This window comes from Zosterops lateralis (assembly GCF_965231275.1).
Source record: "Zosterops lateralis genome assembly, chromosome: 2".
Lineage (NCBI taxonomy): Eukaryota > Metazoa > Chordata > Aves > Passeriformes > Zosteropidae > Zosterops > Zosterops lateralis.
This window is the reverse complement of record NC_139763.1, coordinates 41,282,167-41,353,964: the sequence shown is the minus strand read 5'-3', so window position 1 is coordinate 41,353,964 and position 71,798 is coordinate 41,282,167. Positions and strand designations below refer to the sequence as shown.

Below are 71,798 nucleotides of genomic sequence, written 5' to 3'. Positions count from 1 at the left end.
TCAGCAATATGTTGCTGCTGGGTCCTGCCATGCTCTTAAGGTCTCATCCACAGTATTTTTTGTCCAACAAAATGGCATTGTGGGCTTTCTGAATTCCCATTTCCCTTCCTGGAAGTCAGGCTTGTTCCTGTACCCTGTTGATGTGCAGCCAGCTTAATGCTGAGAGTCTAAACCCTAAAACATTCCCTCATTTAATGTGACTGAGGTGAACTCTGAAGTATCATGGTGTACTTTTTTATACCACAACTTTTCCTCCCAAGTTCTTCTAGCACATCACCTGAGAGAGATTTTTTTAAAAGTTACTATTTCCAAAGTGAGCCGAACAAAAGTGATCCCTCTCCAACTTTTAGTTTGAGCTCAAATGTAGGTCTACTTGGATTTGGAGGAATACCAGGAACTCACAACATGACTAAGAGAGCCCTGATAGAAATATAGTATGTAAAATGTAACCTGGTGTTTCCAAAGGCAACCTTTTTTTTTTTTTTTTTTTTTTTTATTTTTTTATTTTTTTTTTTTGCCACAAATATCAGAAACACACCTATAGCTGCATTGACATTACACACGGAGGCTGGGATTTGGCCCAGCAGAGCTCTCAGCCTATAATTGCTGCATCCAAATTAACAGATAGCCAGACCCCGAGTCTCAGCTGGGAAGCAGCTACTAACAGCAAAGAGGCTTTAGAGCACTTACACTGTCTCTGAGCCATGCTTAATTGTGCAAAGGCTCCTCTCCTGGCCAGCCTCGCACAGCGTACGTGAATGCTTTTTTGTGTTGCTGTGCTGAAACAGAAAATGGGTATTTACACTGACAGAGGAAGGAGGAACTTCACACCAGGACAGGGACAGCTTCTCAAGCCCCTCAGCTTTCTGTGATAGCCATCCAGCCATTGATTCCAGGCTTTCTCCATGCAGTATCCAAGATGTTAGCATAAATCATCCTTAACATCTGACTTTGCAGTGCAATGGGCCAAAAACAGTCACAGCCAGATATGGATGAGAGACAGTTTAAGAGGCATTTCCTCACCTCCTCTTTTTAAAGGTGGAAGTCAATCTGCCTAAGTAGGGATAGAGTCTGACAGCCTTGCAATTGCAAAATTGCACAGCAGAAGCTTCTTCCCACCTCCCCTGGCCATTCACCTTCTCCCGTGGCTTGTCAGAGGTGGCTGCTGCTGAGGCACTCACAAATCAGTGGGGTTGCCTGCAGTCTGCTGCACCAGGCTAAAAGAAAACCCAAACAAAAAGAACAGATGCTGAAGGGAGTGCTTACATCAGATGTTGTGCTCTTCACTGGGGTCCAGGAGTGCCTCCAACCAGGACCATCTCCAATTTAATGGAGATCTGATGCCAAATGCATGTGATGCATGCCCCAGCAGCCATCTCTACTAGAGAAGGAAGCTGCTTTAGGCTTTCAGGTTGAGAAGTGTCCAGATTCAAAAGGATGTGTAGAGTGTCCTCCTCCCCAGAACACCCTGGGGCCAAGGAGACAGGTCACCTCCTGGCCACTGGCATTTTTAAAACTGAGAGAGACCAGCTTCCCCTCACCTCTTCTTAGGAAAGTCATAACTACCTGACTGTCCATCCTATTTGTCATACAAAAAGGTGCCTCTGCTGCTTTAGATGCTTCTGCTTAAAAATGCATGTGATAACCAAACCAGAGGAGGAGAGAGGTGCCTAGTATTTCCTCTTACTGAATCAGCCTCTGGATATCTTTACAGCAGCCCAACCCTTCTTCCACTGGAAATGGAGATGCCTGAGCATCATATATTACCTGTGTGCAAGACCTGTGTGCAAGATGTGCTGCCTCCAACTTTGGGTTACATTTCCAATACCCACCCAACATCTCCGCCTAAGTGTTGTCATTGCTCCATGTCATTGCTTTCATTGTGTGGACAGAAGGCAGATTTTTCTTGTCAAGTATACTCTGAACTCAGAGAACATGAGGATTTCAAGCCTCATGTTGAGGGTTGACACAGCCTGGAGAAGGAGTGTTGATCTCATAGACAGCAGTGAGACTAAAGGAAAACGAGAGTTTAGGCTCAGTGATGTGCCATATAGATGTGGTATATGGTCATATGGAAGTGGTAACTCATAATGCTGTCCTGCTAGCATAGAGGCATAGTAGCTTTGTGCCAAAAGTAAGGACTTCTGTTTAAAAGAAAAGTTTATCTTTTGATATTTTTCCACTTCTTTGTAAAATTGCATTGTCCTTCAGTATCTGTCTTCTCACAAAGATCTTATGCTAAGACTGATCACGAAAGAATTATTATTTCTGTCCCAGAAACAGGCATTTGAAGTCCCCATCATCCCCCAGGAATTGAGAAATTTGTGTCTTCTCAGCAGGCAGGTCCTTACTGCGGTGTTTGATGGGGAGCAGCTGCCTTGTTGCTCTTCTTCAAGTTTTCCCAATATGTTGTAACCCTGAGCAATCTAGTTCTTGCTGTGCTTTTCAGGAAGACTCCCTGGAGAGAACACTCATGAGGGAGGGAAAAGGTAATTTAGGTTAAAAGACTAAAATCATCTGTGAGCCAATCTACTGACATGAGTGGGAGTGGAGTGAGTTCAGCACTTGAGAAAGCAACCACCACCTCACAGGCTCTGAAAGAACAGTTCCTCTGCAAAACAGTGAGCAATAATTCTGGTTATGTCACTGTCTCTCCTTGGGGAAAACTAAATATATCCTGATACCATTGCTCCTAAATTTGCTTTTTAATTGCTCTTCTTCCATTTATGCTCAATTAAGCACTAATGCCTCCCCTAGAATTAGCCATGAAAATATAAAAGATCAGTCACTCCAGTTGCTCCAGCAAGCAGCTTTATCGGGTCCTGCTTACTGATTATCCTAAGCCCTCTTAGTACCCTGCTGCTTTTGTCCATCCACTTCTGCTGCAGCTGGACAGAGAGAAAAAAGAGACAAATCTTTCAGAGTGTGTATATTCACAGGGCACATCAGTCTGCTTTTGTTGGTGCTCTCAGGAAGCATCTGTCTCCTGAGGTATGATTAATGAATAGCTGTTTGCTTAGCAAGTTATCACTGCTGGCTAGGTATGCTTACCAACAAACAGACTTTGGAATGACCTGGGGTTTAATTGCTTGGAATATGGTGTTATCATTGGAAGTCCACTGTGCACTCACCTTGCTTCAGCACAAAGGAAGATGTGTTCACCCCTGCACCTTTGTGTGGCCCTATTTTTGGGAGCGGGATCTTGGGAAGAAGCAGTGATGTACCTGAGTGACCACTGGAGGTCATGATACCCCACACTGCTTTCACAGCCTCCTCCATCAAGCAAAAGGAGCAGACATGATTAAGAAAAAGCAGCTAGCTGCTGGAGCTTCTTAGGGCTGTGTTAAAAGCTGCAAAGGTAAACTGAGCACTTCAGGTCCTACAGTAGAATGGGGATAAGTACAAAAATATGACAAGAGTTCTGTGAAAAAAACCTGTCACTTGGGCATTGTTGCAGTGGATGCAGAGAGCAGGGTGGCCTCTAGACAGAGGAGTGCCTTCTGCCGGCACCCTTTTTGCTTCAGGGAAGAGAAAGCATGTGTAGAATGGGGCCCTCTGTTAAGGCCTCTCACTTGTCTTCCAAGGCTGCTCCACCTCTCCCATATCCCTTTTGGCAGCTAGAGACTGCTGGACAGTAACTTGTACAAGGTCAGCAGTCTAACGTCTCAGAGCACACACTGCCCACACAGCAAACCGCCTCTGCTTGCTCCAACACCTCAAATTCTGCTTTAACACTGAAAGTAGGATCAGACCTCACAAATGCCAGCTGGAGATATTCAAGAAGACTGCAAAACATGGAAGGACAGTCACCATCCTGGGGTGGTGTGTGCATGTGTATACATGGGGAAGTGTTTGCGTGTGCTGGGAAAGAGTGGTTTGTTGTTCCTGATGGAGATGTGCATGGTGCACACCTTGCAAGAAGGACTCTGTGGTGTGGTTTCTGCTCCTACTGCTCATGCTTTGGCCTCATCCATACCCAGTGTTTTCCACCCTGCTGTGTCTCACACACAGTCCCAGCATCGTGGTGCATATAGACTAGCAGAGTGAGTCTCACAGGGCAAACCTTAACAGTTCAGATTCTGAGCAGGGATTTCTTCCATAGCTGAAAACCAAAAAGCGCCTAAGTGAGGGCAGAAAACCAACAAGAGGTGAGAATGTTGGGAAGATGGAGGAGCAGGGTGCTGCTATAGTGCCTGCTGAGACAAGGGCAGAGAGGTCTGACCCCATCTGTTCTTGTGTTCCTCATCACAGTAGTGGCACCAGCGTACATGGTTGTCCAGGCATCTCCTTAGATTTATCACCATATTATTTGTTCTACTAAGCAATTTCCTCCCTCTGCTGGGGAGCAGAGCCGGATATGGCTCTGGAGCAACTTCAGCTTTGTAGGAGCCCAGTGTGCTGCAGGGGACATCAGTACACAAAAACAGACTCATCTTTTGTTGTTGATATTGGTCCTCCAAAAATTTTAAAGGCAAGAAGGGACTGTGTGTTACACACCATAAAACTGTATCAAGAGATTGCTGCATCAAGCCTATATGTCCTCATTAAGCTATGACATGGCCTTTAAAAAGGCATCCAGCCTTGATTTAAACACCTTAAGTACTAGGGAATTGAGTGTGTCTGTGCATCTCATTTTGAATATCAATTAATACAGTTTCTGCTCCCTGCCCTGAGGCTCTGCTTGATATGCATTTGTTCATTGGATTAAAGAATTTTCTATTGGCACTGATTTCATCATGAAGATACACCTGACATCAGACTAGCCCAACAGAGCCTCTTCTTTGTTAAGCCAAACAGGTTGAACATCAGGGCTTTCTCATTACGTTTGCTCCTGTAACTGTGTTTTAAAACCTACCTACAGCATCCATTTGAAGTGTGAGCATCAATAGTGGATACCACTGGCTGGTACCAATCCCAACAATGCTGCTTGCAGGATTAACACTGCCTCCTTGTGTACAGCAAAAAGGGCCATTCTTTGCCTTGGGATTGTATGAACTCACTGACATCCCTCTCTGTAGGCAGACAGGCGATTTTAAGGCCCCTCATTGCTTGTTGAAGTTGATGTGGAGAAATTTTAGCCCATTCCCTGCTCCTGTGTTTGTCTGGTCCTCTCCCTCTATGCTCTATCAGCTTGTACAGGTTTGGCTTTTTTCAAACTCCTGGCTGAGCTGCTTCAATTGACTCCAACAGCAGGAAACTTTACAAATTGAGGTTCTTTATGAGGTAGTTTTCTGCAATTATGTGAGGGAAGATGGCCCACAGGGGATCTGTCCCTCAGTGGCACAAGGCAAGCAGCAGGAAAAAAGGGCTGGGAGCAGGAAGAGGGCAGAGGGGAGGCAGAAATGGATGTGTGCCCTACTGGTGACTGTGCACTGGCCAAGATTGTCCTTGTAAAGGATGACTAGGTCTTAAATGATATGTTTTACTACCATGACCTGGTCCTGAAGGTAGGTCTTTCCTAATGATCCTTGTGAAACAGCTGTGTGGGCACTTCTAGAAAAAAGAAGGTCCTGATCTTTTGGTTAAAAACCCTTTTAAATGGGTTGTCCATCCTTATTTTGTAAATGCATGGTCCCCCATGCTGACTATGGGGTGAACAGTTCCATCACCATATCCAGATGACAAAAAAAATGTGACACACATCACACTTAAAAACTGCTGTCATTAGTTTTTTTCTGCAAAGATGTCTGGAAAAATGAGCCTGTCCCCATTTATAAACACATGAAGAAGTTAAAATGACTTTTTTAGTGGCTCAGCCACTGAGAACAGGGTCCAGCTGACACTGTGGAAGAACCTATCTTTTACCAGCTCATTTTTCAACCATAAGCTGCAGAAACCTGCAGTGAGATGTTTTTAATCAACCAGGATTCTGTTTTGAGCCAGGTAAAATCTTGGGCAGCTGCAACAAAACCAGCTCCTTTCCTAGCTTATAAATGCTGACAAACTTGTCAGGTACCCTCTCGTGAGAGAGGATAATGTGGTGGATGCTTTGTCATCATCAGCTATTCAGAAAGCATTGCACCTGGATCCTGTCTCTAAGCCCTCAGCACCCCAGATAAGACAGTGATATAAAAGATGAGTGTATGGTTTTGTGTGCATAAGAGCCTGGTGTTCAGGGCTTTAAATCTGCCTCCTTGGGAGGAATTTCTTGAGAACTGTATGTCAGCTTATTATTCTTCGCTTCAACACTGGATACTTGGTGGCTGACTACTTCCACCTATTTGTTCCAGAATTATGGCAGCTTTATTTGGGTGATAATAGGAGCACTGTGCTGTTTTATGAGACTGTAATCCAATTCTCAAGTGGATGAACACTCTTCAAGGCCATGTAGTTTATCCTGATGATTCAAGGAACTGAATCACTGACCAGAAAAATAGTGGTGTTCCTTCTCATGTTGTTATGCTCCAATTCTCCACAGGCTAAATAAATATTCAAAATACCTGTGATGTGAGAAGAAAGATGATAAGGTGATGGTAGGAATGACAGTGAGGAGCAGAATGGCAGAAGGAGCTGGATAGGGGGATATTTTATTTTTTGCTTATTAGGTATGGCAGTATTTCTTGATGATATTCCTCATCTTTCAGATAGCACCTTCACCGGAAATCCTCTGGCTCTGGGCTAGTCACAAACTATATAATTTCCACAGCCCCAAAGACAGCAGTGAGCTGAATGTTATTCACAAGTGCCAGAGTCCAATCCATAGCTGAACATACCATGGGTTTAAAATGCTCTGGCTCTTGCACTGTGCAGGTTCAGGCTGCTTACACATGGAGCCAGCACAAACTGGCTCTGCTTTTTTTCCTCTGCTCTGCTTTTGTTGTACTGCTCACTTTTGAAAGGGATTTAAACTGACTTTTACAATTTAAATAATAGGGTTTTGATATAAATGTGCAGGTGTATGAATAAGCACTATGTAGCAAATAAAAACCTACCTGGTGGGTGCTTGCAGTCCTCAATAAGGCTGAGGTGCACAGGGTGCAACCCAGGACTGGGACCAGGGTTTTAATTAGAGTGATGTTTATTACTTGACAAGAAGCGATCCCAGCAAACAAGCTAGGAGTGAAACCAGGCTTTTACTGTGAACACATGAATTCACTGACTCTCCTAGTCTGTTAATGTATGCTATAGAGTGGGAGAAATACACTGCTGAGGGCGAATATTCTCCCAGTCTTGCTCTGAGGCTTTGTGCCGCTCTGCTGGCAAGGTTTGTGCTCCAATAGGAGCTGGTTGGAATTAGGTGCATAAATGGCAGCTTACCTTAAGCATTGCACAGGTGGTGTTTGTATCTTAGGGCCAGCTGATTTCCCAACATTAGTGGAGGATGTTTTCTGCTTTTCTGCAAGCAATTGGTGTAGGGTCTCTCTCTGACACTGTCACCTCTGCACAAACCTGAGTGAAGATACCCTCTCCAGGCTTAGTGGGGGATCCTGGGAACCAGAGGGTTGCTGGTTGCTTCTCAGCCCCAGCTTCTGGAGTCAGGTGATTTTGGAGCTGTTTGGAGGGTTGCCCTCCAGTCACTATAGAGACACCACTTATGTTTCAGCCTAAAGATTCAGGTCAGAAGGGAAAAAATCTGTAACTCTCATCAGAGGTACCTGACACCTCAGAAAGAGCCTGCAGTGAAATGTTTTGGGAGTCTGCAGAGCACTGAAATGCTAATTAAAATTACAATTAATTAAAAAATACCAGATAAATATTACCACTTCAAATACACTTAGATGTTCATTCCTGGTTTGAGCATGAAGTCTTGATTCTGATGTGTTTTTTGCTTTGGACTACTTAAAACTTGAGGCTTACAAAGTTCCAACATCTCTTAGGCTTAGGTCCTTTTGGGATCAATAAAAAAGAAACATTCAATAAAAGTAGTGCATTTAGTCATTATTTAATAGTGTATCTCAAAGTTATCAATCTGATAAGCATCACTGGTCATGGTACTTTAGTGTTGTGCTGGAAGAAGGCTGCTTGCCCAGGGAGTGGATCTGCTGTTGACTTTATCTTCTGCTGGTGGCTCATTAGTACCTTTCAGACCAGCAGTAGTCTCACAAATGCTTGGCTAGGAATGCTTTACAGGATTTTTTTAAAAATAAAATTTAGTAATTAGTCCAGGAGCTAATTAAACTTAGTATTTGGTTTTCTAGGGTAGCACATGAATCATAAATTTGAGGACAGGGTTAATTTATCTCTTGGTGACAAACCTATGTAACTGACATGCCATTTTGGGGGCAGACATAGATACTTATTCAAATAAGTCATGGATAGAAGATATGTGCATTGGTTATCCTATGACAGCTGCAGCCAGATTCAACAAAACATTTATCTGCCTAGGATAAGGTAAATAAACTCGCTTGCTCTGAGGGATGCTTCTGGCATGGTACTTTCTACACATCTGAGAAGCACGTCTGATAACCAGTGCCACTGGTGACTGCAAAGCACGTGGAGGAACAAGTCCTGGTGAAGCTACTTAAATGGATGAGCAAGGATGCTGGCATTAACTGAGAACTATCCTGTACTGGTATTCATCACTTCTCCGGTTCTTTTTCCACTGACCTTGTCAACAAGTCAGTAGTTATACTCAAATACATGGTCTCACTGGTGAGGTAAGAGCTGGCAGTGGTGATCCCAGTCAGCTCCAGTGTCATTAGTCTGTGTCAGAAAACCCTCTGCCAGACAAGTGAGGGTGACAGCGGTGTGGCAGTATTTACAGACGTGCATGCTTTGTGATGAATGACCAGTGCCTTGGAAATGAAAGCTGAATAATAAACAAATCTTCATCTTAAAAGATAAATAAAATGGATCACACGGGTATGAAAGCAAGATGAAGGCAAATCTGAAAATTAGGGGCTCTGGGGAAGAAGAAGAGGTTTCCAGTACATGAATTTTGCAGGGAAGGGAGAGATGATGAAACCAGTAGGGAGATGACCGGTGACTGTCCCAGCATCTAGGCATGACAGGCAGTTCAAACCCTGTCCCCCTGCATGGACTGTGAGATAGGGCTGTTTGCAAGAGATACTCAGGCTGAAATGCCCTTGGCCTCACCAAAGTGAGATCAAGGTCTGGGCTTTCCAGCGTGTTTTGAGGGTGATGTATGTATACAAGTCATCTGTATGTATGATGCATTGGAAGAGGTTGCCGAGAGAAGCTGTGGATGCTCCATCTCTTGAAGTGTTCAGAGCCAGACTGTATGGCCTTTGAGCAAACCAGTCTAGTGAAAGGGGATGATCTTTGAAACTCCCTTCTAACCCAATCCTCCTGTGATTCCCCAGTGTTGTCTGTGCACAGATATGTAAATGGACATCCAGGTGCCTGGATAAGAGACTCCATAGGTGCTTCATGCCAGCTGTCTTGGGAGGAAACAAGTCCCTTTGGGCATGCCTGCCTCCTTCCACTGACTGGAGGTAGGTCCAAGTGGTGAGCTCAGACTATGGGTTGGAGCTGTGGATAAATAAGGAGAGGATCCTTCCTCCCTCAGCCGTCAAGGGTACCTGCCTTTCTCTCTTGCTGATGGAGGGATGTAACGTTTTGGCCACTGATTTTTCATCCTCTGAGCTGTAGGTAAATTTTAGGTCCCATCCTCAGCAGCTGGATTTCCTTGTGCCATTGCAAGGAATCCCACAATCTGCTAGGTTGGATTACAGAGGACTCTATCCAGCTTGTGATCTCACAAGAGTACCCAGCATGGAAGAAAAGCACAATTCTCTTAGGGAAACAACACTCTAAACAAGGCAGGAAAAATTATCAGAATAACCTGTATTTATGAGCCCTTATGGGTGTCTGAATAAACTTAGATTATGCAAAGCTAGGGCAGTTTACTTAAACATGGATCCTATGAGCAGACAAGGGACTCTCTAACCTCCTCCTAATTTGTTGCTGTGGATGGTAGGTATGTCTTTGTGAATTTCAGAGGACCAAGATAATATTGAATAGACAGTATAAAACCAGCTGGGTCAACAAGATACAGTGAAAGCTTCAGGACACAAGGAATAAGCCACATACATCCCTCTATAGCTCTCTATTCCCCCTTCATCTCACAGTGTTTGGTTAAGCTATTATGTAAACAATTATTCTTGTGTACATGGAGGATATTTTTGTGCTGTATCCTTTGATGTGGGCATTGCTTGGGTACAGCAGAGACAAATTTTCAGCTGTGTCAGTTTTTAACTATACATGTAGCTTAGAGATTACTAAGTATTAGGAATGAGCATTAATGCTTGTCAGAGCAGGAGCAGGTTCCACAGGTGGTGAAGATATCTCTCCAGCAGCTGTCATCCTGCAGGCTGCCACTCACTTTAATCTCCCTGTCACCCATATTTCTCAGGCACTTGGCAGCCCCTCAATTTCAGTACTGAAAATTATGTGCTTCAGAACTTTCATGAAGAAATTTAATAGTTTGGTTACATTACTGGGAGGAATCTACCATAAATTGTATTTCTGAATTTCCTTAATATTTTTTTAAATTACCTATTTAGTGTGTCAGTCACAGTGTGTCCCATCTCAGAGCTATAGCAATTTAAAGGTATCTAATGAGAAATCCTTTTTGGACAAGCTTCTCTATGGGCCATTGAGAAAAGTTCTCCAGTGAATTCAAGAAGTTTGGAGGGATACAGAGCAGACACTTTTTTTACCCCCAGAGGAGAAAAGACCAGGTCCTTTACAGTACATAGGTCAAAAATAGTCACTTTAAGAGAGCAATGCAGCTCTATGTAACATAAATTTTATATTTAAGCTAGATCAGGTGAGAATATTCTTTGTATTCTACATATGTGAATAAGCCTAGACTCAGGTGGGATGGTAAGACACACTCAATTTTGTATTGAAAAAATTATAATCAACTTCAATAATCTTGAAATACTGACATATTAGGAGCAAAATTTACATCAAAATTTGCAGAAGCAAATACCCCAGACTTGAATAGCCTGGCCTTGAACACACATCCAAATCCATTTTATTAAACAACATTATAATTTATCACACAGTAAAATGCAGCTAGTTTCCGTGGATGGGGGGGGAACCCTAACTAGCTTTAGGTGCTATTGATATCAGGTATAAATAAAAAGTATACTTAGAGGATGGTCTTCAAATCAGCAGTAAAATTTTACTAACTTGTATACATCAGAAAATTATAGCTGAAAATCACAAAACTTTTCAAAACCACTTGAGAAGATTTTGTGCATTGCTGCAATTACTTTTGTGGCAGTTGCTTTTTGTCCTGGAAAGGAATTTCTGTTCAGTTGACATCTGTCCTCAGTGTCATACTACTTTTATTCTACAGGGGAGAAAAGGGACAAGTAAAATGTATATTCATATCCAGAGGAAGAGTCCTAGGCACAACATAGTGTTGCAACTTTAAAAGAATTGTATTTTTGCATTAGGCACTGCTTCCCCGTGCATTTGTATCTGCATATGTGTGTTTATGTGTCTCTGTATGCACAAATGATAAGTAGCTACATCGTTTACATTTTTATAGCTGAAGCCCTTGATTGAATTTTCATAATGCCAGGAGGGCCCATTTGGGATTCAGGTCCTGCTGTGCAAATACTCACTAAGACATCTGCCCCGAAGAGCTTGTAACTCTAAGAGGATAAAATGTGGCAGGGGAAATAATTAGGGGGAGATGCAGTGACTCTCTCTGGTTACATGGGAGGGTCATTCAACTGCAGGATCAGAGCAAGTCTTTTGCTCGTCTGGCACTGATTTACTGGTGAATCAGCAGCTCCATTCTGGTTTTTTATCCTGGGCTCACAGCCAAACTGTCCCTCCCTCTTGTCCTCAAAGTACAGCATCAGGATGTCCCCAGCCACAGCTGAGCTGCACAGCAATATCAGCCCCTTCCAAAGAAGACCCCCAATGGCATAGATCAGCCCTGGTTTTCCACATGCACATTTTAATTCATGTAAGGAAAAGATTTTGCTGTTGTTGGACTGCTTTTTGAGGTAGGAGTGAGAAAGAAAACATAACACAATATACAGCACCAACAGGGATACAAGCATCATAAAGTTACCCTAAGACAATATCTTTCCACAAGGTGACATTACTGGGACCCCCCCCCCAAGGAGTGTCTGGCACATCTACATGCCACCTGTTCTAGCTCTATGTGTCTGCCTTCCACAATGCTCCCAAAACATTCCCAAATGTTTTCCATGGCCTTCCCAAACACACCAGCATCTCTGTGCCCTGATCTCCAACTTGCAGTTGTAGCTGGCTGGGGAAAGAGGGATGTTGTCTTCAGATCTGGATTGAGGTGGCATGAAAGTCACGGGAACATCTCTGGATTCCCACCCCTCTCTGGGGCCAAGATACCAGAGCCATTCTGAAAATCAGACATCTGCATTTGCTCAGGACAAGGAGTTTTGGTTTGCACTGGTGACTCTTGCAGAAATTTTGTTCCTCTGCGTTTGCATTAATTGTCAGCCCTGCTGGCCTGGGGATGAGCCAACATGACTGCTGATACACACCGTTCAGCCCCTCTGTGGGTAGTGGAGGAGAAACATGATGGTACAAATGCAGCCATTTGGCCTGTTTCTCCCATGGTTCCATATCTCTGGTGAGAAACTGCCCAACTGATCAGAAGAGTGAGAAAACAGACTGCTGTCTTAAGGCCTGCTTGAGTCACTTCCAAAGATCAGTGGGAACCAAACCTTCTGTTGTGGTTGTAATACGCAGCAATGAGAATAAATGCTATGAATTGGTGTGGTTGTCCACTGTACCTTCCCAGCAGCATGATGCAAAATTCAGAAATCCTTCACACATTCATCTTCTCCTACTATACAAAACCATGATTTATTTACAGTCTCAAGGCCCATGGAAAGCTTAAGAGTTTCAACAGGGCCAAGTGCAAAATCCTGAACTTGGGTTGAGGCAGCCCCCAGTATCAACATAGGCTGGGAGAGGAAGATATTGAGAGCAGCCCTGCTGAGAAAGATTTGGGGTGGTGGTTGTTAAGAGGCTAGACATGACCTGGCAACGTGAGCTGACAGTCCAGAAACCCAAATATATTCTGAGCTGCACCAAAAGACTGTGGCTAGCAGGATGAGGGAGGTGATTCTCCCCCCTCTACTCCACTCCCACGAGACCTGGAGTGTTGGATCCACCTCTGGGGCTCCCAGCATAAAAAGGTTGTCAGCCTAGTCTAGTGGAAGGTGTCCCTGCTCATGGCAGGTTAGACTAGATGGTCTCTAAATGTCCCTTTCAACCCAAACTATTCTAATAGTTTATTTTGGTATTGTCACTATCCCTGTCATCCTGGCCCAACATATCACAGGAATCTGGGAAGGCTTTAGACAAGAGAGTCAAAATTTCGTCATTTGTGGCTAATGCCTGTGGCTAATTTGTGCTAATGCCTGTGGTTAATGTTCTCAACCTAGTGCATGTGCTTTCTTCAGTTAAGTCACCCCCTGTCCCTCAGGGTTTGCATATGCAAACCCATAAGCAGCCACTGAAGTTGATGTTTGGGTAGGTAGTTTTATAAAGTGGAAATCCGCTGATGGATCTGTGGGGAAATTCTAGGTGGTTATTTGCATTGGATTTGTAAATGTAGAAGAAGAAAGGTTACTGGCAGTCATAGTTTTTCAATACAGTGCTAAATAAGGGTATGTTTAACTGAGATTCAGGTTTAGTCTTCGGGAATGGGCACAGCTGGTAAATTGGCATAAGCTTCTTGTCCTCCACCTCTGATGCAGGACCAAAGAGCATTTTGTATGTTCTTCCTTCTATGTTGGCATATCTAAACCAAATGTAACCATCTGACTTGGACTTGTGGGTGACTTTGGCCTGCAAAGTCTTTGTGTGCAGGGCCTTCCCTCCCCACAGCTGTGCTGGGCAGGTGGACCCATATGTCCTGCCTTTGTGGGGTCTGCAGAGGTATCCCAGAGCACAAGCTGCCAGAGAAAAATGAAAACAACATTAAAGAAGCAAAAGGAAAGTGTGTGTGTGCATCACATTCATTCACAGAAGATGAGAGTATCATCAAAGTTGATATGGGTTTTCCTCACTCTCCATTTCATTGTCCCTTCTGCCCTCCCACACAAGTCTGTTAGAAAGCACAGGGCATCTCATTAGGTAGACTTGGAATATCTGTTGGGCTTTTTAAGCACTCTTAAAGTGGACATTTCTGTCTCTTTAGAGGTAGGGATCAATTGATGTTTGCACATCAGCAAAACTAGCTTTGTCCTCTTCTTCAGTGGCAGAGCCCCATGTTGCTGTCGGGGTATGCCAAAAATCTCAGTATCAAGGTATGGCAACAATCTGTCACTGTCATGCTGAAGGCAGCACCTGGGTTTGAAAGGGTTTCTCCTTTTTTATGTAAAAAGGTTCACAAAGTTGTTGATGCCACATCCCTGGAAAATATTCTAGGCATCCTCCATTTAAAAAAAAAGAGTTCATAGCCTGGATGTATAAGCAAATTAGTGTGCTCAGTAATTTATCCAGAAAACATCAAGTAGAGCTGAAGGGGGGTGAATACAGAGCTTCATTTAAAGTTGAAAGCAAAATCTACCAACATATTGTTGCAAAACCAGAAGCAGTTCCTTTTCTAACTCAAACACCAGAAGAATCAGACTCCATGCTGTAGATATTAAGGTATAATATTTTAACTCAATTGGAGCAAAAAAACTTAGGTATTGATATGCAGCAGAGGCTTAAAAGATAATGTATAAGCCTGTTTTCCTTAAAAAATAACCCCCAAGTTGGTGGGGTTTTTTATAGAATAACTTAAAATGAATAAAACAGCTTAAATTATATGTTCATCATTGCCTTCTCATGGTGTATCTGCTGTGTCTAGTGTCTTAGGAGCAAGTGGTTGAGAACAGCACTGCAAGTGTGGTGGAGAAGGGGGAGCTGCCCCTGGAAGACTCTCAAAATCAATGCAGCATGTGTTGTGGGAAGCATTTTCTTTATGTCTTTTGGATGTTTGCATCATGCAACATCTCTAATGGCTAGCTTCCTTCTTCACCACAAAACCTCATCCACAATTTGAGGCTGGATAGTGGTCTCAGGGAAAATCATGCTGTGCTGTGCAGAAGTTTTTGAAGTTACCTAGATGAGTAGCTAAGGGTGGATTGAAATACAATGGCCTATTTTGGGAGCAAAACAGCTTCCTCCTCTGATTTCTGACAGAATATTTCCTTCACAGGCCATCTCCTGTCCTAGCTCAGAGAAATGCTGTTGTTCCTTTCCCCATCTTGCTCCTTCCTGTGTCAGGGATGGTTTCTTATTTGTTCTCACTCCCTCAGCAAGCCTGCTTCTTTTTGTTTGCTGTTGTTCTTCCCAAGCTGGCTGTGAGATAGGCAGGAAATGGGCTCCCTATGCCACGGGCAAGTCACAGTCTGCCTGTGCATGTGCTTAATGGGGGTGGTGCTCTAGTGGTCTTGGTCTGGTGGTCACTTGCAGACCAGCCCATGCATAGAGGTGCTGGATAAGGAGAAGGGTCACATGAGAGCCTTGAGGCAGCACGTGTTCCCATTGATTAATGGACATTTTGGAGTAGAGAGCAAAAGTAATGAAACATGAAATAAGCCTGTTATAAAAATGTATTGGAGGATTCACTCTGTGATCATACTTTTTGGGCTCTGAATATTGTGTTGCTAATATTTTTGTATTGCTGTTGGCTGGAGTACCTCAGCTGGTACTGGGACCTCTCTAGATATATCTTCAATTATTGGACTCATACTCTTGTACAAGTCTATTTTTTTCCTGCATGAGACAGCCCATATTGCTTCTCATGTATGTTATCACCCAAAGCTGTTCCTTACTTGGTGTGACCAAGAAGACCTTCACTGAATAATGTAATAGGTGAAAATTGTTTTGATTTCCTATGAAATGTGGAAAAGGACTTGGTGCTACTGGTGAATGAAAAGCAAACCAGCAATGTATGCTCACAGCCAACCATATCCTGGGCTGCACCAAAAGAAGTGTGGCAAGCAGGGATTCTGCCCCTCTGCTCCACTCTCATGAGACCCCACCTGGAGTGCTGTGTCCAGGCCTGGGGCCCCAACACTGGAGAGAGTCCAGAGGTAGGCCACAAGGATAATCAGAGGGCTGGAACACCTCTTCTATGAGAAAAGGCTGAGAAAGTTGTGATTGTTCAGCCTGTAGCAGAGAAAGTTCAAAATGAATGGATTGCAGTCTTTCAATGCTTAAAAGGAACTTACAAGAAAAATCAGGAGATACTTTTTAATAGGGCCTTTACCAGTAGGAAAATGGTACTAATGGTTTAAAACTGTAATAGGGCAGTTTCAGACTAGATAAAAGGAAGAAATTTTTACCATGAGGGTGGTATAACACTGTCACAGAGAGGTGGTGCATGTCCCACCCCTGAAAATTGTCAAAATCAGTCTGGACATGGCTTTGAGCAACTGCTCTAGTTGAAGATGTCCTTGATCATTGCAGGGGGACTGGACTCCACAGCCTTTAAAGGTCCCATCCAAGAAAAACTGCTCTATGATTCCACAGATTCTGTATCAGTAGTGTGGAAAATCCTTTTAAGAATGATTTTGTATTACCCCACTATTACTCATCAGGCAATCACTGAAGGCAGTGAACAGAGTCTTACTGTGTAAGCTGCACTTTTAGCCACCACTGGAGAGTGATACATCCCAGTCTGTACTAGTGCTGTGCCTCAGCTCCGTAAAAGCAGGCACAAATCTTTAAGTCTGTGTCTGATCTACATACCTTTTATGGCCAGTGGAGAGAAACAGAGACTTCTAGGTCATGATTCACCTTGTCCAAATGCAGACATCAGGAATAATTCAGTGAATCACACTCTAAAACTGCTTATTTCTTTCCATTATAATGGAAAATTATAAAATGAGGAAAGGTGATTAGCTATATGCATACACCTACCTTGTCAATGTCTCCAGGGAGGTGAAATGAACGTCCTACAGTCCTAAGAAAGGTTTTGATCTCCAGAGGGTCTAACCCCTCTCCATGGCTTAGGAAGAAAGTCAGACAGGTCCCTAACTCAGAACACACTTATCTTTTAACTTAATAAAATTAATTTAGGATTACTCCCATTCTGAATCTGGATCTCCCACTAACAGACTAGTATTTTTTTCTGGAACTGGTCATTCTCTAAAAGAGCTACCATGGATTCCGGAAGCAACCACAGAAATATTTCTGAGAAGTTTCACACTTAATTTATTAGTATTTTATTTTAAAAAATTTAATTTTAATCATAAACTTTCTCCTTTGATGATCAGTTTGTAACTCAGAACAGATTAACTCTCCTTGGGCACTGGCTGGTTTAACCTGAGTACTCTGGTGGCAGGGAGGTGGTGCCTGGCTGGTTGACGGCAGGTTTCGATCCTTCCTCCATAAATGTTAAACGGCATCAATCTCTTCTACTTCAAACTCTTGTTTGTGCAAAACTTGAAGAGCGAGAGTATCGCCTGCTGGAAGTTATCTCCTGACACTACATAGAGCAGCAAATTTCCAAAAGTATTTAATGCTGCTAAAGGTTTAGTTATAATAAACATAAAAAGGACTGTTTTCTTCAAACGGCAGCTAACTGGCTGTACTCGGAGCTCCAGAAGAATCCCTTGAAAGACGTGGAAGGGGAGGAAGCACACATAGAAGACCAGCAAGAGGAGAACAGTGAGTCTGCGAGCCTTTTGTTTGTAGCTAGCCTGTGTGTTGAGCCCAGTGGCCAAGATGCAAATGATGAGCACGTAGCACAGAGTCACCGTGAGCAAGGGCAAGAAGAAGGCGAATACAGTCAATGCCCAGTTGTACCAGCGACTTGTGTCAAAGTCCTCAGCAGCAACCAGGTCTGGGCAAATGGTCTTGTTCTGCCTGTGACTTGGGACAATCAGGACGGCCAAGGGGCTGAGGGCCACCAGGGAAATCGTCCAAACCACTGTGCAAGTCACCACTGCCCACCTCCGCTTCCGAAGAAAAAGGCATTTCATTGGGTGCACAACTACCAAAAAGCGGAAGATGCTGAAGCAGCTAAGGAAGATAATACCACTGTACATGTTGAAGTAGAAACAAAACTGAATAAACTTGCACATGAAGTCTCCAAAAATCCAGTCATTTCCATTAGCATAGTAGTGTATAAAGAAAGGAAGCGTCACTAAATACAATAGGTCAGTGATAGCCAGGTTTAACATAATTATGGTGCTGCTTTTCCAGGGCCTCATCTTAACACAGTAAACAAAAATTGTCACGATGTTCCCTGGGAAGCACACCAGGAAGATTAGACTGTAAAGGACGGAGAGATAGAATTTCACCTGTAAGAAATCTTCGTTCTTGCAGCTTGTCAATTGGTTTGCGGGGCTGGGCTGAGCAGTAAAATTGCTGGTGCATTCAGATGCCATGTTTGCAAAAGCGTCCTTAAGACAAAATTCAGATTTTAGTTTTAGTTTAGTTTTAATTGATTTGTTGGAACAAATGTTGTCAGTTAAACCTTTTGTAGCTGGAGAAAATGTTGTATATTTGAGAAGGCACAGTAGGGGGGGGAAATGAGGATTTGCTAATGTACCCAGTCTGACCTAGATAACACCATTGAAATGTTTAATTTCACCCTTCCCTCTCTTTTACATTTAATTTTGATAATTATTAATTTTACTCTTTCTTTCTTTAGCCTCCTTCATTGAAGAAGACAATTACTGCTTATCTGCAAATCTTCAGGAGTAGGAAGCACACATTTAGAGAGCTAGGGAGAGCTTGGGCTTAGATTTTGCAAAACTGTAAACTACTCTTAACCTTTCAGAAAGTAGAACCATATCCAAACATTATCTTCATTAATCTGAGCTAACCAGTGTTTCTTGCTCATGAAAGAGAGATGTTATTCTGCTTCCATGAAAGTCAAAAGATGTTAGGTTTAGTTACAGATCTCAGGACCTGATGCTCCCATAACCTGACAGATTGTTCCCTGAACAATTTTATGCTCTTGGAGTCATCAGAGTATAAAACTAATATAAATGTTTTGGTTTTTTAGAGGGTTTTTTGGGGGAGCCAGGAGTGTTATTTTGTTTTGTTTTTGTTTTTTTTTTTAAATCAAGCTCCATTGTGGCATAAAACTGATTTAAATAAATAAAGACTGTTTCTCAAAGGGCAGAGGGAAAATGGAAAGCACAAAGGGCAGGCAATGATTTTGCTTCCCGTTCTATGCCAATTGGAGCTAGGTGGACTTGTGTCTGAAATGATTTCTTGTCTGATATAGCCGATTTGGATCTCTCCACAGGGAGTCCAAGACATAACATTTCTTGGTAGTGTTTTAACCTTAAAAAATGGAAACCAAGCATGAAAATCATCTAACTTCAGGTATCAGAAAGTTAGATGCTTAAATTGGAGCCAGTCTTCCTAAGCTCCTTTTTATCACCCGTGGAGAGAAGTAAGTTCCTCCAAGACATAATATATCTACCCACAACTGAGGTTTCTAAGATAAATTATTTACTCTTTTGGCATACCTATTTCTTTCCATTGATACAAAAGGTAGCCCAAGGTGACTAGTTCAGCTCTGGATATCTCAAGTGAGGCAAGAGCTATATCACTGTGTGTCTACAGTACCTCAGGTGAGTACCACTCTTCCAGATTCTAACCAATTCTATGTGAGAAAATATTTTAAAGAAACTTCATAAAGTGGTAGAAAGGTATTATCAAGCCTAGATCTTCTCTCTTTTCCCAGAAACAGCATCTTTAAACTAAACCAGTGCTACATTAAACATCCAGGGTGAAATCAACACATTAAAAAAAACCCCGAAAAAACCCAAAAAAACCCCAGACCTGGAAAAAAGACAAAATTGTACCTTATTCAATCTTGAAAATGTGATCCAGTTCACAGCATTTAACATGTTACTTGTATGTCTCTTCATTATCCCAATAACTGGTGGAACATGACCAGTTTGCTCTGACAAACCCAGTCATTAAAGCTGGGACACAACAGACATTATTTGATCATAACAAGTCAGCAAGATGATTATCTCTTTGTTACTCAGAAGCACTTCAGAGTGAAATTTGAGCAGTGTCCCCACAATTTAGTTAAAATGTTAATGCTTTTTAACATGAATATTAGATCTGGTATAGAAGCTTTGCAGTCAAAGATGTACTAGCTAAAGGCTGTCAAGTTTGTTTTAAACCAATACAGATTTACAATCACAAAAGCTAGGGTTGTGCATGTTTTCTCTCTTTTCTGCTGTTCGGTGATACCACTGTCACCCACATTTATGCCTCTCCAGGATATTTTATATCATGTTAGACAAATTTACTAGAATATTTGATTTATCCCCAGTCTGGCTTTCTTGCACTGCTGATTGGTTCTTCACCACAATCTTGAACCCTCCAAATTGAAAATGGAGAAATACTGCTTACCTGAAAACCTGCAATTCTGCTTCTCCCTCTGTTATTGCTTTGAGCAAAGAGCTCAAATGAAATGTATTTATATCTTCCTTGCAGTGAAGCAGGTTTTAGTATGGCTTTGCAGACATTTACATTCACTCCCTGTCTGACTGAGGCTCTATGTGGTTGGGAATTAGGAAACTGGTAGAAAACCTCAGGTAATGGCTCAAGTGTCAGCTCTTAGAACTGGGTGGCTGGAGGAGTCCTCTTTTGCCCTCTGTCATTCACGCTGTCTTGCCTTCAGTGGGCAGATCATGCTTTGCTGGCAGCAGCTCTGTGTGCTGAGGCAGACCTGTAATATTCTAATAGCAGCAAATCACATTTAAATTAGCATGTATGTGTGAGTGCATGTGCTTAGAAAAGATGAAATTAAATTTATTCTCCATTTCCTCTGAAGTGAAACCTGATCACCAAAGTGAATAAGGCACGTTGTCATTTCAAGGTCAGGTGAAAACTGTTATGACACACTGTCTTCATTAAAATCAAATTTCTAACGGAGTACAAATTTCATCTCATAAAGTAAATGAATGTTTCTTTTGGCATGATGTGCTTTTCAGAAACTGTGGCATTCTTTCTGCTTATTTTTGGTGAGTAAATTATCTATACTGTGTTGGCTGGTTATTACTGGAGTAGCTGAAATTGCAAACTGTTTTATTTTGAACTTTTGCTTTTGGGCTTCATAATTCACAAGATCTGCAATTTTCTCTGCTTCTTGAGCCAAAAGACTCTTCTTGAATAAAAATCTCATTATTATCCTTAGCTCGAGGAATAAGATCAGAAGAGATTATTATTATTTAAAAACAGTTGTTGCATCTTGAATTTTGAAACAGCAGTCTTCAGCCCTTGAGCTTGCAACCTGGTCCATGCACAGAAGCTCCAGCTGCCCAGTGTGGCCAGCAGCTTTTCTGTCTTGATATATTTGATGGGTCTTTACTCACTGATGAGTTTATGCTGCAGTACCAAATGAGCAAGCTTTCATGCCTGAACATTATGTATGTATGTACATATAGCAGTATTTTTCAGAAGAGTTTCTCAACTCTCCTTGAGTGCCTGTACTGGGCAGGATTTGGGAGCTGGCTATCTATTTTGCTAATCGCAGTGCAGGGAAAGAGTGGTAATGGGGACAGTCAAGACTGGGGCAGCAGTAATGTCTGACAACTAGATCATTATGACTATCTGTTACCATTAGGGAAAGGGCACCCTCTCTGCTCTCATCTAACCAAGCTCTTCTCTAGGTCATTGCCCAGAGCACTTCTAAAAAATGTCCAAAGTTTCTCAATAATTGTAAAATACACTGTCATGTACCAGCTCAAGGATCAGCAACTGTTTAAATAGCTATTACCCTGTTCCTAGGCACTGCATGTGTCATTAGAAACCATTTGTATGAGGCTGTAGCGTTACAAGCACAGAGGGAGCTAATTATAGTTAGGGATCATTTAATGCATTCACTACTTAATCCATTATACCCCTGAGCAATGGGGAACCTGTGCAGCAGTGGCTGGTTTTCGTTCTTCCTTGGCAGAGGCAGTGCCTGAGGTAAAGCAGAAATGGGCTTTCCTGGTGTCATGACCCAGACCTGCCAGGGATTCGGTGCACTGGGGTTACCTCTGCATTTCTAACTCTGGACAGGAGAAGAGAAGAAAATAAAACACACGTTTTCAAACTAATCTTGAGAGATGGTGACTAATAGAAGGTCAACTCATACAGAGCTGCTCTGCATGGAGATGGAGATATGCTCCTTAGTTTACCCAAATCTTGTGCCATCATCAGCTGGAGTGACCTAGTTGCTGCTGCACCCCTGCATCCTCCCTGTATCTTTCACCATGGTTACAGCAGCTCCTCATTGCACAGAGACCTTTGGAAACATTGGCTTCAATCATAGCCATGCAACTGGCCCCAGGACTCATGTCAGGCACTAGGGAAATTGAGAATAAATTAACAAGGACCACATGTGTGAATGGCTTATCTGGCCTCATGTGGGATCTCTATGGATAAGGGATGATTATTCAGTGTGACTTTCAACTCCTCAGTCTGTGGACCTTTTCTCTTTACCAGTCACTTCTCCACCTCATGTCCATGGGCCTCTTAAGTCTGCCCACTAGTAGGCCATTGTGATCCTTCCCAAGAACAAGGGGCTTTTTGTACTTTAAGGCTGTCCTCACCCCTTCTCCCCTCTACAAGCATTGGAGAGAAATCAAAATACCCTGTAGTTCCACAGTCAGCTTAAGTGACTCTAACTGCATGCTGCAGTCAAAAGAGCTGGCAGCACCTGTCATCCTAAACCACACATTTTCAACAACCCCGGTGCTTGTGCAATCATGGGATGTGTTGGATAAGTGAGCTGACTGAGGCCAAACCAATTCTCTTATTCTTGTGTTGGGTTTATGTTGTGACAGGTGATGGCTCTTTCTGTGAGTGTGTAGGCTCTAGGGCTTATGGTGGGCAGTGGTGGGGAGGGACAAGAGGACAACAGCAGAGGTAGATTGGCTGGGGCTGGCACTGAAGCTGCACATGCCTCCCTGCTGTGGAGTTGTGTTTCACTCACTGCTTAACAACCAGCCACCAGCTGAAGCTGGTCTCCAGAAATGTTTCCCAAAGAGACTCACCTCGTGTTTCAACAGCCTTTCAGTCAGGCTGGATTAGTTGGTCAGAGGTGCTGACATTTTCCCTGACATAATAAAATTCGATGGAGTTCATCTGAATGTGTTAATGTGGCTCTTAGTCGCTGTATAGGAAAAGAACTGGAATTAGTTGGTGGCAGGATTATTAATTATATATTTCCTCTTGAAACTTTGTACGATAGGCAAAGCCAGTTATTACAGAGTGTGTGAACCCAAATAGGATCACCTTTTCATACAGTATTCTTCCTTCTGTGATGGCGGCGTGAAAAGCGTGCACAGGATGACTGATGGGTTTGCTCACCTGGGCCACATAACCCCTTTCAAAAACTTCCAGTCTGAAATACAGAAGTGAAGAACAAAGCCCAGTATTTTATTTTGCTTTGTAGCTGGTTCCAGACAATGTCTCTCTCCTCCAGATGGGCTAGCTTTGGGCTTTTGTGGGCATTGGGGTGGAAGAGGTCATAGCAGGACTTCTTCTGTCTCAGCATCACTGCTGAACTTAACTGTAATTAGGGTTTGCAGGCATGAGGGTCCACAAACCAGCATAGGGGCCATCCTCATTTCACAAAACCTGACCTAAAATCCACAGGCATGAGTGAAAGACTCCTTTCAGAATCAGACCTTCAGGCATGACAGCACCCGGTGTGGTGCAGTAGAAATGGCTCTGATTGATAATTATGCAAAAAGCAGGCATTTTGTTGGGCAAGGGTTAGGCTCCAGAGTCTAAAGAGTTTCATTATACGCTTTACTTTTGGTTCAGCAAACACATAATCTTTGCATGGGTTATTTCCCTTAGCAGACATGCATTTGTTTGGCTGATCTTGCTCTGTGTGTGATTGAATACCTAATTACCATTGTTATCAGACCACCCACTGGGAGATGCTCTGTTCTGTCGAGAATGATATCGTGTGTCTTCATCACATGGGGAAATCAACTCTAGTTCTCCCTCCCTATTTCTTCCCTGAGACAGAATGGGAAGGGCAGCATTTTTTAATCCCTAAATGCACTGTAACTCTGAATTAATCACAGTTAAATGCTGTCATCTAATTATGTAGGAAATAGAGACTGTTGATGAAAACTTTTGGAAAGGGATATTTTACCTTAGGAAAATTACATATATAATTTGGAATATAAGTAGTGCTGCTGCCACATCAGCCGAGCAGAAGTAGTTCGATAGGGTTTCAAAAATAGCCCATATGGGTCTGAGACAGTATTTTATGCCTAATATAGTCCTCAAAGTGAATTGGTGCTCATCGACTACAGGGCATAGAAGATAAAATCTACTGCAGCCGTTAGATGATGGCTGAACTTTCAGAAGGCGTGTTGCCCCATGGGAAATAGTGAGAGGAAAGACAATGGACAATTTATCTGCTCAAAGCCAGCATGTGCTCAGGTACTCTGGTGCAGCACTGCCAGGAGTGTAAACCAGTGAATAAAAAGCCCCACAGGAGCACCCAGCTATGAAGTCGCCCTAAACACAGCAGCTGCGCCAGTTAAAGTTTTCCCAGCAGACACTAAAGACCAAACTAAACTCATTGGAGATGTGACAACAGGTATAATTGTTTTAGGTAATAGGCCGTTTCCTTAAAATGACCCAGTTCAGTGGGACTGAAAACAGAGAGGACCAATTTGCTGCCTTGTTATTTTATTGGGTTTTTCAGTTCCAAGACGAAGCAGCCTCCTTGGTGTTCGGTAATGTGCCAGTAGAGGATTCAGCAAAGGATGTTGCTCATGTGGCTTCCAGTGTACAAGCAAGTTTTCAGTCACTGAAGATATATTCTCTTGTGGTGCTGTTGCTCTTGTAATTTGTTTGCAGGATGCTGTGGCACATGAAGAAATGTCTGCTCTTTACCTCTGGTCACTCTAATAAGACTTTGTCTTCAGAAAAGTGACTTGTAGCATCACAGCCCCCAACACGTGAATTTAATGTACACAGCCAAAGATGAGCCTTCTTATTAGCCAGATATTGTTCCCTCACCAGCCTTGCCTGGATCTTGGCCAAAGGACCCATGTTCCTGCTACCAACACCTCCTATGTCTGCTCCTACCTCCACCCCTAACCCCATCAGTTCCCATCTCCAGAAATTATATTTGTGCTTTGGAAATGAGCCTCTTCTGGCGGGCCTGGTGCCAAGAGGAGCACAAACAGGACAGGGAAGGGAGCTCAGCCATTTAGGACACACTTCATATTACAGAAGTATAATTTATCTCCCAAGATCATCTAATCCTTTTCTTCATACAGTCACTGAAATTATTAACCAGTGAATTAGTTGTTTGCATTGGTTGTTTACAGTTGTTTAGCACTTGTTTCTGGTAAGGTAAACAGGTACCTGAAATTATCAGGTAGAATTTTAGTATTATATAGTAATAAGCAGAAGTGATTTTCACTCAAAATGAAATGAGGATGTTCCTTGACAAAACAGACAGAAGCAGAAATCCACAAGGAAATGCCCTGCATACCATTATTTAAGGACAGAGTCAAAGGTCTTGGTTTTTTTGCAGCAAATTCCTTTTTTATCAGGCAAAAGCTGTACAACAGGGAAGGTGTTCAGGCTCCTCATCCCAAGCACTCCCCATTCTATTCCTCATGGTAGAGAAGCTGCTCTGCCAGCATGAAGGCAGCTCCTTCTGGTTCCCCCTTGCAGAGGAAGGTCTGCCAGCCTCACCCTGAGAGACATGCTGTTTCCCTGCATTTGAAAGAGTCTTGTGCTCTTTAAATGATGCTTATTATTATCCCCAGGCAATTAAATGGCTCTCCAACAACTGAGACTGGGAGGAGGTGCAGATTGCTAAAATAGCCTTCAAAGAGATAATTCATTCAAAGTGAACCTGTGGAATTCATACTCTGTCCTTTTTTTTAACCTATTTTTTTTCCTCTGGCTATTTTGTTCTCACTTAAATCAAATATATGAAAGGGAGGTGCTATTCTCTGCAGAGATTTTCTCTTGCTTTTCCTTTCTATGCCACCTTTCACCAAGTGCTTCAGGGTCACTGAAGTGCTTTGGTTAGATCTCACTCTGAGCTCTGCAGGACTCGAATTACCAGAGCACTGGGCTTACTCACCACACCTGGGTCAGCTGAGGGGCTCTGCTGTAAGTTGATGTATCATATTTGTCTCCATCAGGGCACGAGTTTCAGCTAAAACACCAGCACTTTGTTAAATGTGAATGTCATTCTATTGTATTTATCAAGATTTTCAATAATAAAGAAACAGAAGAAATCACATCACCATGGGACAGAAGATGACACAAGAAAAGACAGAAAAAGCTTGACCTTGGCTTTTTATTTTTTAAAAGGGAACTGCTTAGTAGTTGCTGATAAAATGAAATGATATGATGTGTTAAAGGATATAAAAAATTCAGTGCTCTGCATGTTCAGGCTGTTTGGGGTAAGGTCTTTTACCCACTACTCTGCATTTTGCGAACATACAAGTCTCCTGCTTCACATTGCCATGACTGATGGTCTGCTGGGATCTGAGGAGGGGATCTCTACCCAGACTTTTACCAGGTTTTGCACATTGTATTCTAAAGAGGTCTGAACTGGTGCATTGCCACTGACTTCAGAGGCAGCTTAATCCATCTCAGCAGTGTCTAATCCATTGGCTTTCATGGCACAGTCACTGCAAAGGCCTGAGATAGTCCCTCTCTGAGGGACCATCTTGGGGCATGCAGATGGTCTCTCCTGAAATTCTCTGTCATTATTCAAAGGGTTTTTCCCCATGGCATTTCAGGAAATGGAGTAGAAGGAAGCTCCTCAAGACCTGCAGTTCATCTGCTGCACCAGGCAGGGTCATATCCTTGTCAGTCCCAGCAGGTGCTTTTCCAATGTCTTTTCAATTTCTCTCTCTAATAAACTATTACTGTGCTTCTCTGTGCCCAAAGGATGAGTTGTGTCATGCCTGACACCTTCCTGATCTAGTCCTAGCTGGGGGCACTCTATTTTCTAGATACAGGTCAGGTGTGTGATCATCATCACTTTTCCTGCAGTGGCCCTTCTCCAAGACTGAACAACTCTCAATCTTACAATATTTTTTTTTTCCTGAACCTCTGTTCTGCTCCCTGTCCAGCAGGTTCCCCTCCTTCTCTAAGTGCAGTATTGGACCAGACATGCCACCCCAGGAGACACGTTACAAAAGCAGCAGGGTTAATCATCCTACCTGGAGGCTTGTGCTCTTATTTCTACATCCCATTCTGCTGTTTGCCCTTTTCACAACAGCAGAACACATCTGACTGATGTTCAGCTTGTGTCCTGAGCAGCCATTTGATCCTTTACTGCAGTACTGCTGCCTAAGCAGATAGTCCAGTTTGTTGAGTTTTGATTAATCTACAAACACAAATTCTGCATTTGTCTTCATTGTATTGCATTCTGGTTTTTTTCAGACCATTTCTCCATTTTCTGTAAATTACTTTGAATCTAATGCTGTCTACCAGAAAGCTTGTAGTCCCCTCACTTGTCATCTGCATGCTTAAAGGGTATACTTTCTACTCCATTGCCCAAATTGCTAGTGAATATAATATGGGTGAGCTCACTGCATAATCTGGACTTGGACGGAAAATTTTGTCATGCTAAACATCCTAGAGCTGAGCCTTGCACTTTTCTCCAGAAACTCACATCAGTATTATCTGTGCTTGGAGTAGCAGCTTAGCCACAGCTCCCAGTAGTGCTGGCTTTTGTGAAAAATCAGAGAAAAGGAGCAACTTTTGCTTTTCAAAAATACTAACTTTTGTGTCTGCTCTGTCCTCTTACAGAGCATTTCAGATGGAAACCTGCTCCATCCCAAGAAAGGAGCTGGATTCTGCTGGTCCATTCTGATGGAGGATGCAGCAGGCCTGTCCATTCCACCATTATCAGCTTCCCTGCTGTCTTTCTGGGGCTGCTCGGTTAGCTGGAGGGGCTTCCCTGTGTGCTGCCTACTTGGTTTCTATCAACTCCTTCAATAGATTAAAGACATCCACATGAAACTTTTTGATCCTGTTGATTCAACAGTTTGCAGGGAAGAAGCAGTCTGTCAGAAATTATTTGATAAGCTGAAATCAACATGTCTGATTTCTTCTGAAATAAACTACTGAGACAGTCAATCTCAATTCAGGGATCAAAATAATCTGTCATCTCGAGCAGGGTGATTTCTTTCCTAATACACTCCCTTAGTACACACACACAGACAATATTCAGCACTAACAGCAGCAGCTGGACTGAATAAAGTCTCTGGGACAGCAAGAAACTGTCCTTGATAAGTAGCAGCAAAGTATCATGTTGCCTCTGCCAGCCTAGGTGGAGGGGAATCTTAGAATAATTGAGGTTGGAAAAGACCTTTAAGATCATAATGTCCAACAGTTTACCAGGCATTGCCAAGTCCATCACTCAACCACGCCCCTAAGTGACACATACACACATCTTTTAAATACCTCCAGGAATGGTGATTCCACCACTTCCCTGGGCAGCCTGTTCCAGTTCTTGACAACCCTTTTGGAGACAGGATTTTTCCTAAGATCAAGTCAAAGTCTTTCCTGGCACAACTTGAGGCCATTTCCTCTCCTCCTATCACTTGTTACCTGGGAGAAGAGGCTGACCCCCACCTCACTACACCCTCCTTTCAGGGAATTGTAGAAAATGAGCTTCCTTTCCTCCAGGTGAAACAACCCCAGCTCTCTCAGCTGCTCCTTGTTGGTGACAAGGCCTAGGCTGATACCCCCAACACACATTCTCCTCAAGGTGCAATACATGTCTGTGGAGAAACACTAAGGGATCTGAGGTATCTCCCTGAACCCAAGGGGAAATTTGGATGGATACCTTTACACACACAGATACAGATCTCCCTCTGCCTGTGTGCATGTGTGTGAATTGATTATGATAGAGATGTTGTGAATATTGTGTATCTATAATTAAGTCACGGTTGTAACTGTACAAAATCCTATGGAATCACTTTATAAATTCTACTTGGTGTAGCATTTCACCCTTGAATATCTTTAACTCATACGCTTGGGAGCAATAGTGTGGAAACTTGTGTTGATGAGACAGTGCATTTCATGGACCCCAAGAAGACAGGAACAGAAGACTTACTCTACAGCTGAGGCCAGGTGTGTGTGTGGTTTTAGCTTTGTAAGCTAACTGAAGAGCCTTTATTATCTCCAAAATCCACACAAACAAATGGAAATCAGGGCCCCAGAATAAAGGTCTCTCTTTCAATATCTTTAATTCACACAGGAAAAGGAAATTTTGTACAGAATTTAACATCAACTGCCACCCTTAGGCAACTACTTGGTGAAAGAGCACAGCTGCTGAGATCCATCTTCTACCAAATCCAGCTTCTTTACTCCCTGAAGGAGAGATTTTTTACTTTTCACCTCATATCACAGACTTTTGTATAACAACTCTTTCTTCAATAAAATATTCTTTATTTTTCAGAGTGATGAAGACAGGAGATCTTTACAGGAGAGGTGCATCATTTGAAGTAGGTCTTGCAGTTATTTTGGCAAGGACAGATGGTAGAGGTACTGATAACCACAAGGAATGTGAAACAGTGTAGTAGACATCAAATGCAACCCTCCTTCAGATTCCATATACCTCTTCTTAGCCCATGCCAGCATCCCTCAGACCCATCATTCACACCTTGCAGTACAACTCAGAGAATATATAATTTAACCTCATTTGGCATGGCTGTATTTCAGGATCAATACTTCTTCCTTTGTTCCTAATACTGTGCTGTGAAAATCTCTGCCATGGATTGTTGTGCCTTATTGCAGTGAAATCACATCTGGTTGCCCAAAGGGCTCCTCTCTTTATCTCATTAAGGCCCCAAACGTAATCCTTCTCCAGGCACATCTCCTGCTTAGCCCTTCAATGTGACAACTGTTGAGACTGCTGCCTGTAGTGACACGCAGTTTCAGCAACTCACTTAGCTGGAGAGAGAAAGTTGTTGCCACCCACAAGACTATGTGGGCCCAGCAGACAGGACCCATCCGGAACAGAAGGGCAAAACAGAGGTTTTCCTTTCTAAAGCCCACACCTATTTAGGGGGCAGATGAGATAAATGCAGTGCTTATGACAGCAAACAGTGGCATGCTGGTCTTCTGAAGTACAGTTAATTTAGCCTTCAGTTATCCTAGCTGTGGGAGGAGTCCCAGCTGCAGGAATGCCTCTGAGATCTCTGCTGCTTTGCTGGGCCTTCTTTGGTTCTTATCTCTGTCAGCACAAACAAGTTATATTTCAAAAGACTGAAGCAAATCTTTGCTTAGCATTCAAAAAAGTTGTTTAGCTCACAGAGGTGATGCTTCAGGGTCTTAGGACATCTTTGTTGATCTGGAACTAAATAAATAAACTCAGAAAAAAAACTCTGAATTGCTTTAACTTCCCTAGATTTGGCTTGTTGAATTTGTCTGAAAACTTGCTTTGGAGTGGTCAGATATGTGGTAAGAAAACCTTTTCACAATGCCCTTATCTGCAGTGCAGGGAGGTCCCTGAGACAGCCAATCTCACCTGGAAAGAAACTGCTCTTTCAGGGAGAGCAAGAAGTGGAATATGTGTTGATGCCTGCAGCCATACTTTTCCTTCCCACAGCAAGGTTCAGAGAAACCTGTCTGCATTTCAGCAGTGGAGAAATATGTGAGGAGAACACACAAGCCATCATTACCTGCAGTAGTAGATTGGTCAATAATGGAGAGAGAAATACACCATTTGACATTTCTGGGTAGGCCATCAGGAGTGGGGAGAATTTATTCCCAAAGTGGATAAACTCTAATTCCCTGTATTTATCTTTTCTAAATACTTGAAATTCTTAATTGGCCGCTATCAGTGTTTGTAAGACAACATCTGCAGGGGTAAAACCAGCTGTATTTCTGAAAATTACAAATCTATATTTTCTGTAAATCCAATTTACAGTTTACATATTTATAACAACATAGCCACTCCAGCTGTATTTGATTTAAAAGTATAAAGCAGAGATTATGTTTCTTTAGAGAAATTTGGAACAATGCTCCCACCTTGCTCTTGCAGATGGTATAAACATATTCTTCCTCTTCCTACTCTTTGCTGCTTCTCAAGCACAGATTTTCTTTTCCAAATCAGACACTGCTTTCCTGCATACTCTATGCTTTTCCAGAGCGATCCTTTTACTGGAAAAGTTTTGTCTACCCTCTAGTGGGAATTTGAATTATAGCACCTGCAGATCCCAGCTGAGGAAGTACAGGAGGGGAGAGTCCCTTGGGCACAGCCTGGAATTACTGCACGGCTGATCTTCATAGTGTTCCCAGCAAAGACGATGTCCCATCCTTGCCTTTCCCTTCCCTCAGTGAGATGCAGGTTTGCATTTTGGCAAAAAGGATGGGGACTATGTTTACTGGGATTCTGTTATGGTAGAGGGACAGATTAGTTTTTCACTGATGTTCATTGACAAGTATTTAGCTCTGGTAAGCAAGTGCAGCTGTATTAATCATGCTGAGCCAAAGGAAGGATGGAAATTTCCAAGATGTATGATAAATCTACATCTTAATTCCATTTGCTTTTCTCCCAGTAAAAGAAAAGTTCTGAAGGCAGAACATGGGCTGCTGGATCTGGATTAGTGTCTCCAGGGAGGGGGCCTGGCCAGCTCTGAGGAAGGACAGACCCATGTACTCTCCCAGAGCTGGCACACATACATGGTCAGCAGTGGTACCCTTCCCCTGGCTGAAGGCAGGGATTATGGAACTTATTTCTGACCTTGGCACCCCACAAAGAACAACCTCCCAACCTGCGGTGCCATGCACACATTTCAGCTGGAAAGGTTTCCCTGGGTACTGCTAATATTTTCTGTTAACCTGCAAATTAGAAAACACTTGATAGTAACCTGTAAATGGGATGAATGCAGCTATTAATTACTGGCTCTTGGCTAAGGTCACACAGAGTGGTAGCCGATTAACTTTGGTGAGCTGGTCCCCCAAAACTTTCTCTGAAAGAAAACAAGAGTGTTCCTTCCAGGATACAGAGTATGATGTTGGGGATGAAGTAGGGTCTGAGTAGTGCAGACACTGCTCTAACTCAACTTTTATTACTGAAGTGCCACCACTGAGCAATCAAGACTCCCTTGAAAATCTTTCCCTAAGCCTAAAATGTACTTTGTAAAAGCTCTGGGCTGAGAACTGCTCTCTTCCCCACTTGGCTGCTAATTTGCTTTGTGACTGGAGGCAAGTCACTTAACTCCCCTGTGCTTCAGTTTCATCACCTGTAAAATAGGGATGATATATAAATATCTCAGAGCAGCTTACTAGCAGAAAGGTAATGTGAGGAAACTCCTCCAGGCAGGTGCTGCTGCCTCTTCTGTTAAGATAACTTTCTGTTGATAAAAAACATCATGAATTGAAGGGAAAAGAGACTTTCCAAAAAGATTTATGCTTGAAATTGTTGCACAGTGCATTTGTGTGCTACTGTCTGCCAGGTCTTCTTCATTGCTGAGGCCATAAGTGATTGGGCCAGCCTGGCTCACCCAGTGGAAAATTGTCCCTTTGGGATCATTGGGAGCTGGAAATAAATCCACTCATAATGGTTTCCTGCTTTGTGCCAAGCTGCCTCCTTTTTTTTTTTTTTTTTTTTTTTTTTTTTTTTTTTTTTTTTTTTTTTTTTTTTTTAAAAAAAAAAAAAAAAAAATCTAGATTTACAGATCTGTAACCAGAGCAGAGCTGGAGCTTTTACCTTGGATACCCTTTGAGGCTCCCAAAGAGAAGATGTTTTCTAGCCCTGTCAGCTGCAGATCCAGGGCATCACTTTGCACAGTGGCTGGCACCATGAAAGTCCTTGAAAATTAGAGGAGAGATGTGGGAGAATCACAGGGTGTTCTCATGGTAATATCAAAACACTTTGTCACAGATCTGCCAAGAAAACACCAATTCTGCTGGATGCACAGGAGTTGTCTTGAAATGGCCCTGGGATGCAGCCAATTATCTTGTGCCATTCAGGGGCAAATGGGAACCACAAAGATTTTAGCAGAACTGTTAGAAGGGACAAAATCAATTTCCTAATCACTTTTCCAGGAAGCTAATGGGTCTTAAGCAATTGAATGGATCTTGAGCTGGATGCAGTGAAGGGAAAGATGGACTAAACCTGCTATCAGGTTTGCTGGTTTGGGTAGCAGGAGTCATGCTGGAAATACAACTGTATTTTAAAAAAGAACACATGAAGACGATCTCTCCAGGAACTATGCTTGCCAGCTTGCTTTATTAGCATTCCGTATGGCATTAGACATCTGTGTGCAAAGTTGCATCTCTTTCTGCTTCACCTTACCTTCTTGCACTATTTAAGAAAATAGAAGGAAATTCATAAAGTAATTTGAAAACCCCACTTTTCTTTTTCTCAATAAATAAATATAGAAGCTCAGAATTTTTGTTTTTCTTTTAGGAGTGGAGAGCATCACTGGTACAATAGCTTGCAGGCAACTATCTCTCTTTTGGTTCAGAAATCAGTGATATGAACCATTTTGCAGAGTAAAGAAACCAAGGAATAATCTTGGAAGACAATGCACCTTATAATTCAAATGCCTTTTAAGGTTTCAGCAAGAATGAATCAAACATACTCTGCATTATACTTGCCTGCAGCAGCTCTGAAAAATCATGTTTTCTCTGTGTATTTAAAAAAATCAGCATTTCAGCTTTAAAATTTGTTTTGGAAAGATATGCAGCTTGGTTTACCAACTTTAATTCTCTCCTTCTCCTTTTCTCCAAAGTACATCTCTGACTAAAAACAGAAATGCAATTTTTTCTCCTGCTTTAGGAGGTATCGAAGTCACTCTGCCCTCTATCACGGCACCCTGTAGGCTAGGACATCAAGTCAGAAAGACACCTTAGTCAGAAGTACTGCTCTTTTCCAGGTGTTATTTAAAAAAAAGGCACACTTTCTTTAGTATGAATGGGTTTTCCCCTCCTTGACTCAGTTCTGGGGCATTTACAGTGAAGTGGCATCAGTTGGCACTGTTGAATGCCTCTACTGCCACAAAATATAAGGGAACACACAAAGTATTTTCCTTTACATATCTTCTCCTTTTCTGGCAGGGGAAAGCAAAGTGACTTCAGAGCTGGTAAGACTTCAACAGTGATGTGCTCATTTGTCATTTGCTGCTTTAAAGTTTAGGTTCACTCAACCTGCATTTTCACAGCAGAAAATCTTGGCAGATAGAAGCAGTCATTCAAAGTTCATTTTGCTCACTTAGCCTCATCAGCAAAATGGCAACATCTCTGTGAGGTCCAAATGGCTCAGTGGTGAGCCTGGCACTGGCCTGCACTCCGTGTAGTGTGTCCTGGGTTGTAGTGTAGGATGTACACAAAGTATTTATTCTATCACCACCTTCATGAACTGTTGAAACCAAGTGGGGCAGTGCTCTAGTGTAGGGCTGTCTTCTGCTAATGGCCCATCAACGCCTTGCCCATGACTCACAGGTAACTCCCTCCAGGAGTTATCTCTGTTTAATGGGCCATCAAGGACCCACTTCACACTCATCATCCCATTGTGAGATGCTCCACCCAGGGGGAGGAGCCAAACATTCTCACCTGGATATAATCTGGGATTTGGAACAGTACAAGCAGCCCTTACCTACTGGATTCCCAGAGGACCAGAGCTACCAGACCTTTCTACAGGATCACTGCTTCAGGAAGACCACCTCATCTGGATTTCTTCCACCATCCTGCTCAGGTTGTATTCTGACTCTGTCAGTGGTCCTTTGTGTTGTTGCATTTATTTTATTTTATTTTTACCTTTTTACCTTTCTTCTTATTAAATTGTATCTCTGACTTGGAGCTTCTCACTCGTTTTGCTTTCAAACCATGACATGGTGGATCACGGCTCTGTGCACTGTTACACTGCACAACTGCTGCAGCAGCACTCCAGATATAGACATAGATAGATATATACACACACACACCATTACATCAGGACAAAATTGAAGCCTTCTGTCACAGCAATATCCAACACAGGCATTGTCAAAGTAGACCATTTCCAAGCTGTTTTAGCCTTTCTCTCCACTAGGTCTTTACACAGCTATTCATTTTGATGCTACATGGAGTGTGCTACACAACTCTCTCCTTAGGTGTTCCACGGAGCAGCCAGATTAGGACAGATTTTGTCTGTTCTCTTTTATGCAGAACATTGCTGTCAGTATTTTTGCTCTCTGGGAGGTTTGAATATGAGGACGGGCTTTTTGCTTTCATTTCTTTTGGGAACACAAGAATTGGGGAGAAAAGGAAAAAGATTTGTTGGTTTCCTCCCTGGACAAACAAAGGTATAAGACAGCTCTGCGGCAATCTGCAACACGAGTCACTACGAGGAATAAGGTTTGACTTGTCTACAAAAACAGTTTGCGGCTCCGAAGTTTCACCTTTAATGTCATCTGAGGTGACATTCCCTTGAGAGGTTTGCCTTGCAGAGTTATTCTCTTGGTCCCTCTGCAGTCCCAGGCAGAGATCAGCCTGCTGGTAGGTACTTGAGCTGGTGTGACTGTCCTTGCAGGCAAGCCTACCAGAGAATTTTGATAGAAGCCTGCTTACTGGAGCATAGCTATGGTGTGAATTAGCCTGCAATAGTGTAGTAATTTATGTAGCTATACTGTCACACTGTGTACAGAGCTTGAAAAGTGTCTCCTGTTTACTGCAATTGAAGCACTTATCCTTGTTTCAGCAGTAAACTTAACAGCAGCTAAAAATAGAAGCTATCGAGCTTCACAGTAAGCAAAAGGAATGAGTTGCACGAGATAATGATCTCTCAGTCCTGCAAAGCACCTGAGCAGTCCTTGAATTCTTTAAAAGTGTCTGTGTTAAGGTTGAACTTTTCTCCTTTTCCAGACCCAACCATGCTACTGGGAGACATGCCCTTCTCCTGGAGGTTTTTTCCCCACCAGGGAATTACAGCTCCAGAACCATCCCCTAATCTACTTTGGCACTTTAAAATCAGCTAGTTTAGCTCAAACTAAATGAAGAAATGTCGTGGATGAACAGGTGAGATAGGAAGAAGGCAACCAAACAACACCTATATTAAGGGAAGAGAGGAGGGGGCAGAGAGGTAGCCCCTCACCAAGTCACTGAGACTGTCACTTTTGCTGTTAGAGATGGAAAGATTTGAAGACTTCCATTTCACAATTTTTACCTTCAGCTGCTTCATTTTATATTGAACATGTAGTTAAATTGAAGAGCTTCTGCTTGTGTGTGATAAGCTCGACTTGGGCTTGAGAAGGAAGAGCTTCTGAGAACAAGAATTAAAAATGCTCTGACAGAGTAAAAAAAGATAATTTTTAATCCACTCCTTCAGATGTATATATGTAAGTGGTAGACACATCTTGTTCTTTCACTGATGTGGAAGAGGAAAAGAATTTGTGCCCTGTGTTTGTACTTTTTATCCATATTGGAGAGTTGGGATGCTATGAATCTATGTCAGAAGAGATTTATTTTGTGTGAATCACCTTTTGTTGTGCAACTTTTGGGGTTGCATTAACTGTGCATATGTGAAACCAAGATTGATCACTATCTACTGGCAACCTGTAAAATTTGGCTTTTGACAACAGTGCAGAAGAAGACAAATTAAACTAGAAAATATGTCAAAAGGCCTGTGGCAGTGCTTCTGAAAGACATATCTGATGGATGATCCTTTAACAAAGTATTTTAAATATCCACAAGGCATCATAAACACTATTTTTTTATTTGTACATCTGCTCTTTTTGCCACAGCCGACACTGTCAGCCCACTGAAATTGTCACCTCCTGTCCAGCCTATGATTCACAGTAACCACAGATCTTTCTCTACAAAACTGCTACCTAAATAATGGTTTCTTTCTTCTTCTTCTTCTTTTGTGCTTGCATAATTCATTATTTCTACTTAAGCATAGAACTTTGCACCTGTCACTGTTTAGTAGCAACCTATGTCTCTGAAGATCATTGCTTCAAATTTTCAGCTTAATTTTGTCCTCTTAGCTTCATGTAAATATATAAATATAAGAAACAGACTTTATTTCATCATGCAATTTGATAATGAAAACACTAAATACCCCTGAACCTAGGACAGGCTGGTCAAATCCCCACTCTGTGGCTCCCCCTACTCTGATAGTAAATCACTAATATCTTGACTCTGAGCATAAACTCTGAAATAGCAAAAGTAGCTTCCTCTAGACTGTTCCCTTAGCTTACACACAAGAGAGTCATCTCAGACAGTCAAAACTTCTTCTGGAGTCAAGATATGTGACATCATCCTATCCTTTATGTATGAGCTTGTTAATTTGTTGTACTAAGAAATCAGAATCATCTGGGATTGTACACAGATTATAGATTCAGGCTGGTACTCATCTATAATTATCTTCTGTAGACTAATATGATTTAATTTATTTTTTCTCTATTTTTCCATATATATATATATATTTCATATATATATATATGTATATACACACACACTAGTATGCACTTATATATACACACATATACTTATACGTACTTATAAATACTTATATATACTTATATATCCTTGTAGTCACCAAGTATGTCCTCCTCTCCTATTCATCCCATCCTCCCCTAGGCCAAGACTGAAATTCCACCATTAAATTGCTCAGTGCCCTATGATGAAGTACATTGGGTCCATCCAATCTGAAAACATCTGATTTATCCAGGAGCTTTCTAAGTGTGCAATTCGGTGGTTTCAGCAACTGTGACAATATCTGCTGTGTTTTACTTAGGCTGTAAAAAACAAAGCACTACATCAGTGACAACACTGAAATCAATGGAAGTTGTTCTCATGTCCAAACTGAACTCTCCATGTTTTTTGTAATCAGCAGAAAAGCCCAGAGCTAGAGAACCCTGTGTTTCCAAATGTCTTTGGGAACAATCTGGCTAGATGGTTTTAAATTTCACCTTCAAGGTCTCTTAGAATCTTGTCTTTTCCCTATTTCTTTGGTTGCTAAGAGAGGTGTATATAAACCTGCTTCCAAGACAGCTTTTTGATAAGTGCTCTACTGCAGGGAGAGGGCAAAGTCAGCCGCAACTCTTGCTATTATACCAACACGACTGTCTTTGCAGGAGCTTAGAGCACCAAAGCCCTCCTGGGTTTGGTGGAATTTACTTCAAGGGATTCCTTCACAACTTTAACATGATTTCTCACTTGGTCATGTAGTTTTTGCTCCTGGACTACTTGCTCCTGAATGTATTTTCTCCACTTACACCTTGAGGGAGAGAGCATGGCTTGCTGGAAGTTGTCTCCCACCATGACATAAACCAATAGGTTTCCAACGTGTTGAGTGGAGCCAGTGGCTGAGAGACACAGCAGGCAGAGTGGATTTATTCTCCATGTGACAGCTGAGTGGACACAACTGTATTTAACCTGAGCTTTCATTAAAAGATCGCTGTTTATGTTATAAGTTCTAATATTGTTTGGGAAGTTTTTCTTCCCATCTTAGGCAACAGAGCCACCCAAAAGACATGGAAGGGGAAGAAGCGCACATAGAAGACCAGCAAGAGGACAACAGCAAGTCTGAGAGCCTTTTGTTTGTAGCAAGCCCATGTGTGGGGCCAGTGGCCAAGGTGCAGATGATGAGCACACAGCACAGAGTCACCATCAGCAAGAGCAAGAAGAAGGCCAGGCTGGTCAGCAGCCTCTGATTATGCCCGGGTTTTCAGAGCTGGTAAGGTTAGGGCATGAGGACCTTAACGTTTTGTGTCCCTTTAGAAGAGATCAAGAAATTGACAGTGCTAACAGCTTCCAGTGACATCAACCAAATGTTTGTGCAAGCCACTGCTGCCCAGCCCTTCTTCTCGACGTGGGAGAACTTCATTGTGTAAACCATCATCATGTAGCAGAAGGCACTGAAACAGATGAGGAAGAGGATGCTGCTGTACAGTTTGAAGTGGATGCAGAATCAGATGAACTTGCACATGAATTCCCAAAAAAATTGAGTGCTCCCCAGTAGTACAGTAGCATGTCAAGAGGGGAAGGCCAGTGAGATAGAGCAAATCTGTGAGTGCCAGGTTCAGCCTGATTATGGTGCTGCTCTTTCAAGGCTTCATCTTAAAGCTGTAAACACAAATGACAACGAAACTTCCTGGGAAGCCCACCAGGAAAATCATGTTATACATAATGTGGAGGTACAAAGTCTTCAGACCAACTTCCACACAATGCATTTGGGAAAATCACATTCAGTGTCTTGCTGGGTGATGGAGTTGTCATTTGTTGTATTCATTTTTCTCCTTAGCTTTTAAGGAAAAAAGAAATGTATAGTGTTCACTGACAGATAAGACTCCTCACATCTCATTAAAAACAACTTATAATCAGGTCTTTCCTTTCAGCTGCTCATCAGTGCTCCTATGAAAGTGACTTTTATGAATAAGGAAAGATCTTGCTGTGTTGATAAGAATTGATCTTGATCTAGAAGCTTTTTATCATATCTATATAGATATGATTTAATTTTAAAACACATATTTCAGGAAAGAGCCTACACAGGCACAATGAAGCTGTAATAAGGGATTCTCAGGCCCACAATGTTTGATGTGTGTCCCCTGGTACAGAAGGTTTACTTTCTGCTCCCATCAAGGGTCGAATGGAGAAGGACAGATTAGTTGTATTGTACTACTGACCAAAAGTATAAAGGGTAATTTCTAGAATATAACTGTTCCATAAAAGGCATTTGCAGCCTTGTTGGTTAAGTAAAAAAGAAAAAAAAAAAAAAAAAAAAGAAAAAAAAAAAAGAAAAAAAAAAAACAACAACAACAACCACAAAACCACCAAAACAAACAAACAAAAAACTCCACCAAAAAAACAAAACCCAAAATCAAAACCGAGTGGATGTTGAAATGTTCGCACATTCTTTTTGCTACCTGAGTCAGTTAACATTTTTCTTCTTGCTTCTTGGAAACCACTGATAGTGGAATATTTCATTATTTTAGTTCATTAACAAGATTGATGTTGCCAAGAAATAAGTTATTTTTAGGGTTGTCGTTAGTCACTATGTAAATTTCCATCCCTGTAAAATTTTCAAATGGTGTCTTGCTTTGACATTAGTCTTAAATAGAGCCTTTCTGAAACATCAGAATAAATTCATCCAATTTTCTAAAGTATCTGATTTCAAGATATAAGATGGAACATGAGCAGGAGTTGAGGAACATAAAGACAGCCTGGCATACAGTCTCTGCAATAGAAAATAGATGGTCACGTATGCACATAGCAAATAACTGTTAACATGGATTCAGTAAATGCATTTTCTGTGAGGAAGTGCCCTCTTCTAAAATGAAGCAGATGTTCTGCTGGAAGAAAATGAATACATCTAGCATATTTTTTTTGCAGAGGAATGTAGCTTCTTATAGGATGATGCCTGTCCTCAAGTTGCTGTGGCCTGGATCTGTTAAAATGGATCCTACTGAATCACTGCTTCTATTTCTTGTTTCACTCTGAATTTTCTTGCTCTAGCTTCTTGTGAGAACTTGTGAGATCGCACAGAAAAAGGTTGCAGGATTTGGATTCAAATTTGTATAGAACATTTGGTTCAAATATATTTAAAATACTTTGAAAACTGAAGCTGGAGCTTGGAATGATGTCTTCCAAACACTGGCAATGGTTTTTAAAGAGCAAAAGAGTTATAAACTTCTTCTTGTGGCTGGGGATAGTGCAGGAGTGGTTTGGGAAAATTCACAGTTGTGCAGCAATGCCATCATTCCCAAACAAACTTGAAGCCTCTGCTGTGGCTAATGGCTAACCAGACTGACAGCAGCAGCTACAGCCTGCATAAGCTGTGCTGTGCTCCTTCAGACTAGGAGCACCAGGGCTGTGCCCATCCTGCTGTTCACACTGCACAGCTGTTGAGCCAGCTGAAGGGCACAGCTGGGAGCTGCCCCATGCACCAATTTCTTTCTGGTTTTGTGAGACTTTTGTTTTGTCAGCAGCTTGTTCACCACCAACCAGCAAGCTGTAGAGGCCAGAGGGAAAATGCCTCTGGATCACCAAAAGGGCATGCCAGTAGCACTGCACCATGTGGCCCTTACTGGCAGCCACTTGCCCTCAGGGGCTTTTGGAGCCTTCACTATCCATGTGCTCTGCATTATGGCTGGATGCAGGTCAAGGAACTCCCTCAGAGGCCAGACCACACCCCAAGCCCTGCACTGGTTATGGAAACACAAAGTAGGGACAAGTATTGCAAGAAAAGCACCTGAGTGTGTGGTCTCAATTCTGAACTGCTCTAAGGTTACAACAGGTTACAACAGGGACTAAAGGAAGACGACAGCGAGTCTTTGCTGTTGGCCTTGTTATTTTGCTGTCTGAATTACAAATAATATTAAGACAAAACTTGTTGCGGTGTGCATTTTGGATTTTGTAAAGTTTTGTATGATTTTTGTTATTAAGTTTCTGTAAAAGGTTCATTCCTACCCCCACACCCCTTTTCCTTAATCACTGTTGTTAACTCACATAATAGGTCCCCGCATTGTGTCTCTTCAATAATCCTGGCTCTCTCCATCGTATCTCCTTAATAGCCCTGTCCCGGTGCTTTGTATCTTATCTGTGAACACACCCCTGGTTCTTGATGGCCCTAGCTGAGCCAGGTGGATCAGCCAAAGCTTCAGGTATCTCCACACCCCTTTTACCCCTAAACGGCAATGTCAGCCCCCCCCAACCTTTGCCACTCCCCCTCATTTCCATCTGTAACGCCCATGTTCATAAGGGCAAGCAAGAGCCAACTCAGACACTCACGTTTTGACCACCTGGGCCTTTGCCCTGAATAAACACTTGCTTAAGTACCACCAAGTGTGAGCCGCTCCTTTCCTCCAAGCAAGCACGCTTCTGCATGAAATCCAGACCTGCCTAAAACTTCATCATATCACGACAAAGCTCAGCTAGTCGGTTGGCAGCTCTGGGGACCGCATCTTGGTCTCTTCTTTGTACTGCAAGTTCTGGGTTGTGGGAGGTACGGGTATGCTGCTTCAGTGTGTGGCATGTAAGGGAAACTCTGTTAATTCCATTGTTTACACACTGTTAGTGATGTAATCAGTTCAAAAAATCTGTGCTTCACTTCACTTGAGCACTTCTTAAAATACTTGCAGCAATGAGAGAATTTTAAAGGCTCAAGGGTAGACAGTCTGCTGTTACTAGGGCTGAACCTTCTGCATGTGACCTCAGTGCAGTCAGAACTATTTTGCCTCAATCTAGCCTACTGGAATTAATCCATTTGTTAGCAAAGCAATTGACAGTTCAGAATTCCTCTGCTAATCTGGAGTTGCTCTGAACCTTTTTTAAGATCCTCAGCAATTTACATGGAATCTGATTTGTATTGTTTACATTTTGAGAGACTGGAAGCATAAGCAAAAGACTAGTCAATGTCTCATTTTGGCCTGATGCTTCTATCGTTGTTTTCCTTATCTGAGGCAACAGGAAAGGGAATAAAATTAAAATTTCCCATGTTTCTCAAAGATTCTTCTTACATGGAAGAGGAAATCACACTCATACAGGTGAGAAAAGATCTCAGAGGTCATGTAGTCCAATCTCTTACTCAGAGTACATCCAGCAGACCATGTTCAGTTGATTTTTAAATATCTCTGACGATGCAGGTTCCACAGTCTCTCTGGGAAGCCTGTTACAGTTTTTGACCGCTTTCATAGCATTTTTTTCTTATATAGAAAGATTTTATTTCACTTTCTTATGCTATGTTCCAGCTTGTGTCTGTTTTCTCCCACTTTCCATCCGCACAGCTGAAAAGTTTGAGTCTGTCTTCCCTAGTTTCTTGCCTGAGGTGCCTCTAGATCCTTCCCCAGTCTCTCTTCTCCAGGATCAACACTCTCCATTCTTTCAGCATTTTCCCTCATGGTGCATGGATCAACCTCTTCAACAATCTTGGTATCTCCTTCCTGATCTTGCTCCAAAATGTCTCCACTTTATGTCTTGGTCTATTCTGTGTAGGTATGAATGCATCTGCAGTTCTTAATTAAAAAAAAAAAAAAAAAAAAAAAAAAACAAAACAAAACAAAATCAGTCTTTCCTCTAAGTCTTAGATTATTTGCCAAAAAGACATTCTGCTCACCACTCCCTCTAACGAACAAGGGTTAAGCATGCTTGATTATTGCACAAGGAACATATGTCACAGAAACTCTTAGCAAAATTGTTTCACAAAGAATTTTGAACAAATTATGCTGAGTTAGCAACTCCTTGGAATATTGTATACTTCTATTCTTTTGATTGCTTGTAGATAGAGCAGAATTAATGATTCCCTACAAACATACATATATGAACAACTTTAATTTGAATTTTCCTTTAATTTCACTGCAAGTAAGTTAGAATAGCTCAGACTCCTTGGAGCCAAAGTCTAATGAAGTGCTATAGCTTAGGCTAGTTTCATTATTTCCACATTTAGCTCTAGTATTAAACATTGAAGCAATGGATTTTTTAATAGCATCATATCTTACCTATTACTAAATAAATTATTTGAACTGGTCCAAACAGAATGCAAAACAGAAAACAACTGAAAAAGGCTCCCTGTTACAAATCAGAATTAATTTTAATAGTCACATTTCTTTAAATCAAGAGTACTCCCATCTTGTAAGATTTCTGGATAGTGAATGTTTGGTGTATTTTATGAGATATGAAACTTCATAAATTTTAGAATGGAATCATATAATCACAGAATGATTTGTGTTGGAGAAGACCTTAAATATTGTCTGTTTCAAGCCCCCTGCTATGAACAGGGACACCTTTTAGCAACGTGGTCTGATGGAAGGTGTCCCTGTCCATGGAAGAGGAGTGGTAAAAAGATTGGTCTGTAAGGCTGCTTCTAATCCAGGACATTCCATGGTCTCTTGTTCTTGCAACAACCTAAGTGAGCCATATACTTATACAGTTGAAAAATCAGTCTGGTCATCTAGTATTCCTGTAGGATTTGTATAACTTTCCTGTGAACAGTATCACAGTTACTCCATCACACCAGAGAAATGCAGCAAGAAATCAAGGGGTTTATAAAATAATTTATTGACATTTTATAAAATCATATCTAGACTGCAGATCTTCATAATCATAGTAATCTACAGTACAGTTTCTGTTGTCTTATTTAACTGACTCTCCCTCTGTAATTATTACCTCCATTAAAGTAAAATTTTAAAATATAACCCCCCCCCAATATTTTGGCAAAAACTGCTAGCAGTTCTATATCCCAGAGGATACTCCAGTTTGAACCGTGGTTACAATGCAAACCACTAAGTATTGACTCTGAACTAAGTATTGTATTGATAATATTAAATATATCATCTATCATATCAGAAGACCTGCAAAGAGCTCAGAAAACTGCAGAAAATTGAAAAGTTTTATTTAGATCCTAATATTAGTTGAGGGTACAAGATTTTACTCTCCAGTAATAGGTAAAAAAATGTCTCATCAACAAAACAAAATATTACAAAATTTAACAATGCTGACAACATTGTTTACTACATCTGATTCCTACCAAAAATATTTGTATACTTGATCAAGATTTGTATAATCTCTAATTGCAAAATTTCTTTTTTTCTATGTTACATTCTTTACCAGACAGAAACTCAAGGCATTGCCAGGTGATAACTTGGTCATTTTGATCAAATGAAATGTCTATCCAGTCATTTCAGATGGCTAGTGTCGTGGTTTGAAAGCAAAACGAGTGGGAGGCTCCAAGTCAGAAATATAATTTAATAAGCAAAAAGGTAAAAAAGGTAAAAGTAAAATAAATGCGATAACACAAAGGACCACTGACAGAGTCAGAATACAACCTGAGCAGGGTAGTGGAAGCAGTCCAGATGAGATGGTCTTCCTGAAGCAGTGATCCTGTAGAAAGGTCTGGTAGCTCTGCTCCTCTGGAAATCCAGTGGGTCAGGGCTACTTGCACTGTCCCACATACCAGCTTATATCCAGGTGAGAATGCTTGGCTCCTCCCCCTGGGCAGAGCATCTCACAATAGGATGAGGAGTTGTGAAGTGGGTCCTTGATGGCCCATTAAACAGAGATAACTCCTGGAGGGAGTTACCTGTGAGTCATGGGCCAGGCGTTGATGGGCCATTAGCAGAAGACACCCCAAAAGTCATTAGCAGAAGACACCCCAAAGGCGTTAATGAGCCATTAGCAGAAGACACTCCAAAGGCCATTAGCAGAAGACACCCTTGGGAAAACACAAGCCCACCTGGTTTCAACAGTTCATGAAGATGGTGATAGAATAAATACTTTGTGTACATCCTACACTGCAACCCAGGACAGCTAGGCAGAGAATTTTGGGCAGATACTCAAGGTGTTCCTTCTTTAGCTGATGATGATTCAGACTATGCCTGAGGGGAACACCAACCTCATGCTAAGAGAAAATATTGCCTTTCGCTCTTTCTCAGGTGTCTGTACAAAAATGGGAGGCCTAGAACATACCTAAATGGTATGATCTACAGGCAAGATTTGGCCAAGAGAGCTCAAGAGAGTTCAGTTTCTGGGAAATTTGGGAAACAAATATGAAGTGAAAAAATAAATAAAATCTAAGTTTTCTGGCACAAGAGCTTGATGAACTTGAATATTAAAAATTAAAATATTAAATCAACTTTTCTTCAAAAAATTGTTTCAAGAGTGTAGTTCATATGGGAAAATCATGCATCTTCAAATGTTCTGCTGGTTGTTAAGGTCAAAATAAAAAAGCTCTAACTCAAAGACAAACCAGTATTTCACAAGACCAAGAAATTAAAGAAGGTGTAATAAATAATGGAAACATTTGGTTGCACAGCAGTTTCAAAACAGTAATTCTCAGACATGAGTCAGAAATCCTTGGAGAGAAACTTCATTTTTTAAATCACCTGTTTCTTCATCTCAGGTTTTGAAAGGGCAGGTCATTCAGTACAGAAGGAAGACATTGTATTGCAGCTATTCCATAGGGATTACATTGCTGCCACTCCCACCAAGAAACAGCTAAAGCTAGTTGCACTGTAAAGCTCAATGTTTAATCTTTGAAAACCTCAGTTAATTGAAGTCAATGGGAAAGGTGAATGCTAAATATTGAGTTAATGATTCATGGTTGAATATATATATTTAATTAAATAAATGTTATGCTCTATACATCATACCTATTAAAACTGTGATAACTGTTGCTATGAAGGTGCTTAAATATTTTTCATACAGAAATCATAATTTATATATCTAATTACTAATGAAAGATAGCCAAAAACCATTCAAATAATTAAACTGCTTTATTTATTAAAAAACTCTGTGCTCTTTTCTCTGCTACTCTGTTTCAGACGTTTCATGGCATTTCAATCTTTTTTCTTTTATTGACAGGTGTATTCTGAGATATAATAGTAAAAAGTAAAGTAAAGCATTTAAAATTACTAGTATTCTATGGACTATTTACTTGATTTAAAGATAATCATATCAATTTTATTTAATACAACGTTAGATTACTTTTCTTTTTATTTTGTAGAAACTGCCATATTATTTTTTTCAGGGAAAACATAAGTCAAGTGAGATTAGTACTAAGAAGGAAATCTGTAAAAAGTAATTAGACAAATGAAGTAGTTGTTTGGGTTTTATTCCTGTTTCTGTTTCTATAAATATCTGTGTTTTTCAGAGCATTCTATCTCACTACACTACCTGTTTGCTCTTGCTTTTCTCAGTCTTAGACTGAAGCAGACAAAAAGGACTGAAATCTTTTATTTGAGCTGCTGCCATGTCATAGTCTACTGCAGACTGCAAATAGCACTGGTTAAAGTCCCATTTTTTTGGGAGGAACGAGAAGGCAGTTTCCAGAATTATCATATAGACATATTATCTTCCCTTTCTCAGGGTTTGCATGAGGGTCTCTAAGCAAGTGTCTCTTATTGGAATATTGAAAGCTTGCAAAATAAATCTCTCTGCAACTGAACATAGTATAAACTCAAAGATCATGATTTCAAATTAAATTATTTCAATTTAATTCTAGGTTAATTAATTCAAATCAGTATTAGTCTATACTTTCCAACTGAACAGACCCTTTTGAAAAAGTGAGCCTCAGTGGCTAGGTTTTGGCAGAAATGTCACTAATAGAATTTTTTTTTCCCTTTAAAATAATGCAAGTAGTTCAGATAACACTGCATCCTTTTATCCATTTGAATACACATACTAATCTCAGTTTTATGATTATGTACAACTGTATGTGCTGAGACAAGTCCTGTTGATTACAACTCATTCTATTTAAAGCATGTGACTTAGGTGCGAATGAATATATGCAGCAGCAATTTATTTTACACATGAATTCAGTTTCAAGTGGAATTCAGAAGTTTTCTTCCTACAGCTGTTTTCAGAAAACACATATGAAGTTTTGTGAGAAATGGCTGATAAGGAAACGAGAGGCCAATGCAGAACTATCAATTGGATTGAAGTATTAAAAATCATTAAAAATAATATATGCATTATGTGTTCTTCATATATTTTCCCATCTTCAATATTGTAAACATCCAAGAAAACCTATCATTCAATCAAATATTTGGAGACAACGTTATAGTTATCTTTCCTCTCTGAAAGGAGTAAAAATTGGAAACCCCCTAAATATATGTTGGAGATTTGAAGAGTTGAAACCCTTGATTGTCACGTAATAAGTGTATTAATATTTTAAATATTAATAATTTTGAATTGTAATGTAACAGTAAGGAGCCACCTCCGTGGTCCCCCTGAGGGGGGCAGTGCGGGGAGGGCTGCATGATCGCTGGAGGCCGCCTGCAGCCCCCCCCCGGTGACGGAGCGGGCTCGCCCGCTGTCAGGGAGAGCCTGCACAGACACCTGAGCGGGCTCGCCCGCCGTCAGGGAGAGCCTGCACAGACACCTGAGCGGGCGCGCCCGCTGTCAGGGAGAGCCTGCACTCCCCCAGACACCGGAGCGAGCCGTCCCGGCCCTGACCCCCGCCCACTGCCACCGTTCCGGCACAGCACAGCCGATGAGGGCGGCCCGCCGCTGCTCCCGGCCCGCGCGGCCATCCCCGGACCCCCGCCGCCGCCGCCGAAGCCATGCCGTGTGCCCCCGCAGCCGCCCCGACTCCCGGCCCGGCCCGCTCCAAAAAAACTCGCTCCCAGAGCCGCGGCAAATCGCCGCCGAGGCGCTGCCACCAGCGCGCCTGCCCCATCAAAACCACGAGACCCCCGAGGCACCCGCTCCCCGTGTAGCGCGGCCATCTCGCTGCTGCCAATTGCAAAATAACCCCGGCCCGCTCCCGCCATGGGGCTGCTGCAGCGCCGATTGCGAAATAAAACCCCTCCCCGGGGCGACCCCGTAGTACATGTAAATTAAGAATCCCAATGCACTCTGGGACCTTTTTTAACACCAAAAAAATCCTATAAAAATAAATCCATGTAAGATTTAGACCCACAAAAGACAGCACTAAACCATGTATACCCTCGAGTATTAATAGACAATTTTTTGTAACTCGCTGTAACCTAAAAATACCCAAAAAAAGGCAAGACCCCAAGGCAAACAAACGGAAATCAGAACTCTTTGGAGACCCCCAACGAGGAAAGAGTTCTCCAGCTCTGCAGGAACTTCCGGCTGCAAAGCTGACCAAGACCCTCCTCCTCAAGGGCGAACCCGGCTGCAAGGTCCCTCGAGCCGCCCTTGTAAGAGCTGATTAATAAAGGCATTTTAAGGAGGAAAATATTATCTCCACCCATTTTTAACACTCTCCTTCTCTTCAAATATTGGCAGTTCTTCAGTTACTGCAGTGCTCACGGCAATGAGCATTCTGAACTTTTATTCATAACCCTATGCTGGTGCCCTGAGCTGCTTTACCAGCCAGCTTGCCCTCTGACCAGCATGTAAGGAAGGTTTGGTGGGTCTGAACCTCAGGCTGGAGCGTGGTCGACATTGTGGAAGAAAAGAGTGGACTCCTCACATGGGTTTCAGCAGGCTTTATTCCACCCAGGAGCTGCCCAGGTGCAGAAATGAGCTCTGGGCCTCGGTTCTCACCTTAGGTACCTGGGGGCGGTCCCCGAGGAGGGTAGAACCCAAAACCAATGGAAGAGGGGGAGAGTGTGACCCAGAACAAGAAAACTTAACAGAACAATGAAGAAAGGTGGTACCTAAATACCTTGCTGAATCACAGGGCATTTTCACTAGATCTTCCAGATCTTTACAAGGTGATTGACAAGGTCTGTCATCAGGGAAAGACCACCAAGGGGTTTGGGGATGGGGATGTCAGAACAAACCATTATAAATCAATAACAAAAACATACAGAATTATTGAAAACCCAAAATGTACACTGCAACATAACCCTGATTGCCCTTCTTACAAGTTATCATTGTGATATCTACAGAAAAAAATTTGCAGTTTCATGCAAGATGAGTCTAAGACACAGATTTATCTTTTAAAAGCAAAACTCTTAACAGTCTAAGGCATTCAAAAGCAGAAACATCAGTGATGTCTGCCTTTCCTGTCTGGAAAAAAAAAAAGGCAGACATCACTCACACTACTTTTTAGGACAGACAAAAGGGCAGACTCACTTCAAGACCTGAAAAGGTTATGGGTTAAATTCTCTAGGAAACCTTGGCAAGGCATACGAAGAGCAAGGTATCAGGAACAACAACTCACGTGGCTTTGCCATGGGCAAACCGTGCCAAGTGTCTTTTTGACAGGGGTGCGACCAGGAAAAACTCTGTACCTCCTACCACGCCCCTTCAAACAAGGTGAGAGAACCTTCTGAGGGGCTAAGGTGAAAGCCAATTGCCTTTTATTATAGGCAAAATAATTTAACTTTCAGCGTAATATCGTATGTTACCATGAGAGAAAGAAAACAGAAAACTTGATTTGCAAGTTTATATTTCTGGTTTACAAGACCCAGCAACCACAGAGGTCATATTTAGGCTATTTGAGAATGTATATGGGAAGACCCCAGTTCCTTAAATTGATCTCTGCACTGATACAATGAAGTTCTCATTTATTAAAACCTGCTAAAATTCAGGAGCTATTTCAGATTCAGGAACAAAGTCCTATCAAAAACTTTTTCAAGCTAAAAAATGATGAAATATAAAAGCTTGATTTCCCTCTCTTTTTTACTGAAGTAGATAGTAAAGCTGAAAGAAAAGCCTATCTTTTTTCTGCTTCTTGTTACAAAGCCTCCTAAAATATGCTAGTCTTGATGAAAACCTCTTATGCAGAAACGTTTTGTGGAAAAGTGGAAAAGAAACTTTTTTTCATCTTTCAGGATTAAGCATGGGTTTGAACTAGAATTAAAATGGAGAAAATTCTTATCAGTGGGCATCTTTAAGTTCTTGACTTCATCATTAGTCCCTGTAGTTTATAGATTTCAATACAGCAGGAATTCCTGACACATTTTGTCTGATCTTCAGAGCCACTGCAAAAACAAAACCAGGATTTCAAAAACTTCCACTTTTTTCTGTGAATGAGCCTTTTCAGATAACTTTGGAACACATGATCAGAGCATAAGACAATTAAATTCTGTTCATTGTATGCTGTGGGTAACTAAAAAATTTTGAAATATTGGTAAGAAAAGATAGCCTTATCTGAGAAGGTATTTTTCTAATGGACTTCTGGAATAAAATCATCAGTAGAAGATATATCAGTACCTCAGCTCTTTCAAGAACCTCCTTACCTCCAGAATAAAGCAATCTAGGAGAAACTCTTTCATATTTTTACTTTCTAAGGAGCTTCACTAAAATGTTTATACTTATGTAATAATTTATCAAATTTTATAGAGAATCTGCATAATGCATTAAAGGAAAACATTTTTTAAATCATATATAACTCAGCAATGCACTCATGTATAGACTTAACTTTTAAGAAAGTGGCATTATATATAGAATTTATCTTCTGTCAATATATTTGACTTTTTTGCACTTTATTCATCTAAGTGCCAAAAAATATTTAGTTTGATTATACATCTCAGTGTATTTCAGATGTCAAAATTGTTGTGTCTTGTAGCAACTCCACTGCTAGGTTTTCCCTTCTGCACATTTTTTAGGTTGGAAAATAAAGTTGACTTACTTCATGCAGACAGAACATCTCAAGTTAGAAACTGGAGGCAAAGTAATATCTAAAGGTTTCCTGTATCTCATATCTTCTTATGATAGGGATAGGACACAATAGTGTCTCCGGGCACTGCCAGCGAGGGCTTCCAGCAGGAATCCAGTGGGGAAGGCGGGGGCCCCCCTCAGCCAGGCTGGCACCATCCCAGTGCCTCCCTGGCAGCCCCGGTCCCGTTCCCGCTGCCCCCCAGATCCGGAGTCCCACAGGGACCCGTGGCCATCCCCGCCGGGATTTGGGGGTTCCCTGCCACCAAGGCTTTGAACCCCCTTCCCAAACTCCTCTCCCTCTCCTCAGTGGATTCTCCAGCCAGGAGGGGATTGCCCTGCTCCAGAGTCTCTATCCCGACAAGAATGCCGAGGGAGCTGCCTGGGCACCCCTGGAATGGGGCTTGGACGCCCAGGGAGAGACCCCTCCCCACCGTATTTTAGCCCCTCTAGATGCACCTGTGACCAATGGCAAAGGCTGACATTCCCCCAAAGCGTCACAAAGTTCCTGGGGCCCTTTTCCCATGGCTGATTTCTGCATGTTTTCATCCCTTTTTTGCACCTGCACAGCTCAGCCAGCCTTCACCTTGCAAAAGAACTGTGATTATAAAAAATTATAAACTGAAAGTGACCACAGCCAAGTTAAAAAATAAAAGAAACACGGTGAGATTGTTTATTTGGGCAAATTGATGTCCCCTCTGCAGCTCTGGCAATGGGCAGCGTGTGGGTGGGTGAGAGGCTGGACATGAGCCCAAAGGTGCCCTGGGCTGACCCCGGCGTGGGCAGCAGCTCCGGGGGGATTGTGCCCCCGGGCCCCGCTCAGGTCAGACCCCACCTGCAGAGCTGGGACCCCACCTGCAGGGGGGGAGCTGCTGGGGCAGCCCAGAGGAACTGGAGCCGCTCTGGAGCCATGCTGGGAGAGCTGGGAATGTTCACCTGGAGAAGGGAAGGGTCCAGGGAGAGCTCAGAGCCCCTGGCAGGGCCTGAAGGGGCTCCAGGAGAGCTGGAGAGGGACTGGGAGCCCCTGGAGCTGCTGCCAAAGTCCCGGTGTGACCCCGGCCCCTCCCCCATCCCCAGCCCTCACAGCTGCCCCCCCCCCAGCCTGGGCCTAAGCCCCGCCCCTTTTTGACCCCCCCCCCTCCACCTCCTGACCAATCAGATCACTCAGTCACGTTCTGGTCACACCCCCTCTGTGTGCTCACAATGTGGAACGTTCTGTGCTCTGCCCCTCAGGCTGTTTCTCGATGCCCATTGGCTGTTGCCAAGGGCAGCGGGGCCCAGTCAACGTTTGGAAAGCGCCGTGAGCAGCAGCTCAACGCAGCGGGCAGAAACCCATGGAGCTCTGAGCAGCTCCGAGCAGCTCCAGAGAGCTCTGCTGAGCTCCTCTGCATCCAGCTCCTCTCCTCTCCCCTCTACCCTGCGCAGATCCACTCCTGTCCTCTTGTACCTCGTCCCCTCTCCTCTCTCCTACCCTACCCCACCCTGCCCACCTCCCCTCCCCTCCCCTCCCCCCTCTCCTCTCTTGTACCCTAACCTACCCTACCCTACCCTACCCTACCCTACCCTACCCTACTCTACCCTACCCTACCCTACCCTACCCTAACCTACCCTACCCTACCTTGCCCTACCCTACCCTACCCTACCCTACCCTACCCTGCCCTACCCTGCCCTACCCACCTCCTCTCCCTACCCTACTCTACCCTACCCGACCCTACCCTGCCCTGCCCTACCCTGCCCTACCCTGCCCTACCCGACCCTACCCTACCCTACCCTACCCTACCCTACCCTACCCTACCCTACCCTACCCTACCCTGCCCTGCCCTACCCTGCCCTACCCACCTCCTCTCCCTACCCTACTCTACCCTACTCTACCCTACTCTACCCTACCCGACCCTACCCTGCCCTGCCCTACCCTGCTCTACCCTGCCCTACCCGACCCTACCCTACCCTACCCTACCCTACCCTACCCTACCCTACCCTACCCTACCCTGCCCTACCCTGCCCTACCCACCTCCTCTCCCTACCCTACTCTACCCTACTCTACCCTACTCTACCCTACCCGACCCTACCCTGCCCTGCCCTACCCTGCCCTACCCTGCCCTACCCGACCCTACCCTACCCTACCCTACCCTACCCTACCCTGCCCTGCCCTACCCTGCCCTACCCTACCCACCTCCTCTCCCTACCCTACTCTACCCTACCCTACCCTACCCTACCCTACCCTACCCTACCCTACCCTACCCTGCCCTGCCCTACCCTGCCCTACCCTGCCCTGCCCTACTCTACCCTACTCTACCCTACCCTGCCCTACCCTACCCTACCCTGCCCTACCCTACCTTACCCTACCCTACCCTACCCTACCCTACCCTACCCTACCCTACCCACCTCCACTCCTCTCCCCTCCCCTCCCTTCTATCCTCTGCTCCTCTCCCCTCCCCTCCTTCCCCTCACTTCCCCTTCCCTCCCTTCCCTTCCCTTCCCTTCCCTTCCCTTCCCTTCCCTTCCCTTCCCTTCCCTTCCCTTCCCTTCCCTTCCCTTCCCTTCCCTTCCCTTCCCTTCCCTTCCCTTCCCCTTCCCCTTCCCTCCCCTTCCCCTTCCCCTCCCCTTTCCCCCTTCCCCCTTCCCCTTCCCCTTCCCCTTCCCCTTCCCCTTCCCCTTCCCCTTCCCTTCCCCTTCCCTTCCCCTTCCCCTTCCCCTTCCCCTTCCCCTTCCCTTTACCCTTACCCTTACCCTCCCCTTCCCCCTTCCCCCTTCCCCCTTCCCCTTCCCTTCCCCTTCCCCTTCCTCTTCCCTTCCCCTTCCTCTTCCCCTTCCCCTTCCCCCTTCCCTTCTCCCTCCCCCTCCCCTCCGCTTCCTTCCCCCTCCCCTTCCCCCTCTCCCTCCCCCTCCCTCCCCTTCCCTCTCCCCTTCCCCCTTCCCCTTCCCCCTTCCCCACCCCCTCCACCTCCCCTCCCCCTCCTCTCCCCTCTCTGCTCCACTCTGCTCTGTGCAGCTGCACTCCTGTCCTATCCTGTCCTGTCCTGTCCTGTCCTGTCCTGTCCTGTCCTGTCCTGTCCTCTCCTCTCCTCTCCTCTCCTCTCCTCTCCTCTCCTCTCCTCTCCTCTCCTCTCTTGTCCTGTCTCCTCCTCTCCCCTTTGCTCCTCTCCACTCTGTGCAGCTCCACTCCTCCAGTGTCCTCGCCTCACCTCACAGCTTCACTCCACTCTTGTCCTCTTGTGTCCTCTCCTCTCCACTCTGCTCTGTGCAGCTGCGCTCCTGTCCTGTTCTGTCCTGTCCTCTCCTGTGCTGTCCTGTCCTTTCCTGTCCTGTCCTCACCTCTCTTCTCCTCTTCTGTCCTCTGCTCTCATCTCCATTCTGCACAGCTCCGCTCCTCTCCAATCCTCTCTGCTTCGCTCCTCTCCTCTTCGCTCCTGTCCCCTCCTGTCACGTCCTCTCCTCTTCACTGAGTTTCTCTCCGCTCTGTGCAGCTCTGGACAGCTGCACTCTGCTCCTGTCCTCTTGTGTCCTCTCCTGTTCTCTCCTCTCCTCTTCTCTCCTCTCTGCGCAGCTGCGCTCCTGTCCTGTCCTGTCCTGTCCTGTCCTGTCCTGTCCTGTCCTTTCCTCTCTGCTTCGCTCCCCTTTGCTTTGCTTCTCTCCGCTCTGTGCAGCTCTTTGCCTCCCCTGGCCTCTCCTCTCCCCTCCTCTCTTCCCCTCCCCTCCCTTTCCCCTCCCTTCCTATCCTTCCCCCCTGTCCCTCTCTCCTCCCCTCTTCCCCTCCCATCTCTGTCCACTTCTCTCCTCTCCTGCCCTTCCCTCCCTGATTCCTCCTCTCATCCCCTCCCCTCAACTCTTACCCCCCCTGCACTGTCCCCTCCCCCCCTCCCCCTCCCCCTCCCCCTGCCTCTCCCCTCCCCTCCGCTCCCCTCCCCTCCCCTCCTGTTATTTCCTCTCCGCGCAGCTGCGTTCCTGTCCTGTCCTGTCCTCTCCGCTCTGCTTTGCTTTGCTTCTCTCAGCTCTGCACAGCTTCTCCCCTCCCCTCCCCTCCCCTCCCCTCCCCTCCCCTCCCCTCCCCTCCCCTCTTACTCTCCCCTCCCCTCCCCACTTACTCTCCCTTCCCCTCCCCTCCCCTCCTCCCCTCCCCTCCCCTCCCCACCCCACTTACTCTCCCTTCCCCTCCCCTTCCCCTCCCCCCTCCCCTTCCCCTCTCCTCCCCCCCCTCCCCTTCCCCTCCGCCCCCTCCCCTTCCCCTCCCCTTCCCCTCCCCTCCCCTCCCCTCCCCTCCTCTACCCTCCCCTCCCCTCTTACTCTCCCCTCCCCTCCCCTTCCCTCCCCTCCCCTCTTACTCTCCCCTCCCCTACCCTCCCCTTCCCTCCCCACTTACTCTCCCTTCCCCTCCCCTCTTACTCTCCCCTCCCCTCCCCTTCCCCTCCCCTCTTACCCTCCCCTTGCTATCTCCTCCCCTTCCATCCCCTCCCTGTACCCTCTTACCCTCCCCTCCCTGTCCCCTCTCCTCTCCTCCTACCCTTCCCTCCCTGACCCCTCTCACCCCCCTCCCATTCCTGTCTTCCACGTCCAATCCCCCTCCCCTTCTACCCACCCCTTCCCTCCCCAACTTCCCTCCCCTCTCTGTCCTCTCCACTCTACTCCTACCCTTCCCTCCCATCCCCTCCCCTCCCTGCCTACCCTCTCCTCCCTTCCCTTCCCTTCACCACCCCTCCCCTCCCAAACTCTGTCCCCTCCTCTCCCCTCCTCTCCTCTCTTCCTATCCCCTCCCCTCCCCTCCTTGTCCCCTCACCTCCACTTCTACTCTTCCCTCCCCAACCCTGCTCACCTCACCTCTCCTCCCTCCTCTCTTTCCCTCACATCCCCACTCCTCCCCTCCTCTTTTCCCCTCCTCTCCCTTCACCTCTCCTCCTCTTTTACCTTCCCCTCCCCACTTTTCTCCTCTCCTCATACATTCCCTCCCTGTCCGCTCCTCTTTTACACTTCTATTCCCTTCCCCTTCCCTGCTACCCTCTGCTCCTTCATTCCTCCTAAACCCCATCCTCGCCTCATCCTCGCCTCATCCTCTCCTCCCAGCTTTGCCCTGCTCCCTCTTGCTCCATGTTTTCTAAAGGGCAACAGGGAATGCAGAGACCCCACCAGAGACTCTGCTCCACCAAGACCACCTCCAGCCCACCATGAGGGTGGGCACCCCCAGTAAGGGGAGGAGGATGGACATGACCTGCCCCCCCTGCCTGCACCCCCCCCCCCTTTTTTTCCTACAGAAAACCCTGATCCTAGCCGAAGACCTGCAGCAAAGGATGCGGAGACCCCACCAGAAACTCCGCTCCACAGAGACCACCTCCAGCCCAACACCAAGGTGAGCATGAATGGAGATGATCGGGGTCCCATCGTAAGGGGAGGAGGATGGACATGACCTGCCGCCTTTTGTCCCAGAGAAAACCTTGATCCTAGCCGAAAAGCAACATCAAAGGGTGCGGAGCCCTCAAAAAGAAACTCCGCTCCACAAAGTCCTCCATCCCCAAAACTAAGGTAAGCAGCAAAAGAAACTACCCAGTCCCCATCCATTGTGGAGGAAGAGGATGGACATGACCTGACTCCCCTAATTCCCACAGAAATACATGTTCCTAGCCAAAGAGGAACAATGAGGAGCACGGAGACCCCAACAAAATCTCCACTCCTCAGAGTCCACCCCTACCCCACGCAAAGGTAAGCACCAACAGAACAACCCAGCTCCATCCATTGCAGAGAAGGAGAATGGATACAAGCTGACCCCACCCACCAATTCTCACAGAATACCTTGCTCCTAGTTGAAAAGCAAAAACTAGGGATGCAGAGGCCCCACAGAGGACTCTGTTCCACAAAGACCACCTCCAGCCCACCATAAGGGTGAGCACCCCCGTAAGGGGAGGAGGATGGACATGACCTGTCACCTCTTTTTTCCACAGAAAACCTTGATCCTTGCCAAAGAGCAAGATCACAGGATGCGGAGGCCCCAACCAGAAACTCTGCTCCACAAATTCCCCCGTCCCCAAAATTAAGGTAAGCAGAAAGAGAAACCACCCAATCCCCATCCATTGCAGAGGAGGAGGATGGACATGACCTGACTCCCCTAATTCCCACAGAAAAATATCCTTCTAGACAAAGAGGAACAATGAGAGGTGCAGAGACCCCAACAAAATCTGCACTCCTCAGAGTCCACCCCTAACCCACACTAAGGTAAGCACCAACAGAACAAACCAGCTACATCCATTGCAGGGAAGGAGAATGGATACAAGCTGACCCTCCCCTAATTGCACAGAACACTTTGATCCTAGTTGAAAAGCAAAAACGAGGGATGCAGAGGCCCCACAGAGGACTCTGCTCCACCAAGACCACCTCCAGCCCACCATAGGGGTGAGCACCCCCAGTAATCGGAGGAGGATGGACATGAACTGACTCCTCTAATTCCCACAGAAAAACATGTTCCAAGCCAAAGAGGAACATCAAAGGGTGCGGAGGCCCCAACCAGAAACTCCGCTCCACAAAGTCCCCCGTCCCCAAAACTAAAGTAAGCAGCAAAAGAAACCACCCAGTACCCTTCCATTGTGGAGGAGGAGGATGGACATGACCTGACTCCCCTAATTCCCACAGAAAAACATCTTCCTAGCCAAAGAGGAACAATGAGAGGTGCAGAGACCCCAACAAAATCTGCACTCCTCAGAGTCCAGCCCTAACCCACACTAAGGTAAGCACCAACAGAACAACCCAGCTTCATCCATTGTGGAGAAGGAGAACGGATACAAGCTGACATCCCCCGCAATTCCCACAGAATACCTTGATCCTAATTGATAAGCAAAAACTCTGGATGCAGAGACCCCACAGAGGACTCTGCTCCACCAAGACCACCTACAGCCCACCATAAGAGTGAGCACCCCCAGTAAGGGGAGGAGGATGGACCCCCATTTTTCCCACAGAAAACCTTGATCCTTGCCAAAGAGCAAGATCAAAGGGTGCGGAGGCCCCAGCCAGAAACTCCGCTCCACAAAGTCCCCCGTCCCCAAAATTAAGGTAAGCAGAAAGAGAAACCACCCAATCCCCAACCATTGCGGAGGAGGAGGATGGACATGACCTGACTCCCCTAATTCCCACAGAAAAACATCTTCCTAGCTAAAGAGGAACAATGAGGAGTGCGGAGACCCCAACAATAACTCTGCTCCTCAGAGTCCACCCCTAATCCACACTAAGGTAAGCACCAGTAGAAAAACCCAGCTCCCTCCATTGCAGAGGAGAATGGATACAAGCTTACCCTCCCCTAATTCCCAAAGAACACTTTGATCCTAGTTGAAAAGCAAAAACGAGGGATGCAGAGGCCCCACAGAGGACTCTGCTCCACCAAGACCACCTCCAGCCCACCATAGGGGTGAGCACCCCCAGTAAGGGGAGGAGGATGGACATGACCTGACTCCTCTAATTCCCACAGAAAAACATGTTCCAAGCCAAAGAGGAACATCAAAGGGTGCGGAGACCCCAACCAGAAACTCCGCTCCACAAAGTCTTTCGTCCCCAAAACTAAAGTAAGCAGCAAAAGAAACCACCCAGTTCCCTTCCATTGCGGAGGAGGAGGATGGACATGACCTGACTCCCCTAATTCCCACAGAAAAACATGTTCCTAGTCAAAGAGAAACAATGAGAGGTGCAGAGACCCCAACAAAAACTCTGCTCCTCAGAGTCCACCCCTAACCCACACTAAGGTAAGCACCAACAGAACAACCCAGCTCCATGCATTGCAGAGAAGGAGAATGGATACAAGCTGACCCCACCCACCAATTCTCACAGAATACCTTGCTCCTAGTTGAAAAGTAAAAACTAGGGATGCAGAGACCCCACAGAGGACTCTGTTCCACAAAGACCACCTCCAGCCCACCATAAGAGTGAGCACCCCCAGTAAGGGGAGGAGGATGGACATGACCTGTCACCTCTTTTTTCCCACAGAAAATCTTGATCCTTGCCAAAGAGCAAGATCAAAGGGTGCGGAGGCCCCAGCCAGAAACTCCGCTCCACAAAGTCCCCCGTCCCCAAAACTAAGGTAAGTAGCAACAGAAACCACCCAGTCCCCATCCATTGCAGAGGAGGAGGATGGACATGACCTGACTCCCCTAATTCCCACAGAAAAACATCTTCCTAGCCAAAGAGGAACAATGAGAGGTGCAGAGACCCCAACAAAATCTGCACTCCTCAGAGTCCACCTCTAACCCAGACTAAGGTAAGCACCAACAGAACAACCCAGCTCCATCCATTGCAGAGGAGAATGGATACAAGCTGACCCCCCCCTAATTCCCACAGAATTCTTTGATCCTAGTTGAAAAGCAAAAACGAGGGATGAAGAGACCGCACCAGAGACTCCGCTCCACAAAGACCACCTCCAGCCCACCATGAAGGTGAGCACCCCCAGTAAGGGGAGGAGAATGGACATGACGTGCCCCCCGCCCCTCCCCCCTCTTTTTTCCTACAGGAAACCCTGATCCTAGCCGAAGACCTGCAGCAAGGGATACGGAGACCCCGCCAGAAACTCCACTCCACAGAGACCACCTCCAGCCCAACACCAAGGTGAGCATGAATGGAGACAATCTGGGTCCCATTGTAAGGGGAGGAGGATGGACATGACCTGCCGCCTTTTGTCCCAGAGAAAACCTTGATCCTAGCCGAAAAGCAACATCAAAGGGTGCGGAGCCCTCAAAAAGAAACTCCGCTCCACAAAGTCCTCCATCCCCAAAACTAAGGTAAGCAGCAAAAGAAACTACCCAGTCCCCATCCATTGTGGAGGAAGAGGATGGACATGACCTGACTCCCCTAATTCCCACAGAAATACATGTTCCTAGCCAAAGAGGAACAATGAGGAGCACGGAGACCCCAACAAAATCTCCACTCCTCAGAGTCCACCCCTACCCCACGCAAAGGTAAGCACCAACAGAACAACCCAGCTCCATCCATTGCAGAGAAGGAGAATGGATACAAGCTGACCCCACCCACCAATTCTCACAGAATACCTTGCTCCTAGTTGAAAAGCAAAAACTAGGGATGCAGAGGCCCCACAGAGGACTCTGTTCCACAAAGACCACCTCCAGCCCACCATAAGGGTGAGCACCCCCGTAAGGGGAGGAGGATGGACATGACCTGTCACCTCTTTTTTCCACAGAAAACCTTGATCCTTGCCAAAGAGCAAGATCACAGGATGCGGAGGCCCCAACCAGAAACTCTGCTCCACAAATTCCCCCGTCCCCAAAATTAAGGTAAGCAGAAAGAGAAACCACCCAATCCCCATCCATTGCAGAGGAGGAGGATGGACATGACCTGACTCCCCTAATTCCCACAGAAAAATATCCTTCTAGACAAAGAGGAACAATGAGAGGTGCAGAGACCCCAACAAAATCTGCACTCCTCAGAGTCCACCCCTAACCCACACTAAGGTAAGCACCAACAGAACAAACCAGCTACATCCATTGCAGGGAAGGAGAATGGATACAAGCTGACCCTCCCCTAATTGCACAGAACACTTTGATCCTAGTTGAAAAGCAAAAACGAGGGATGCAGAGGCCCCACAGAGGACTCTGCTCCACCAAGACCACCTCCAGCCCACCATAGGGGTGAGCACCCCCAGTAATCGGAGGAGGATGGACATGAACTGACTCCTCTAATTCCCACAGAAAAACATGTTCCAAGCCAAAGAGGAACATCAAAGGGTGCGGAGGCCCCAACCAGAAACTCCGCTCCACAAAGTCCCCCGTCCCCAAAACTAAAGTAAGCAGCAAAAGAAACCAGCCAGTTCCCTTCCATTGTGGAGGAGGAGGATGGACATGACCTGACTCCCCTAATTCCCACAGAAAAACATCTTCCTAGCCAAAGAGGAACAATGAGAGGTGCAGAGACCCCAACAAAATCTGCACTCCTCAGAGTCCAGCCCTAACCCACACTAAGGTAAGCACCAACAGAACAACCCAGCTTCATCCATTGTGGAGAAGGAGAACGGATACAAGCTGACATCCCCCGCAATTCCCACAGAATACCTTGATCCTAGTTGATAAGCAAAACCTCTGGATGCAGAGACCCCACAGAGGACTCTGCTCCACCAAGACCACCTCCAGCCCACCATAAGAGTGAGCACCCCCAGTAAGGGGAGGAGGATGGACCCCCATTTTTCCCCCAGAAAACCTTGATCCTTGCCAAAGAGCAAGATCAAAGGGTGCGGAGACCCCAGCCAGAAACTCCGCTCCACAAAGTCCCCCGTCCCCAAAATTAAGGTAAGCAGAAAGAGAAACCACCCAATCCCCAACCATTGCGGAGGAGGAGGATGGACATGACCTGACTCCCCTAATTCCCACAGAAAAACATCTTCCTAGCTAAAGAGGAACAATGAGGAGTGCGGAGACCCCAACAATAACTCTGCTCCTCAGAGTCCACCCCTAATCCACACTAAGGTAAGCACCAGTAGAAAAACCCAGCTCCCTCCATTGCAGAGGAGAATGGATACAAGCTTACCCTCCCCTAATTCCCAAAGAACACTTTGATCCTAGTTGAAAAGCAAAAACTAGGGATGCAGAGGCCCCACAGAGGACTCTGCTCCACCAAGACCACCTCCAGCCCACCATAGGGGTGAGCACCCCCAGTAAGGGGAGAAGGATGGACATGACCTGACTCCTCTAATTCCCACAGAAAAACATGTTCCAAGCCAAAGAGGAACATCAAAGGGTGCGGAGACCCCAACCAGAAACTCCGCTCCACAAAGTCTTTCGTCCCCAAAACTAAAGTAAGCAGCAAAAGAAACCACCCAGTTCCCTTCCATTGCGGAGGAGGAGGATGGACATGACCTGACTCCCCTAATTCCCACAGAAAAACATCTTCCTAGTCAAAGAGAAACAATGAGAGGTGCAGAGACCCCAACAAAAACTCTGCTCCTCAGAGTCCACCCCTAATCCACACTAAGGTAAGCACCAACAGAACAACCCAGCTCCATGCATTGCAGAGAAGGAGAATGGATACAAGCTGACCCCACCCACCAATTCTCACAGAATACCTTGCTCCTAGTTGAAAAGTAAAAACTAGGGATGCAGAGACCCCACAGAGGACTCTGTTCCACAAAGACCACCTCCAGCCCACCATAAGGGTGAGCATCCCCAGTAAGGGGAGGAGGATGGACATGACCTGTCACCTCTTTTTTCCCACAGAAAATCTTGATCCTTGCCAAAGAGCAAGATCAAAGGGTGCGGAGGCCCCAGCCAGAAACTCCGCTCCACAAATTCCCCCGTCCCCAAAATTAAGGTAAGCAGAAAGAGAAACCACCCAATCCCCAACCATTGCGGAGGAGGAGGATGGACATGACCTGACTCCCCTAATTCCCACAGAAAAACATCTTCCTAGCTAAAGAGGAACAATGAGGAGTGCAGAGACCCCAACAATAACTCTGCTCCTCAGAGTCCACCCCTAATCCACACTAAGGTAAGCACCAGTAGAAAAACCCAGCTCCCTCCATTGCAGAGGAGAATGGATACAAGCTTACCCTCCCCTAATTCCCAAAGAACACTTTGATCCTAGTTGAAAAGCAAAAACTAGGGATGCAGAGGCCCCACAGAGGACTCTGCTCCACCAAGACCACCTCCAGCCCACCATAGGGGTGAGCACCCCCAGTAAGGGGAGGAGGATGGACATGACCTGACTCCTCTAATTCCCACAGAAAAACATGTTCCAAGCCAAAGAGGAACATCAAAGGGTGCGGAGACCCCAACCAGAAACTCCGCTCCACAAAGTCTTTCGTCCCCAAAACTAAAGTAAGCAGCAAAAGAAACCACCCAGTTCCCTTCCATTGCGGAGGAGGAGGATGGACATGACCTGACTCCCCTAATTCCCACAGAAAAACATCTTCCTAGTCAAAGAGAAACAATGAGAGGTGCAGAGACCCCAACAAAAACTCTGCTCCTCAGAGTCCACCCCTAACCCACACTAAGGTAAGCACCAACAGAACAACCCAGCTCCATCCATTGCAGAGAAGGAGAATGGATACAAGCTGACCCCACCCACCAATTCTCACAGAATACCTTGCTCCTAGTTGAAAAGTAAAAACTAGGGATGCAGAGACCCCACAGAGGACTCTGTTCCACAAAGACCACCTCCAGCCCACCATAAGGGTGAGCACCCCCGTAAGGGGAGGAGGATGGACATGACCTGTCACCTCTTTTTTCCCACAGAAAATCTTGATCCTTGCCAAAGAGCAAGATCAAAGGGTGCGGAGGCCCCAGCCAGAAACTCCGCTCCACAAAGTCCCCCGTCCCCAAAACTAAGGTAAGTAGCAACAGAAACCACCCAGTCCCCATCCATTGCAGAGGAGGAGGATGGACATGACCTGACTCCCCTAATTCCCACAGAAAAACATGATCCTAGCCAAAGAGGAACAATGAGAGGTGCAGAGACCCCAACAAAATCTGCACTCCTCAGAGTCCACCTCTAACCCAGACTAAGGTAAGCACCAACAGAACAACCCAGCTCCATCCATTGCAGAGGAGAATGGATACAAGCTGACCCCCCCCTAATTCCCACAGAATTCTTTGATCCTAGTTGAAAAGCAAAAACGAGGGATGAAGAGACCGCACCAGAGACTCCGCTCCACAAAGACCACCTCCAGCCCACCATGAAGGTGAGCACCCCCAGTAAGGGGAGGAGAATGGACATGACGTGCCCCCCGCCCCTCCCCCCTCTTTTTTCCTACAGGAAACCCTGATCCTAGCCGAAGACCTGCAGCAAGGGATACGGAGACCCCGCCAGAAACTCCGCTCCACAGAGACCACCTCCAGCCCACCACCAAGGTGAGCATGAATGGAGATGATCGGGGTCCCATCGTAAGGGGAGGAGGATGGACATGACCTGCCGCCTTTTGTCCCAGAGAAAACCTTGATCCTAGCCGAAAAGCAACATCAAAGGGTGCGGAGCCCTCAAAAAGAAACTCCGCTCCACAAAGTCCTCCATCCCCAAAACTAAGGTAAGCAGCAAAAGAAACTACCCAATCCCCAACCATTGCGGAGGAGGAGGATGGACATGACCTGACTCCCCTAATTCCCACAGAAATACATGTTCCTAGCCAAAGAGGAACAATGAGGAGCACGGAGACCCCAACAAAATCTCCACTCCTCAGAGTCCACCCCTACCCCACGCAAAGGTAAGCACCAACAGAACAACCCAGCTCCATCCATTGCAGAGAAGGAGAATGGATACAAGCTGACCCCACCCACCAATTCTCACAGAATACCTTGCTCCTAGTTGAAAAGCAAAAACTAGGGATGCAGAGGCCCCACAGAGGACTCTGTTCCACAAAGACCACCTCCAGCCCACCATAAGGGTGAGCACCCCCGTAAGGGGAGGAGGATGGACATGACCTGTCACCTCTTTTTTCCACAGAAAACCTTGATCCTTGCCAAAGAGCAAGATCACAGGATGCGGAGGCCCCAACCAGAAACTCTGCTCCACAAATTCCCCCGTCCCCAAAATTAAGGTAAGCAGAAAGAGAAACCACCCAATCCCCATCCATTGCAGAGGAGGAGGATGGACATGACCTGACTCCCCTAATTCCCACAGAAAAATATCCTTCTAGACAAAGAGGAACAATGAGAGGTGCAGAGACCCCAACAAAATCTGCACTCCTCAGAGTCCACCCCTAACCCACACTAAGGTAAGCACCAACAGAACAAACCAGCTACATCCATTGCAGGGAAGGAGAATGGATACAAGCTGACCCTCCCCTAATTGCACAGAACACTTTGATCCTAGTTGAAAAGCAAAAACGAGGGATGCAGAGGCCCCATAGAGGACTCTGCTCCACCAAGACCACCTCCAGCCCACCATAGGGGTGAGCACCCCCAGTAATCGGAGGAGGATGGACATGAACTGACTCCTCTAATTCCCACAGAAAAACATGTTCCAAGCCAAAGAGGAACATCAAAGGGTGCGGAGGCCCCAACCAGAAACTCCGCTCCACAAAGTCCCCCGTCCCCAAAACTAAAGTAAGCAGCAAAAGAAACCAGCCAGTTCCCTTCCATTGTGGAGGAGGAGGATGGACATGACCTGACTCCCCTAATTCCCACAGAAAAACATCTTCCTAGCCAAAGAGGAACAATGAGAGGTGCAGAGACCCCAACAAAATCTGCACTCCTCAGAGTCCAGCCCTAACCCACACTAAGGTAAGCACCAACAGAACAACCCAGCTTCATCCATTGTGGAGAAGGAGAACGGATACAAGCTGACATCCCCCGCAATTCCCACAGAATACCTTGATCCTAGTTGATAAGCAAAAACTCTGGATGCAGAAACCCCACAGAGGACTCTGCTCCACCAAGACCACCTCCAGCCCACCATAAGAGTGAGCACCCCCAGTAAGGGGAGGAGGATGGACCCCCATTTTTCCCACAGAAAACCTTGATCCTTGCCAAAGAGCAAGATCAAAGGGTGCGGAGACCCCAGCCAGAAACTCCGCTCCACAAAGTCCCCCGTCCCCAAAATTAAGGTAAGCAGAAAGAGAAACCACCCAATCCCCAACCATTGCGGAGGAGGAGGATGGACATGACCTGACTCCCCTAATTCCCACAGAAAAACATCTTCCTAGCTAAAGAGGAACAATGAGGAGTGCGGAGACCCCAACAATAACTCTGCTCCTCAGAGTCCACCCCTAATCCACACTAAGGTAAGCACCAGTAGAAAAACCCAGCTCCCTCCATTGCAGAGGAGAATGGATACAAGCTTACCCTCCCCTAATTCCCAAAGAACACTTTGATCCTAGTTGAAAAGCAAAAACTAGGGATGCAGAGGCCCCACAGAGGACTCTGCTCCACCAAGACCACCTCCAGCCCACCATAGGGGTGAGCACCCCCAGTAAGGGGAGGAGGATGGACATGACCTGACTCCTCTAATTCCCACAGAAAAACATGTTCCAAGCCAAAGAGGAACATCAAAGGGTGCGGAGACCCCAACCAGAAACTCCGCTCCACAAAGTCTTTCGTCCCCAAAACTAAAGTAAGCAGCAAAAGAAACCACCCAGTTCCCTTCCATTGCGGAGGAGGAGGATGGACATGACCTGACTCCCCTAATTCCCACAGAAAAACATCTTCCTAGTCAAAGAGAAACAATGAGAGGTGCAGAGACCCCAACAAAAACTCTGCTCCTCAGAGTCCACCCCTAATCCACACTAAGGTAAGCACCAACAGAACAACCCAGCTCCATGCATTGCAGAGAAGGAGAATGGATACAAGCTGACCCCACCCACCAATTCTCACAGAATACCTTGCTCCTAGTTGAAAAGTAAAAACTAGGGATGCAGAGACCCCACAGAGGACTCTGTTCCACAAAGACCACCTCCAGCCCACCATAAGGGTGAGCATCCCCAGTAAGGGGAGGAGGATGGACATGACCTGTCACCTCTTTTTTCCCACAGAAAATCTTGATCCTTGCCAAAGAGCAAGATCAAAGGGTGCGGAGGCCCCAGCCAGAAACTCCGCTCCACAAAGTCCCCCGTCCCCAAAACTAAGGTAAGTAGCAACAGAAACCACCCAGTCCCCATCCATTGCGGAGGAGGAGGATGGACATGACCTGACTCCCCTAATTCCCACAGAAAAACATGATCCTAGCCAAAGAGGAACAATGAGAGGTGCAGAGACCCCAACAAAATCTGCACTCCTCAGAGTCCACCTCTAACCCAGACTAAGGTAAGCACCAACAGAACAACCCAGCTCCATCCATTGCAGAGGAGAATGGATACAAGCTGACCCCCCCCTAATTCCCACAGAATTCTTTGATCCTAGTTGAAAAGCAAAAACGAGGGATGAAGAGACCGCACCAGAGACTCCGCTCCACAAAGACCACCTCCAGCCCACCATGAAGGTGAGCACCCCCAGTAAGGGGAGGAGAATGGACATGACGTGCCCCCCGCCCCTCCCCCCTCTTTTTTCCTACAGGAAACCCTGATCCTAGCCGAAGACCTGCAGCAAGCGATACGGAGACCCCGCCAGAAACTCCACTCCACAGAGACCACCTCCAGCCCAACACCAAGGTGAGCATGAATGGAGACGATCTGGGTCCCATCGTAAGGGGAGGAGGATGGACATGACCTGCCCCCCTTATCCCCACAGAATGCCTTGATCCTAGCCAAAGAGCAACACCAAAGGGTGCGGAGGCCCCAGCCAGAAACTCCGCTCCACAAAGTTCCCCATCTCCAAAACTAAGGTAAGCACCAACAGAACAACCCAGCTCCATGCATTGCAGAGAAGGAGAACGGATACAAGCTGACCATCCCCCAATTCCCAAAGAACACTTTCATCCTAGTTGAAAAGCAAAAACTAGGGATGCAGAAGCCCCACAGAGGACTCTGCTCCACCAAGACCACCTCCAGCCCACCATAAGGGTGAGCACCCCCAGTAAGGGGAGGAGGATGGACATGACCTGTGTCTGCTTTTTTCCCACAGAAAACCTTGATCCTTGCCAAAAAGCAACATCAAAGGGTGCGGAGACCCCAGCCAGAAACTCCGCTCCACAAAGTCCCCCGTCCCCAAAATTAAGGTAAGCAGAAAGAGAAACCACCCAATCCCCAACCATTGCGGAGGAGGAGGATGGACATGACCTGACTCCCCTAATTCCCACAGAAAAACATCTTCCTAGCTAAAGAGGAATAATGAGGAGTGCGGAGACCCCAACAATATCTCTGCTCCTCAGAGTCCACCCCTAATCCACACTAAGGTAAGCACCAGTAGAAAAACCCAGCTCCCTCCATTGCAGAGGAGAATGGATACAAGCTTACCCTCCCCTAATTCCCAAAGAACACTTTGATCCTAGTTGAAAAGCCAAAACGAGGGATGCAGAGGCCCCACAGAGGACTCTGCTCCACCAAGACCACCTCCAGCCCACCATAGGGGTGAGCACCCCCAGTAAGGGGAGGAGGATGGACATGACCTGACTCCTCTAATTCCCACAGAAAAACATGTTCCAAGCCAAAGAGGAACATCAAAGGGTGCGGAGACCCCAACCAGAAACTCCGCTCCACAAAGTCTTTCGTCCCCAAAACTAAAGTAAGCAGCAAAAGAAACCACCCAGTTCCCTTCCATTGCGGAGGAGGAGGATGGACATGACCTGACTCCCCTAATTCCCACAGAAAAACATGTTCCTAGTCAAAGAGGAACAATGAGAGGTGCAGAGACCCCAACAAAATCTGCACTCCTCAGAGTCCAGCCCTAATCCACACTAAGGTAAGCACCAACAGAACAGCCTAGCTCTATCCATTGCAGAGAAGGAGAATGGATACAAGCTGACCCCACCCACCAATTCTCACAGAATACCTTGCTCCTAGTTGAAAAGCAAAAACTAGGGATGCAGAGGCCCCACAGAGGACTCTGTTCCACCAAGACCACCTCCAGCCCACCATAAGGGTGAGCACCCCCGTAAGGGGAGGAGGATGGACATGACCTGTCACCTCTTTTTTCCCACAGAAAACCTTGATCCTTGCCAAAGAGCAAGATCAAAGGGTGCGGAGACCTCAACCAGAAACTCCGCTCCAGAAAGTCCCCCGTCCTCAAAACTAAGGTAAGCAGCAACAGAAACCACCCAGTCCCCATCCATTGCAGAGGAGGAGGATGGACATGACCTGACTCCCCTAATTCCCACAGAAAAACATGTTCCTAGCCAAAGAGGAATAATGAGGAGTGCAGAGACCCCACCAATAACTCTGCTCCTCAGAGTCCAGCCCTAACCCACACTAAGGTAAGCACCAATAGAACAACCCAGCTCCCTCCATTGCAGAGGAGAATGGATACAAGCTTACCCTCCCCTAATTCCCACAGAACACTTTGATCCTAGTTGAAAAGCAAAAACGAGGGACGAAGAGACCGCACCAGAGGCTCTGCTCCACAAAGACCACCTCCAGCCCACCATGAAGGTGAGCACCCCCAGTAAGGGGAGGGGAATGGACATGACGTGCCCCCCCCGCCCCTCCCCCCTCTTTTTTCCTACAGGAAACCCTGATCCTAGCCGAAGACCTGCAGCAAGCGATACGGAGACCCCACCAGAAACTCCACTCCACAGAGACCACCTCCAGCCCAACACCAAGGTGAGCATGAATGGAGACGATCTGGGTCCCATCGTAAGGGGAGGAGGATGGACATGACCTGCCCCCCTTATCCCTGCAGAATGCCTTGATCCTAGCCAAAGAGCAACACCAAAGGGTGCGGAGGCCCCAGCCAGAAACTCCACTCCACAAAGTCCCCCGTCCCCAAAACTAAGGTAAGCACCAACAGAACAACCCAGCTCCATGCATTGCAGAGAAGGAGAATGGATACTAGCAGACACCCTCCATAATTCCCAGAGAATACCTTGCTCCTAGTTGATAAGCAAAAACTCTGGATGCAGAGACCCCACAGAGGACTCTGCTCCACAAAGACCATCTCCGGCCCACCATAAGGGTGAGCACCCCCAGTAAGGGGAGGAGGATGGACATGACCTGTCCCCCCTTTTTGCCCACAGAAAAACATGTTCCTAGCCAAATAGCAACATCAAAGGGTGCGGAGGCCCCAGCCAGAAACTCCGCTCCACAAAGTCCCCCGTCCCCAAAACTAAGGTAAGTAGCAACAGAAACCACCCAGTCCCCACCCATTGTAGAGGAGGAGGATGGACATGACCTGACTCCCCTAATTCCCACAGAAAAACATCTTCCTAGCCAAAGAGGAACAATGAGGAGTGTGGAGACCCCTGCAGAGACTGCACTCTGAGGAGAGCACTCCCAGCCCCCAATAAGGTAAGCAGGAGCAGAGATGCTCCAGCTTCCTCCAGTGTCCCCAGGAAAGGGAGCAGGGCAGGGATGACCTGATCCTGTCATCCCCACGGGGATTGAGGATAGAGACGCTCTGGCCCCTCCATCACAGAGGAGGAGCGAGGCAGCCCAGCCACCATCCTATAGGGGTGGAGGCTTGGAGTAGAGGCAGCACCTCCTTAGTGGGAGCATGGGGAAGAGCCCGGAGCCCCCCCCAATGACGGGGCTGAGGATGACATGGCCCGGCCTACACCAGATAGGGGTGGCAGGTGGGAGTAAAGACCGAGCCCTCCGCAGCTGGAGCAGGGAAAAGAAAAGGATCACCCAGCATGGTGAAGAGGATGAAGAAGACCCACTCCCTCCAGAGCAGAGGATGGAGATGAACCCGGCCCCCCTGAGTAAGTTGAGGAGGACAGAGACCATCTGGTGCCCCAAATAGAAAGATGGAGACCCCAGAAGAGGAGACAGACAGAGACCCCCATCCCCTGTAAATGGCAAAAGGACCCAGACCCCCCAACAGTCTTCCAGGGCGAGAAGGACGGAGACTTCCCCGATCCTTTCCCAGGATGAGACGGACAGGGAAACTTCCTCAGAGCCCCTCCAGGCATCCCCTGGGCCGAGAGGGACAGAGACCTGTTGAGCTTCCCCCACACTCCGGGCAAGGTAAATTTGGCAGAAATCCAATTTTACAACACATGAAATGCAATGGCTGATATTGACTTTCCCAAGGAGTCACCTGAGACGAAAATGCAAAAACAAATAACAACCCCGCTGTGGACCCAATAATTTCTGAGCCTGAGAATTGCTAGCTCTTCCCAAAGGAAACTTTTCAACAGTTTTCTTTTTCCTATAACAACCTTCCGCAGACAATATTCTTTTCCCATAACAACAGGTGTTGTTTGCTATTTCTGTTACTTAACCGCTTGGGGAGGTGTCAGTCCTATGGACTAATGACGTGTCTTCTTAGTGTAGCATACTATAAAAGAGCTAAATGAATTGTAAATAAAGCCTTCTGATTTTTACTGCCTTCTGACCAGAATCAAGCATCTTTATTTTGTGTCCTACTGCGACATCCCCCAGCCCTCCCTTGGGGGGAGAAGCAGGGACAGCCTGGGGTTGTTTTCAATTGTTGAATCATTCCATGGGTTTAGAGGCACAGGGACACTCCCCGAGGGTTTAGGGGCACAGGGACACCCACCACCCCCCCGCCCCCCCCACCCCGAGTCCTTCTCAAATGTCCCCCACTGTGAGACGGATAGAGACCCCTTGAGCGTTCCCCGGGCTCCAGATGAAATAAAGCTGACCATAATCTGCCAAGGCATAACAGGCTTGGACTGATTATTTTTTCAAGTGTGAACAAAGTCAAATCTACCATCAGTGGTCTGGGTGTTGTTGAATGGTAAATATCATGTAGAGGGAGACAGAAAGAAAAAGGGTGGGGGGGAAGCAAGAGAGTGGCAGAGAGATGAAGTAGAAAAATCCAGGGATGATTCTCAGCACAGCTCTGGCCTTGGCTTTTTGGATTCATTCTTCTCCCTCAGCCTTGTTTCCTTGTCCCTAGACCTGGGATCACTGGATGTAGAGAATAAATTGTTGGAAAGTTGATACAAAGTTATATTCTAAGTTAGTGAGGATGGTGGGTTGTTGATTGGGTGAGTTGTTGTGTAAATTCCCGTACTGTCGAGTATGGCCCCGCTGCTCCCATCCCCTCCCAGACAGTGAATCACCCGAGACCATGAGGAGGAGGATGACATCACCGAGGATTCAAATGTCAGATTCCCACGGGACTTAGGGGAGACTGAATTTGTCCAGTGGGGACCCCTAAAAACAATGAGCCACGACCCCATGCAGGTAAAGAGCTGAAGTAACACTCCTAACCAGAAGTGACATTGGACGACATCAAGGCTCTAGTCAGGACTCCTCACCTTTGTCACCCTTGCCAAAGTGAACCAGGAGTGACACGGGGACCCTGAACCTGAAACCAGCAGGCATCTTCTTGGGGACTCCCGTGAGGAAGGAAGATCCAGATCTGCCGGATGACAGAGCTGACATCCTCCTCCTCCTCCATGTATCGGGAGCAGTGGTGGTGTGCACACACCCCACGGGCCCC

At 45.4% G+C, this 71,798-nt stretch overlaps 1 protein-coding gene, 3 long non-coding RNA genes and 1 pseudogene across 5 annotated transcripts; 3 read left to right on the top strand and 2 right to left on the bottom strand.

Annotated features, from left to right (window-relative positions):
• Nucleotides 1-17,333: 17,333 nt before the first annotated feature.
• LOC310906343 (2-oxoglutarate receptor 1-like) lies at nt 17,334-18,308 on the bottom strand (the record flags this gene model as incomplete). The annotated part of the gene is made up of 1 exon (XM_083855529.1): nt 17,334-18,308. One exon carries the CDS (start codon nt 18,306-18,308, stop codon nt 17,334-17,336), a length of 975 nt encoding a protein of 324 aa, XP_083711655.1.
• A 19,657-nt stretch (nt 18,309-37,965) lies between these two features.
• On the bottom strand, nt 37,966-39,059 carry LOC310906170 (2-oxoglutarate receptor 1-like; annotated as a pseudogene). Its single transcript has 2 exons — nt 38,344-39,059; nt 37,966-38,262 (listed from the first exon to the last, which is right to left on the bottom strand). The product of its transcript is annotated as a 2-oxoglutarate receptor 1-like (transcript).
• Nucleotides 39,060-56,121: 17,062 nt separating this feature from the next.
• Nucleotides 56,122-57,603, top strand: LOC310922184. The gene is made up of 7 exons (XR_014592334.1): nt 56,122-56,236; nt 56,316-56,409; nt 56,493-56,586; nt 56,826-56,919; nt 57,003-57,096; nt 57,334-57,427; nt 57,511-57,603. It is a non-coding gene; the product is annotated as an uncharacterized lncRNA (long non-coding RNA).
• Nucleotides 57,604-59,575: 1,972 nt separating this feature from the next.
• Nucleotides 59,576-62,132, top strand: LOC310922191. The gene is made up of 7 exons (XR_014592337.1): nt 59,576-59,639; nt 59,723-59,816; nt 60,056-60,149; nt 60,233-60,326; nt 60,564-60,657; nt 60,741-60,834; nt 62,082-62,132. It is a non-coding gene; the product is annotated as an uncharacterized lncRNA (long non-coding RNA).
• A 1,498-nt stretch (nt 62,133-63,630) lies between these two features.
• Nucleotides 63,631-66,379, top strand: LOC310921580. The gene is made up of 8 exons (XR_014592170.1): nt 63,631-63,713; nt 63,793-63,886; nt 63,970-64,063; nt 64,303-64,396; nt 64,480-64,573; nt 64,811-64,904; nt 64,988-65,081; nt 66,329-66,379. It is a non-coding gene; the product is annotated as an uncharacterized lncRNA (long non-coding RNA).
• Nucleotides 66,380-71,798: the final 5,419 nt, after the last annotated feature.